General features: G+C 44.8%; 1 protein-coding gene across 2 annotated transcripts; it reads left to right on the top strand.

Moving 5' to 3' along the window:
• Positions 1-21,311: 21,311 nt before the first annotated feature.
• Positions 21,312-31,199, top strand: LOC126958829 (dehydrogenase/reductase SDR family member 2, mitochondrial). Of its 2 annotated transcripts, none has more exons than XM_050797535.1 (8): positions 21,312-24,512; positions 24,687-24,864; positions 25,326-25,427; positions 28,709-28,776; positions 29,656-29,707; positions 29,954-30,088; positions 30,375-30,430; positions 30,691-31,199. In XM_050797535.1, the coding sequence occupies exons 1-8, from the start codon at positions 24,373-24,375 to the stop codon at positions 30,800-30,802; spliced, it is 843 nt and encodes a 280-aa protein (XP_050653492.1). In that variant the 5' UTR covers positions 21,312-24,372; the 3' UTR covers positions 30,803-31,199. The 2 variants fall into 2 exon arrangements, with proteins under 2 accessions (XP_050653492.1, XP_050653491.1); XM_050797534.1 differs by having other exon boundaries at positions 29,954-30,099; positions 30,691-30,851.
• The last annotated feature ends 36,336 nt before the right edge of the window (positions 31,200-67,535 follow it).

The following is a 67,535-nucleotide window of genomic DNA, read 5'->3' as shown; positions in this document are numbered from 1 at the left end:
ACTAGCCCTCAGAATGATTCCTCTCAGCCACAGAGGCTCCGCTACCCATGGCTGATCTCTCAGTTCACCCTAACAGGTGGCTTGAGGGGGTGGGAAGGACCTTGGAGTCTGCATCGAGTAGCTCTGAGGCAGTAATGGCTCTCCTGGAGAGGAAGCTCACAAGAGTAGCAGGGCTAAAGCCTAAAACCATGCAATACCAGGGGTTTCCCTGCTTTTTCAACTAAAATCCACTCTTTTCCAAAATCTGCAGTATCTATTCTCCAGTTTTCCTTGTGTGTATTCTGAAATGGCCTTGCACACCCACTGACTGTCCGCCTCAGGGGCAAGTCTGCTTCTTCTCTGGTTTCACTTTGCATGCTGTGTGACTGTTTTCCTGCCTTAAAAGTCACACTCCCTGTTATTTGTGTGCCCACAGCTCTTGATGCACCTGCTCAGCAGCAAAGACATTGTGCTCCCTTTGTGATTATCTCCTGAGATTTATACTTGTTTTTACTCTACCAGCGCAGATGACCTCCAGCCTTTCTGCTGTCTACTGGCTCATTGCTGGGACAGACATTAATTGGAACTCTGGCTCTGCCAGCTTCTTATGACTCACAATATGCTCTTCACTCCTTTTATACTCCCAGGGCCAAGTTTTCTGGTGGCATTTGAAGCCATTTGTCTGCCTGCATAGGACCTCACTCTGCGATCTCGGCTTTTTTTTTTTGAGCCTTAGACACAGGCGCCCGCCACCTCCTTTGGGGAGACGGGGTTTCACCGGAGCCAATTCTTCCTTTGCTGGGTTTGTGAGTTCTTAATTCAAGCTCCATGTCCTATGGAGGTTACTCGTTTATGTCAAGAGGGCAAATAAATGTTGCCCTCTCAAATCCAAGGGCTGATATTTTTGTGAGCATAAGAAGGCTTTCCTTGAGTTTTCCTCTTGCTTCCTTCCACTTTCTCCAGTAGCCTCCATTTCTCTAATTACTTCCACACCCTTGTCAATGTGCATCAAGACCTTCAAGGTCATATTTGAAGGGAGGGAAGTCCAGCCCCTTGAAGCAGTTAGCGAAAAAACAGGCTTCTCGTCCGCTTAAAGAACATGGGAAATGGGAATCTGAGAAAAGATATAATCATTTTGTTGCTCTGAGCGAGCGTCACTATAAGGTCATGGAGACAAGGATACAGGCCAACCCAAGGCTGCAGGAGCAAGAGACCCATAGGACAGAACCAAAGGCTGGTCCCAAGCTAACAGATAACCATTAGAACAGAGACCAAAGCAAGGTTAGAGGTACATGGTAAGATCAGTTTCATTCTGGAACCCCAAGGATGAACAGGGGGCCCCCTGCTCACTCCAGTATCTCCTTTGTTATCAAGTGGGTAATTGTGATGAGATGGTACCAAGGTTAAAGGTATACAGTAAGACCAATTCATTCCAGAACGCTAAGGACAAATGGGGGACACCCTATTCAGGATAATAGAAAAGTAAGAAGGGGCACCATCTTTTTCCTTTTTCCTCCTCTGTTCTCTCTTCGCAGATGGGTAATTGTGTCTCCAGACCACAAGACATGTCCCTTGGATTCATCCCCCAAAACTGGAAAAAGTTTGATTCCCCTAAACCTTAAAACAAAACAAAACAAAAACCTAGTTTTTCTTTTTTTTTTTTTTTTTTTGAGACGGAGTCTCGCTGTCACCCAGGCTGGAGTACAGTGGCCAGATCTCAGCTCACTGCAAGCTCCGCCTCCTGGGTTTACACCATTCTCCTGCCTCAGCCTCCCGAGTAGCTGGGACTACAGGTGCCTGCCACCTTGCCCAGCTAGTTTTTTGTATTTTTTAGTAGAGACGGGGTTTCACCGTGTTAGCCAGGATGGTCTCGATCTCCTGACCTCGTGATCCACCCGTCTCGCCCAAAGTGCTGGGATTACAGGCTTGAGCCACCGCGCCCAGCCTAGTTTTTCTTTATAATATTGTTTGACCTAAAAATAAACTGGGAGAAAATACAAAAGTCAGTCTTAGAACTTAGTGCCTTTATGCAGGAAATCCTCAAATTAGCCTCCTTGGTCTTTTATAATTGAGAGTAGAATAAGGAGGGCAGGGCCAGGGAGAAAGAGAAATGCAGGCACTAGAGGCAGGCTGAACTGGTAACTGCTTTGCAAGCCCACCAGTCCCCTCCAGGTTGCCCTGAGGACATTCCTCCAGGTAAGTGCCATTGGTGCTGAAAGCCAGGTCTCTGGAAGGCAAACTGCCCCAATGAGATAAATGGGAAAAAGGCCCACATGGCTTGCCTGTCTGCCATAAACTTGACCACTGGAGATGGGACTGTCCTGAAGGCTGAAGGGCCCCTAGGACAGAATCCCAGCCTCTGATGGCCCTGAGCTGAAGGGACTCTCCACTCCAGCTGGCTTCCAAATCAGTCATTGTCACCAATAGGACAAAGCCAAGGGCAACTCGGGAAGCGGCAAGCAAAATTTGAAATTTCTCTTTTGGGTTTAAGAGCTGCCTCCTCTGTGCTAATCTCCTTCTCTAAGCAACTCTCCTCCAAATCCTGTTGGGATCCACACCCCTTTATATTACTTAAGGTACTAATTACCATTCTCTCACCAGTCCCTGGTAATGTCTAGATACCCCACACCTCCTTGGGGCAAAAATATACTTTCCAAGATGGATGTCTACTTAATATTTACCCTATCTTTGAATTCATCTTTCCCTCTGGTAGCCCTATTTCTCCCAGAAAGCTACCTAAATCTTTAACCTAAACATTCCTACCTCAGGGGCTTAGAAATAGCCCACTATTAATCGAACAAGCCCTAGCAAAAAAAAATCTAACTGAGCAATCTCTTGAGAGGGATAACTTCTATAGTATGTAGACAATCTCTTTATCTGCTCCCCCTTCATGGGACTCGTGCAGCAACGTGCAGTACAATGTTTAACTTTCTCACAGAAGGAAAATTACTTTTGTTTAATTCAAAGGTTATAAAGATAAAGAGGTATTTTTGGTGAGGAAGGTTATAAAAAAAAGAGATTTTATATGAGAAAGGTTCTTGTATGATAAATTCTTGTCCTAAAGTAAAATGACTGGTTGTTTAGAAAGAGAGATGTTTAGGACAAATCAGAAAGTCCAAGAATGTTGTAGAATGTGTAAGTCATAAAAAGATTTGTGAAAGGGAATTTATGAAATAAATGTACAATTTTAAAGGTTAGTGGTCTACTAAATGCTTTAAGGTCATAAGCAACTACTATGACTCTAAACTGCACAACTTGCCTGCTTTAAAGCTATTAAATTCTAGGTAAGGTCTTGGGACATACAGAGTTAGTCATGCCCCCTAGCTATGCTGTAAAGTCAAACCTTATCTGCACTTCTGTCTGGTATTCTAGGCTCCAAACCTAGTACATAATTAGAATATCTTACTTACTAGGATTTTCATCAAAAGTAAAAATTGCTAAGAGTTAACAATGTAACTTGTCTGGAAGCAGTTTTACATGCAAGTTGTATAAGGAAAATAGAATGTGTTTTTGGTAAAACATTATAAGAAGGCATGGCAAGGTAGATATTTTTGCCTAGTTTAGAGAGTTAAATAATGGTTTTAAGTTAGAATAAAGCTGAAGATTTGAGCAAGTTGTAGGAAGTCTGTGAAAGACTAATCTTGTAAAAGAAATTCTGTGTGTTTAGCTAAAATTAAAGGAGCATTATTCAGTTTATCCATAAATTGAACACTGGAATAAAAGTACAATATGGTTTTCTTAGAGCTTTGTTCTGTTGTTTAACAGAAAATTGTAAAGGGTTATAAAAGGTTTATAAAAATCTTACCTTATGATCAAACTGATTAAGATTGGACAGATTTATCTACAAGGTTTTATTAAGAATTGTGTTTAACATCAACAGTATACTAATGCAAAGGTAATATTTGGCCAAAATTGTGTAAAACCCTTGTAATTCTGATATGAGTTAGTATATGTTACCAGTGATAATTGTAATTGTTATGTTAAATTATTGTGTGCTACAAAGATAGCAAATTTCCTTGTCAATTACATCTTTGACTGTGGCTGCTCCAAGACTTTTTGTCATCCACAGATCATTATTGTATTCTTTTGAACCTCTGTAAAAGGTGGTTTTATAATCGCTATAGGACTCTAACCGGTATTCTTAAATCAGATTGTGACATTAGAATAGAAGAAAAAACTTTCAGGACTCTCATGGAGAGCTGAAATGTTCATGAATATCAAGCAGAATAGGAGTTAACTGCATGGACTGAACTAATAGAAGACTGAAATAATCCTTTTGTGACTTTTTGCTGAAAACATTGCTGATTCTTTGTTTTTCAGAGCCAAGAAAACTTTTCTTCTGAGCAGTTTATAGCTTTTAACAATTAAGTAACATATACTCCTGTAAACAAAATTTGGAGCATGTTTGTTTCTTTCTACCTGAATTATTTAGAATTTGGAAACTATTTGTGAGTCTTCTTAAGTTATGGCAATATAGTTATTTGCATAAGTGCAATAAGAATCTGTTTCCTTTTGCAACAGGACACAATTGGAGAAACTGATTATTTTACCAAGGTTTTGACTAGAATGGTGTGCTTTCCTTTAAGGAATCAAATTTGACTTACAGAGCCAATAAAAGCCCCTTGGGAACACTGCCCTCGTAGCTTGTCTACACAGTTCTTGCACAGGGTTCTTGACTTGTGGTAAGTAGGGAATGTCACTTTCTGACAGGTCCAGGAGCCTCAAGTTATCCTGGAACCTCTAGAGGAGGGGAATTTACCCCACTCATACAGGTATTTGATGGCACAAACCAACAGCTTGTCTTAAGGCTTTAAAAAGTCTTATCTGAGATTCCTCATGGAACAAAGTTTCATAAAAGCCCATTTTAAAAAGAGACTATATAGCAAATAATTATTTTTACTGTATTTTATGTAAATAATCAGGCTAAGTATAATAAGACTAAAGCTCATTTTGTAAACAAGTCAGTCCTACCATGATTTGTTTTTAGTTTAAAAAAAGGGAGAATAGAGAGAAAAATTATGTTTCAAGAACTGTGGCACACCTGTTATTAGATTCTAGTTTTATCAGTTGCTTTTGAGTTTTTTTTCCCTGCAATTTAGACTGACCCTGCTTATTCCTGTGAACCAACCAGTGATCTCTGGCTGCAGCTCAGAAGAAACAAGAGGGATGGGCCATCAAGCTCCAGATGATCCTCAATGAGGGATACCATCCTGTAAATATTCAGTAGTCACCCTTCTACAGAGGACCCCTAGACTGCTCATCAGTGGGACACAACAGAGGTGAAATTCTGCCCCTGCCTCCCTTGGACCTGGCTGAATACTGCTTTCACTAACCCATGGAGCCACCCTGCCCTGACAGCTAGCAGGAGGCCAAGACTCACAGAACAACCACCACTGCCCATCTGTCAGCAGGAGGTAGCTACAGAAGACTGATCTTTGTCCATTTTCCCCAAAGAATTGGAAGTCTTGGATGAACTCTTGATGGGGGAAGTGTTTACAGTAGGTAGTCAGGTAGACACGAACAGGATAGGAGAGGCCTCCCACCCATCCAGGAATGTCAGGAGACCATCAGGTGATAGTCAGATAGTTGTTATACTGTCTCTCTAAAATAATAATTGGTCACAGCTGGTGCCAGGGAATGGCTGTCTCCCAATAGATAGAAACACCTGAAGCTGGTGATCAGCAGCTTCTTGATAAGATCTCAGGAGTTGGGTGAGTGGGCTCAAGCATGCACATCAAGAGGCAAAATGTTGGAGTTTAGTATATGACCTTCTTCTAAGAACACTTGACTGGTAAGGGAAGAATGCCTCAAGTGAGCATGTGTACAACTCCAGTAAACACACTGTGCATGCAGCCCCTCCCAAGTGCTGACAGACCACTGTGCATGCAGACAGCCCACCCCAAGGGAAGAATCAGGGGAGAAGTAACACAACCCCGGAAGCATGGCAACATATAAGACACCAAGTCAAAGGTCAAACTGGGCACTTGATTTCTCAAGTCACCTGCTTGGCCCTCTTCTAAGTGCACTTGACTTTCTTTCATTCCTGCACTAGAGCTTTTGAATAAACTTCCACTCCTGTTCAAAAAGTTCCCCCAGTTCCTCACTCTGCCTTATGCCCCTCAGTCGAATTCTTTCTTCTGAGGAGGCAAAAACTGAGGTTGCTGCAGACCCATATTGATATGCTGTTGCTAACATACTTTGGTGCAATGTGACTCATATGTTCCCTAGTGGTAACATCTTCAGGTCTCAGATCCTGATAGGGACCAGAAAGCTCTGGAATTCTCTCCAACAAAAGATTACATCAGGGACAGAACTCACTCCCAGCTGAAGAGTGACTTGATTGTTAGGTTGGTGCAAACATAATTGTGGTTTTTGCGTTGTTGAAATTTGCCGTTTGATATTGGAATACGTTCTTAAATAAATATGCTTATGCTATACATCATTTTAATGTGCATTTATTGCTTTGCATTTTTTTTGCTAATAACTTGTTACTTGCTATTTATTTTATACTTAGACTATGGAAATGATGTTAGACAAAAAGCAAATTTGAGCTATTTTCTTGAGTTCAAAATGGGTTGTAAAGCAGTGGAAACAACTCACATCGTTATAAACAACACATTTGGCCCAGGAACTGCTAACAAATATACAGTGTAGTGGTGGTTCAAGAAGTTTTGCAAAGGAGATGAGAGCCTTGAAGATGAGGAGTGTAGTGGCCGGTCATTGGAAGTTGATGACAAATTGAGAGCAATTATTGAAGCTGATCCTCTTACAACTACACTAGAAGTTGCTGACCATTCTACATTCAGCATTTGAAGCAAATTGGAAAGGTGAAAAAGCTCAATAAATGGGTGCCTCATGAGCTGACTGAAAGTCAAAAAATTATTGTTTTAAAGTGTCATCTTCCTCTTATTCTATGCAATAACAATGAACTACTTTCCAGTTGAATCGTGATGTGCAATGAAAAGTGAATTTTATACGTCAACCAGCAATGACTAGCTCAGTGATTGGACTGAGAAGAAACTCCAAAGCACTTCCTAAAGCCAATCTTGCTCCAAAAAAAGGTCATGGTCACTGTTTGGTTGTCTGCTGCTGGTTTGATCCACTACAGCTTTCTGAATCCTGGCAAAGCCATTACTTGTAAGAAGACCGCTCAGCAAATTGATGAGATGCACTGAAAACTGCAACACCTGCAGCAGGCATCGGTCAACAGAAAAGGCCCAGTTCTCCACGACAACGTCCAACCACTCATTGCACAACCAACATTTCAAAAGTTGAATGAATTGGGCTTTGAAATTTTGCCTCATCTGTCATATTCGCCAGACATCTCACCAACTGACTACTACTTCTTCAAGTATCTCGACAACTTTTTGCAGGGAAAACACTTCCACAGCAAGCAGGATGCAGAAAGTGCTTTCCAAGAGTTCACTGAATCCTGAAGGATGGATTTTTATGCTACAGGAATAAATAAACTTATTTCTTATTGGCAAAAATGTGTTGATTGTAATGGTTCCTATTTTTATTACTAAAGATGTGTTTGAGCCTAGTTATAATGATTTAAATAATTTGATAATTATTATATTATTATATTATTAATACTATGTAATTAGTCATATTTTGCATTCCAAACCCTTTCTTTGAAAACTCCTATGTTCCCTTCACAAATTGAAGAGTGGAATTGCTTTCTACTCTTCCCCTGCTAACATGGATAATAAAGACATCTTGCTCCCTCTTATCATAACTACTATTATTTTGACTTCTTTCCACAAGCGGCAAGCAGCTGTACTCTTTTGCTGGTTATGCTTGTTAAGTGGTATGTGCAGCATTCTGCAGAATATTACTCAGACAAGGAGTCCTGCACTTCCCCTAGGTTTCCTCCCAAGGCATGGGTGGGGCCTTTTCAGAAACCCTCCTCCCCACTTTCTGAATTCTGGGGCTATAAATTCCAGGAATCTTTCAGTTGTTCAGATAGAATCTGCAGTGCCTGAAATCCAGCCTGCTGCTTACTCACATCCTCACACTCAGTTGCAGACTGGCTGACAGAAGGGCTGCCGACCTGCACTCCAGACAGACAGGTGTACAGCAAGGTAAGCCTGGGCCAGCATCACCACTGCCCAGGGCAGGCATGATATGGCTCTGGTTGGGGCTAGTGTGCCTCACTGCCTTGTGTTGGGTCTATAATGACTGGAACCGCACATCTTCACTCCTGTTTACTTTTTATGTTGATGTTTCTTTCTTCCTGGCTCTATGTCTGCAGCTCAGTGTATTTCTTCTTTGATTATCGTTACAAACCTCTTGGGGCTATCAGAGTCCTTTGGACCACCCAAGTCAACCCCTTATTTTACTGTGATATGGATGGAGCAAGAGGGGAACAGACTTGCCCAAGATCACAGAGCTTCTGCTGATATCTCCTTAGTGCTGATGAAAAAGAGTCAAACTGTAAAATATTTGAAGAGATTTATTCTGAGCCAAATGTGAGGACCATGACCCATGACACAGGTCCAGGAGGTCCTGAGAATATATGCCCAAGGTGGTTGGGTTACAGCTTGATTTTATACATCTTAGGAGAACAGAAGCTACAGGCAGAGACACAAGTCAATACATGTAAGGGTTACATTGTTTAGGCCCAGAAAGGCAGGACATCTTGGAGTGGGGGCTTCCAGGTCATAGGTGGATTTAAAGATTTTCTGATTGGCAACTGGTTGAAAGGGTTAAGCTCTGCCCAAAGAGTTGAGGTCAATAGAAAGAAATGTTTGCAGTTAAGATAAGGGGAGTTGTGGAAGCCAAGGTTCTTGTTATGTAGATGAAGCCTCCAGGTAGTAGGCCTGATAGATAATAGATTGTAAATATATTTTATCAGACCCTAAAAGGTGCCAGACTCTTAGTTAAATCTCTCTTGGATCAGGAAAAGACCTGGAAAGGGAAGGGGATTTTCTATAGGATGTAAATTTTCCTCACGAAAGACAGCTTTGCAAGGCCATTTCAAAAAATGTCAAAGAAATGCATTTTGGTGTAAAATACTTCAGTTTTTTTCAGGACCTGCTATCTGTCATGTGATGCTATACTAGAGTCAGGTTAGAATTTGGTATCTTATTGCTACAAAGTCTGTTTTTTGAGCCATAAGATCTCCATTTTAATGTAATGCTGGTCAGTCATGCCTGAACTCAAAAGGGAGGAGGGTATAATGAGGCATGTCCAACCCCACATTCCCATCATGGCCTGCACTGGTTTTTAAGGTTGACTTTGGAATGCCCTTTGCCAAGTGGAGGAGTGCTTTCAGTTCGTTGGGGAGCTTAGAATTTTATTTTCTGTTTACATTATTCTTTCTTTTCTGATTTTCAATGTTTCTAACTCTTCCATGTTTCTCATTCTTTCTCCTCTAATCTTTGTTTTCTTCCTCCACCCACCCGCCACCCCTTTCCGTTTCCCTTCTCTTCTCTCTTTGGACCAGTGCTGAAGACCATTCACCTCCAAGATGGGACTGGGTTAAGGGTGTGTCCATTCAGCTTCCCTACCCCCAATTTGGGCATCTGAATTGATCAGCATGGAAAGGGGTATCAGAGTGGGCAGTGCCAAGCTCAGGGACCATTCTAAGCTCCCAGGACCTGTGGTCAATTCTGCTCCAGCTGACCCAGCTGACTGTTTTGGGGAAAGCATGAGTGAGTGGGGAAGGGTGAACTAGAGGCCTTGGAAGCTGCTCACTCTTCCCATCCTCCCAGCCAAAAGAGGGGCTTTACATGGGAAGGGGAAGCAGGGGAGACAAAGGAGGCCTGACTTCATTTCTGCAGGTTGTTTACCTGCAACAGGCCAGACAGAGTTGCCTTTCCTTACAATAGGTCAGCTTTCCTGCAAACCACATTGAGGCAAGTTCAGACAAGCAGGGCTTGGTGAGAACGGTTAGAAGCCAGAAAAGGGACAGCCAGACTTGCTGAGACAGGAACATTTCTCAGAGGTGCTGTTACTCTAGCCTTCCAGCAGGGGGCGTCCTGTCCCGACAAAAGGCGAGTCCTCTTTTTCCTCCTGTCCTCGCAGTCAAGGAGACTGGATTCCCCTCAACCTCAAAAGGGGGTTAATCTATGCTCGCAGCAGAGGGAGAGGAGTTCCCCAGGGGGGCATAACAATGTTCAGAATCTGGTGTCCTGTTTAGAAAGGTAGACCAATCAGGAGCTGAAACCTATTGTCTCCACGAAATGCAAGGCTGTAAATATGACCTTGCAGGAAGGAGAGAGGGCGTGTGAAAGAGAAAGCGAGAGCAACAGCAGGCAGAGTGGAAGCAGTTGGGAGGAAAGAGCGGGGAGGTCTAGGACCTGCAAAGATTGTTTTTGGAAATACAATATCAGAAGAGACATAAATCGGAAACCAAAGCTTCCTTCCCAAAGCAGAGCATTTGGTCGCCTGCATTTTGACACTGAGTACAGACTGATATTTAATAGAAAATTTCTTCACAATTCCTGAGCAGCATCCATTCACTTATAATTTATAGATACAGACCCCTAACTCGAGGGAACTGAGTTATGCAAGGGTTGCTAAGGAACAAGGGGAGATGCAGCAGGTAAGGCAGGGGTTGCTTAGTAACCAGGAGTCCTTTGGTGATGGAGTGGCCAGAGCAGGTCTGGAACTGATGAGGGTCTGTAGGCAGAGTCATCCCATACCAGAGCCTCCTGAAATTTCACATCTGTCGGCCCCTTGGCCCAGAGCTGCCAGAGCCTGCCTCTCTTCACCTTCCTGGCACTGTCCCGTCCCACATGAAAAGCACACTCCCAAGTCCCTGAGTGCCCTGCTAACCCCTTGCTCGAACCACTGCCTCCCTCCCTCTCTCAGCAGGAAGCTGATCAGATTCTTCCATTAGAATAGGGGATGGCAAGCCAATGGGAATCCCACATGGGGGAAGGCAGGAGCCTCTGGGCTAACATGAATGAGGAGCTGGGAAATTAGGGTTTGGGTGAAAGAGGGTCACCTAGAGAAGCAACCCTAGCATTTTCCAGTTCATGGTGAAATATCTTCATACGTGAGTCTCCCATGCCAGATCCTCTCCCTGCCTTCACATCTGCACATAACTAGAGAGGCACACCCTTCCCTTCTGAAGGGCCTCCTGAGGGCACAGGTCTCCACACAGCAGCCTGGCTGGCTGTGGCTGCTTTAATTGGCCCAGCTCCACAGACCTCCCTTCAGAGAGCTTCAATCAGCACCGGCCTGCTGGAGTCATTCAAAACTGCAGTCTGCTTTCTCAGACATGAGCCCTCCATTCTCTGTATTCCAGACACATAGGCATCCCTGCTCTCTCCCAAACACCCTGGACATCCACACCCTCCATTCCTCCTCTCAGCCTGTTCCCCTTAACAGGAGGATCTATTCTGTTGTGTCAAAATCCTCAGTCTTCCAGGTCCTATACCTGCAACTTTCCCAGCCTGATTATCTCACCAGCCTTATTGAGCACTCGTGTGTTCCAAGCCCTGGGCCCCATGAGGGAGGAGTGGAGCATTCAAGGAACTCATGTGACACTCATTACTGATCCTCTGCTTCCTGGCTAGGATACTCCATGGAAACCCTCTGTGAACTGAATGTTTAAAATCAGAAAGTTTTGCTTATTTAAAGCAAAGCCCTTTGCATAGAACATCTTTGAGAAAGTATCTGAGATGCTGGCAGATTTTCTTCTGAGAAGAGAATTGGAGGATTTAGTTTTTGAATTAGTTTTAACCTGCTTGAATTTTAAAATTTACCATGAGCAGGTAATCTTTACTTTTAAACTTTTAAATTGTGAATTATAACACATACATAAAAAGCATACACATACATAGGCGATATTATATATCTTCCTGGATGTCATGTAGGCATCATTTGCTTATCAAATACAACATTGCCAGCACCCTAGAAGCTCTTTAATTTGCCCCTTCTTTTTTTTTTTTTTTTTTTTTTTTTAAGACGGAGTCTCCCTCTGTCTCCCAGCATGGAGTGCAGTGGCTTAATCTTGCCTCACTGCAACCTCCAACTCCTGGGTTCAAGCAATTCTCCTGCCTCTGCCTCAGTCTCCCAAGTAGCTGGGACTATAGGCACATGCCACCACACCTGGCTCATTTTTGTATTTTTCATAGAGATGAGGTTTCACCATGTTGGCTAGGCTGGTCTCCATCTCCTGACCTCAAGTAATCCACCTGCCTCGGCCTCCAAAGTGCTGGGAATATAGGCATGAACCACCGTGCCTAGCCTATTTGCCCCTTCTTAGTCATAACTGCCTCCCCACAGCTTTACCCAAGAAATACCCACTCTCCTGACTTTTGTGGTGATCACTGCCCTGCATTTCTCTATTTTTGTCACCTGTTTGCCTTCTTAAGCAACATAGATTTGTTTTACCTGTTGCTGCAACTTGTGGATTCACATAACATGTATCCTTTTGTGTCTGACTTCTTTACTCAAAAATATGTATATATATTTTATTTTATTTTTATTTTTTACTTTTTTATTTTTATTATACTTTAAGTTCTAGGGTACATGTGCATGACGTGCATGTTTGTTACATATGTATGCATGTGCCATGTTGGTGTACTGCACCCATCAACTCGTCAGCACCCATCAACTCGTCATTTACATCAGTTATAACTCTCAATGCCATCCCTCCCCCCTCCCCATAATAGGCTCCAGTATGTGATGTTCCCCTTCCCAAGTCCAAGTGATCTCATTGTTCAATTCCCACCTATGAGTGAGAACATGCAGTGTTTGGTTTTCTGTTCTTTTGAAAGTTTGCTGAGAATGATGGTTTCTAACTACACCCACGTCCCTACAAAGGACACGAACTCATCCTTTTTCATAGCTGCATAGTATTCCATGGTGTATATGTGCCACGATTTGCATTTCTCTGATGGCCAGTGAGGGCAAGCATTTTTTCATGTGTCCGTTGGCTGTATGAATGTCTTCTTTTGAGAAATGTCTGTTCATATCCTTTGCCTACTTTTTCATGGGGTTTTTTGTTTTTTTCTTGTAAATTTGTTTGAGTTCTTTGTAGGGTCTAGATATTAGCCCTTTGTCAGATGAGTAGATTGCAAAAATTTTCTCCCATTCTGTAGGTTGCCTGTTCACTCTGATGGTAGTTTCTCTTGCTGTGCAGAAGCTCTGCAGTGTAATTAGATCCCATTTGTCAATTTTAGCTTTTGTTGCCATTGCTTTTGGTGTTTTAGACATGAAATCCTTACCCATGCCTATGTCCTGAATGGTATTACCTAGGTTTTCTTCTAGGGTTTTTATGGTATTAGGTCTAACATTCAAGTCTCTAATCCATCTTGAATTAATTTTTGTATAAGGAGTAAGGAAAGGATCCAGTTACAGCTTTCTACTTATGGCTAGCCAATTTTCCCAGCACCATTTATTAAATAGGGAATCCTTTCCCTATTTCTTGTTTTTCTCAGGTTTGTCAAAGATCAGATGGCTGTAGATGCATGGTATTATTTCTGAGGGTTCTATTCTGTTCCATTGGTCTATCTCTCTGTTTTGGTATCATTACCATGCTGTTTTGGTTACTGTAGCCTTGTAGTATAGTTTGAAGTCAGGTAGCGTGATGCCTCCAGCTTTGTTCTTTTGACTTAGGATTGTCTTGGCAATGCAGGCTCTTTTTTGGTTCCATATCAACTTTAAAGCAGTTTTTTCCAATTCTGTGAAGAAAGTAATTGGTAACTTGATGGGGATGGCATTGAATCTGTAATTTACCTTGGGCAGTATGACCATTTTCACGATATTGATTCTTCTTAGCCATGAGCGTGGTATGTTCTTCCATTTGTTTGTGTCCTCTTTTATTTCACTGAGCAGTGGTTTGTAGTTCTCCCTGAAGAGGTTCTTTACATCCCTTGTGAGTTGTATTTCTAGGTATTTTATTCTCTTTGAAGCAATTGTGAATGGAAGTTCATTCATGATTTGGCTCTCTGTTTGTCTGTTACCGGTGTATAAGAATGCTTGTGGTTTTTGCACATTAATTTTGTATCCTGAGACTTTGCTGAAGTTGCTTATCAGCTTAAGGAGATTTTGGGCCGAGATAATGGGGTTTTCTAAGTATACAATCATGTCATCTGCAAACAGGGACAATTTGATTTCTTCTTTTCCTAATTGAATACCGTTTATTTCTTTCTCTTGCCTGATTGCCCTAGCCAGAACTTCCAACAATATGTTGAATAGGAGTGGTGAGAGAGGGCATCCCTGTCTTGTGCCAGTTTTCAAAGGGAATGCTTCCAGTTTTTGCCCATTCAGTATGATATTGGCTGTGGGTTTGTCATAAATAGCTCTTATGATTTTGAGATACATTCCATCAATACCGAATTGAGAGATTTTAGCATGAAGGGCTGTTGAATTTTGTCAAAGGCCTTTTCTGCATCTATTGAAATAATCATGTGGTTTTTGTCTTTGGTTCTGTTTATATGCTGCATTATGTTTATTGATTTGTGTAAGTTGAACCAGCCTTGCATCCCAGGGATGAAGCCCACTTGATCATGGTGGATAAGTTTTTTGATGTGCTGTTAGATTCGGTTTGCTAGTATTTTATTGAGGATTTTTGCATTGATGTTCATCAGGGATATTGGTCTAAAATTCTCTTTTTTTGTTGTATCTCTGCCAGGCTTTGGTATCAGGATGATGTTGGCCTGATAAAGTGAGTTAGGGAGGATTCTCTCTTTTTCTATTGATTGGAATAGTTTCAGAAGGAATGGTACCAGCTCCTCCTTGTACCTCTGGTAGAATTCGGCTGTGAATCCATCTGGTCCTGGACTTTTTTTGGTTGGTAGGCTATTAATTATTGCCTCAATTTCAGAGCCTGCTATTGGTCTATTCAGGGATTCAACTTCTTCCTAGTTTAGTCTTGGGAGAGTGTAAGTGTCCAGGAAATTATCCATTTCTTCTAGATTTTCTAGTTTATTTGCGTAGAGGTGTTTATAGTATTCTCTGATGGTAGTTTGTATTTTTGTGGGGTCAGTGGTGATATCGCCTTTATCATTTTTTATTGCGTCTATTTGATTCTTCTCTCTTTTCTTCTTTATTAGTCTTGCTAGTGGTCAATCAATTTTGTTGATCTTTTCAAAAAACCAGCTCCTGGATTCATTGATTTTTTGGAGGGTTTTTTGTGTCTCTATCTCCTTCAGTTCTGCTCTGATCTTAGTTATTTCTTGCCTTCTGCTAGCTTTTGAATGTGTTTGCTCTTGCTTCTCTAGTTCTTTTAGTTGTGATGTTCATTTTAGATCTTTCCAGCTTTCTCTTGTGGGCATTTAGTGCTATAAATTTCCCTCTACATGCTGCTTTAAATGTGTCCCAGAGATTCTGGTATATTGTATATTTGTTCTCATTGGTTTCAAAGAACATCTTTATTTCTGTCTTCATTTCCTTATGTGCCCAGTAGTCATTCAGGAACAGGTTGTTCAGTTTCCATGTAGTTGAGCGGTTTTGATTGAGTTTCTTAGTCCTGAGTTCTAGTTTGATTGCACTGTGGTCTGAGAGACAGTTTGTTATAATTTCTGTTCTTTTACATTTGCTGAGGAGTGTTTTACTTCCAACTATGTGATCAATTTTGGAATAAGTGCAATGTGGTGCTGGGAAGAATGTATATTCTCTTGATTTGGGGTGGAGATTTCTGTAGATGTCTATTAGGTCCGCTTGGTGCAGAGTTGAGTTCAATTCCTGGATATCCTTGTTAACTTTCTGTCTCGTTGATCTGTCTAATGTTGACAGTGGAGTGTTGAAGTCTCTCATTATTATTGTATGGGAGTCTAAGTCTCTTTGTAAGTCTCTAAGGGCTTGCTTTACGAATATGGGTGCTCCTGTATTGGGTGCATATGTATTTACGATAGTTAGCTCTTCCTGTTGAATTGATCCCTTTACCATTATGTGATGCCTTCTTTGTCTCTTTTGATCTTTGATGGTTTAAAGTCTGTTTTTTTTTTTTTTGTTTTTTTTTTGAGACGGAGTCTTGCTCTGTTGCCTGGGCTGGAGTGCACTGGTGCGATCTCAGCTCACTGCAAGCTCTGCCTCCCAGGTTCATGCCATTCTCCTGCCTCAGCCTCCCGAGTAGCTGGGACCACAGGGGCCGCCACCTCACCCGGCTAGTTTTTTTTTTTTTTTTGTATTTTTTAGTAGAGATGGGGTTTCACCGTATTAGCCAGGATGGTCTCGATCTCCTGACCTCATGATCCGCCCGTCTCGGCCTCCCAAAGTGCTGGGATTACAGGCTTGAGCCACCGCGCCCGGCCTAAAGTCTGTTTTATCAGAGACTAGGATTGCAACCCCTGCTTTTTTTGCTCTCCATTTGCTTGGTAGGTCTTCTTCCATCCCTTTATTTTGAGCCTATGTGTGTCTCTGCATGTGAGATGGGTCTCCTGAATACAGCAAACTGATGGGTCTTGACTCTGTATCCAGTTTGCCAGTCTGTATCTTTTAATTGGACCATTTAGTCCATTTACATTTAAGGTTAATATTGTTATGTGTGAACTTGATCCTGTCATTGTGATATTAGCTGGTTATTTTGCTCATTAGTTGATGCAGTTTCTTCCTAGCATCAGTGGTCTTTACCTTATGGCATGTTTTTGCAATGGCTCATACTGGTTGTTCCTTTCCATGTTTAGTGCTTCCTTCAGGGTCTCGTGTAGGGCAGGCCTGGTGGTGACAAAATCTCTAAGCATTTGCTTGTCTGTAAAGGATTTTATTTCTCCTTCACTTATGAAACTTAGTTTGGTTGGATATGAAATTCTGGGTTGAAAATTCTTTTCTTTAAGAATGTTGAATATTGGCCCCCACTCTCTTCTGACTTGGAGAATTTCTGTGGAGAGATTTGCTGTTAGTCTGATAGGCTTCCCTTTGTGTGTAACCCAACCTTTCTCTTTGGCTGCCCTTAACATTTTTTCCTTCATTTCAACTTTGGTGAATCTGACAATTATGTGTCTTGGAGTAGCTCTTCTTGAGGAGTATCTTTGTGGTGTTCTCTGTATTTCCTGGATTTGAATGTTGGCCTGCCTTACTAGGTTGGGGAAGTTCTCCTGGATGATATCCTGCCGAGTGTTTTCCAACTTGGTTCCATTTCCCCCCTCACTTTCAGGCAATCTGACGCAGATTTAGTCTTTTCACATAATCCATATTTCTTGGAGGCTTTGTTCATTTCTTTTTCCTCTTTTTTCTCTAGACTTCTCTTCTCGCTCTTTTCATTTGTTTGATCTTCAATCATTGATACTCTTTCTTCCAGTTGATCGTGTCGATTACTGAAGTTTGTGCATTTGTCACGTATTTCTCGTGTCATGGTTTTTATCTCTATCAGTTCGTTTATGGCCTTCTCTGCATTTATTATTCTAGTTATCCATTCTTCCATTCTTTTTTCAAGATTTTTACTTTCTTTGCGCTGGTTACATTGTTCCTCCTTAGCTCTGAGAAGTTTGATCAACTGAAACCTTCTTTCTTGGCTCATCAAAGTCATTCTCTGTCCAGCTTTGATCCGTTGCTGGCGATGAGGTGTGTTCCTTTGGAGGGGGAGATGTGCTCTGATTTTTTGAATTTCCAGCTTTTCTGCCCTGCTTTTTTCCCATCTTTGTGGTTTTATCTGCCGTTGGTCTTTGATGACGGTGACGAACTGATGGGGTTTTGGTGTGGGTGTCCTTTCTGTTTGTCAGTTTTCCTTCTAACAGTCAGGACCCTCAGCTGTAGGTCTGTTGGAGATTGCTTGAGGTCCACTCCAGACCTTGTTTGTCTGGGTATCAGCAACAGAGACTGCAGAAGACAGAATACTGCTGAACAGCGAGTGTTGCTGTCTGATTCTTGCTCTGGAAGCTTTGTCTCAGGGGTGTACCCCACTAAGCGAGGTATGAGGTGTTGGTCTGCACCTAGTGGGGGATGTCTCCCACTTAGGCTACTCAGGGGTCAGGGACCCACTTGAGCAGGCAGTCTGTCCATTCTCAGATCTCAAACTCCATGCTGGGAGATCCACTGCTCTCTTCAAAGCTGCCAGACAGGATCCTTTACCTCTGCTGAGGTTTCTGCTGCTTTTTGTTTAGCTATGCCCTGTCCCCAGAGGTGGAGTCTACAGAGACAGGCAGGCCCCCTTGAGCTGCGGTGGGCTCCACCCAGTTCGAGCTTCCTGGCAGCTTTGTTTACCTACTTAAGCCTCAGCAATGGCGGGCACCCCTCCCCCAGCCTCGCTGCCACCTTGCAGTTAGATCTCAGACTGCTGTGCTAGCAAGGAGGGAGGCTCTGTGGGCGTGGAACCCTCCCATCCAGGTGTGGCATATAATCTCCTGGTGTGCCATTTGCTAAGACCCTTGGTAAAGTGCAGTATTAGGGAGGGAGCTACCCGATTTTCCAGGTGTTGTGTGTCTCAGTTTCCCTTGGCTAGGAAAAGGGATTCCCTTTCCCCTTGTACTTCCCAGGTGAGGCGATGGCTCGCCCTGCTTCAGCTCTCGCTGGTCAGGCTGCACCAGCTGACCAGCACTGATTGTCCGGCACTCCCCAGTGAGATGAACCCGGTACCTCAGTTGAAAATGCAGAAATCACCCGTCCTCTGTGTTGCTCATGCTGGGAGCTGGAGGCTGGAGCTGCTCCTATTCAGCCATCTTGCTCTGGGACCAACAATATATTTTTTTAGATTCCTTTATGTTGTTCAGTGTGACTTCAGTTCATTCATTTTCATTATTGTACAGTATTCCATTATAGAAATGCAACATGATTTGTTTATGCGTTCCACCATTAATAGGCATATAGACTTTGATATGGTTTAGGTATGTGTCCCTGCCCAAATCTCGTGTCGAATTGTAATCTCCATTGTTGGAGGAGGGGGCCTAGTGGAAGGTGATTGGATCATGGGGGTTAGATTTCCCCCTTGCTGTTCTTGTGATAGTCAGTGAGTTCACATGAGATCTGGTTGTTAAAAGCGTGTAGCACCTCCTGCTTTGCTCTGCTCCAGCTGTGTAAGACCTGCCTGCTTCACTTCACCTTCTACCCTAATTGTAAGTTTCCTGAGGCCTTCCAAGCCTTGCTTCCTGTGCAGCCTGTGGAATTGTGAGTCAATTAAACCTTGTTTCTTTATAAATTACCCAGTCTCAGGTAGGGTGTTTTTTTTTTTTTTTTTTTTTTTTTTTTTTTTTTTTTTTTTAGCGAGGGTCTTGCCCTGTCTCCCAGGCTGGAGCATGGTGTGCAATCTCAGCTCACTGCAGCCTTGACCTCCTGGGCTCAAGCAATCATCCCATCTTAGGCTCCTGAGTAGTTGACTACAGGTGCACACCACCACACTTAGCTAATTTTTGTAGAGACAGGATTTCACCATGTTGCCCAGGCTGGTCTCAAACTCCTGAGCTCAAGGGATATGCCCACCTTGGCCTCTCAGAGTACTGGGATTACAGGTGTGAGCTACCGTGCCTGGCCTCAGGTAGTTCTTTATCGCAGTGTGAAAACAAACTAATACAGACTTGTTTCCAGTTTGGAACATTCTAAGCAGGCTTCTGTGAACGTGTGTGTACAGTGTCTTGGTGCACACATGACCTCCCTTCTGTAGGATGCTAGTTCCCTCTACAGAGTCAGAGATCTATATTTTCAACTTCTCCATATAACGCCAAATCATTTCCTGAAGTGATTATGTGTCCAGAATTGGTGGGTTCTTGGTCTCACTGACTTCAAGAATGAAGCCACGGACCCTTGCGGTGAGTGTTACAGTTCTTAAAGATGGTAGTCCAGAGTCTGTTCCTTTAGATGTCCAGGTGTGTCTGGAGCTTCTTCCTTCTGGTAGGTTCGTGGTCTCTGACAAGAGTGAAGCTGCAGACCTTCATGGTGAGTGTTACAGCTTTTAAAGGTGGTGCGTCTGGAGTTGTTCGTTCCTCCCGGTGGGTGGGTTTGTGGTCTCGCTGGCTTCAGGAGTGAAGCTGCAGACCTTCGTGGTGAGTGTTACAGCTCATAAAGGCAGCATGGATCCAAAGAGTGATCAGCAGCAAGATTTATTGCAAAGAGCAAAAGAACAAAGCTTCCACCAGTGTGGAAGGGGACCCGAGACAGTTGCTGCTGGCTGGCTGGGCAGCCTGCTTTTATTCCCTTATCTGACCCCACCCACATCCTGCTGATTGGTCCATTTTACAGAGAGCTGATTGGTCCGTTTTACAGAGAGCTGATTGGTCCATTTTACAGAGAGCTGACTGGTCCATTTTGTCAGAGTGCTGATTAGTGCATTTACAATCCCTGAGATAGACACAGAGTGCTGACTGGTGCATTTACAATCCTCTAGCTAGACATAAAAGTTCTCCAAGTCTCCACTAGGTTAACTAGATACAGAGTAGTGACTGGTGTATTTACAAACCCTGAACTAGACACAGAGTGCTGGTTGGTGTATTTACAAACCCTGAGCTAGACACAGAGTGCTAGACACAAAAGTTCTCCAAGTCCCCACTAGGTCAACCAGACACAGAGCACTGATTGGTGTATTCACAAACCTTGAGCCAGACGCAGAGTGCTGACTGGTGTATCCACAAACTCTGAGCTAGACACAGAGTGCTGATTGGCACATTCACAACCCCCTAGTTAGACACAAGAGTCCTCCAAGTCCCTACTAGACTCAGGAGCCCAGCTGGCTTCACCTAGTGGATCCTGTGCCAGGGCCACAGGTGGAGCTGCCCACCAGTCCCACGCCATGCACCCATACTCCTCAGCCTCTGGGCAGTTGATGAGACCGAGTGCCGTGGAGCAAGGGGCAGGCTGGCACTGCTAGGGGACCCAGTGAACCCACGGCAGCTGCTGGCCCAGCTGCTAAGCCCCTCACTGCCCTGGACCAGCAGTGCCGGCTGGCTGCTCTGAGTGTGGGGCCTGCTGAGCCCGCACCTGCAGGAACTCGCACTGGTCTGTGAGCACTGCATGCAGCCCCAGTTCCCGCCCATGCCTCTCCCTCCACACCTCCCCACAAGCAGAGGGAGCTGGCTCTAGCCTTGGCCAGCCCAGAGAGGGGCTCCCACAGTGCAGTGGTGGGCTAAAGGGCTCCTCAAGTGCTGCCAGAGTGGACACCAAGGCTGAGGAAGCACTGAGAGTGAGGGCTCCTAGTACATTGTTACCTTTCAATTGTACTTACCCTGTATCCAGCAGTGAATGAGAGTTTCCGTTGGTTTTGCTTTTTCAGCTAGAAGTGAAAGGTAACAACGTGCCAGCAGCCGTCACTCACTCTCCACCTCGGTGTTCACTCTGGCCATGTTCAAGGAGCCCTTCAGCCCACTGCTGTGCTGTGGGGTCCCCTCTGGGGCTGGCCGAGGTTGGAGCTGGCTCCTTCTGCTCATGGGGAGGTGTGGAGGGAGAGGTGTGGGCAGGAGCTGGGGCTGCGCATGGCACTCACGGGCCAGTGTGGGTTCCGGGTGGGCATGGGCTCAGCCCTGCACTCACCCAGAACCAGCACAGGCTGGCACCTGCTGGGCTTGATCGGGGGATGAGCTCCCTCTGGGCTGCTGGAATGCCCTGGCTAGGTGCTGCAAAGTCCCATGGAGAGTGCCATTGAGAGGTGAAATTGGCTGGGCTTCTGGGTCAGGTGGGGACCTAGAGAACTTTTCTGTCTAGCTAAAGGTTTGTAAACGCACCAATCAGCACTCTGTGTCTAGTTAAAGGTTTGTAAATGCACCAATCAGCACTCTGTGTCTAGCTAATCTGGTGGGGACTTGGAGAACTTATGTGTCTAGCTAAAGGATTGTAAATGCACCAATCAGCACTCTGTCAAAATGGACCAATCAGCTCTCTGTAAAACAGACCAATCAGCTCTCTGTAAAATGGACCAATCAGGTCTCTATAAAATGGACCCATCAGCAGGATGTGGGTGGGGCCACATAAGGGAATAAAAGCAGGCCACCTGAGCCAGCAGTGGCAACCCACTCGAGTCCCCTTCCATGCTGTGGAAGCTTTGTTCTTTCGCTCCTCACAATAAATCTTGCTGCTGCTCAGTCTTTGGGTCCGTGCCGCTTTTAAGAGCTGAAACTCTCACTGCGAAGGTCTGCAACTTCACTCCTGAGCCCAGCAAGACCACAAACCCACTGGAAGGAATGAACAACTCCAGATGTGCCGCCTTTAAGAGCTGTAACAGTTACTGTGAAGGTCTGCAGCTTCACTCCTGAAGCCAGCAAGACCACAAACCCACTGGGAGGAACGAACAACTCTGGACAGGAGGAACGAACAAGTCCGGACACACCATCTTTGAGAACTGTAACACTCACCTGAGAGTCCACGGCTTCATTCTTGAAGTCAGCAAGACCAAGAACCCACCAATTCCAAACACATTTTGGTGACCACAAAGGGGCTATCACCTATCGCCAAGCGGTGAGATTATCACCAAGTGGTGAGACCATCGCCTATCACCAAGCTGGGAGACTATCACCAAGTGGTGAGTACCATCAGACCCCTTTCACTTCCTGTTCTGTCCTATTTTTCCTTAGAGTTTGGGGGCTAACTACCGGGCACCTGTCGGCCAGTTAAAAGCGACTAGTGCGGCCGCTGGACTAAAGACATGGGTGTCAGGCCTTCTGGGAAAGGGCTCTCTAATAACCCCCAACTCTTCGGAGTTGGGAACGTTGGTTTGCCTGGAAGCAGCTTCTGCTTTTCCTGTACTTCTGGGCTGAGCTGAAGGTCGACAGAGAGGAAAGCCATTCAGCTCTGGGGTCCCAACAAGTTGGTTGACCCTGTGGCCACGAGTGGAATTCTTAAAGGCATGTCGCTCAAGTGAGACTCGCCCATCTGTCCTATCTATCCTGACCCTTGTCCCCTGGGTCCTAATGCCTGCCAGACATACTTCCTCTTGCCTCTCTTCTCCAAGGCTAGTCCCGCTTCTAAAAAACCACTCCCTGTCTCTGGTGCTTTTCTAGTTTCTCCTATAAGAATGATTTCTAGTATAAATTTCAGGACTCTGTTACCTTCTTTAGGCATCTGGGCTCACCAATCAGAAAGATATAATTTTTGCCCAAAGCCCCATGGTAGGGGGGACTATCTGGGATTTTAGGATCCCTCCTCAGACAAACAGGCCTAACAAAAGCTATTCCTGAAACTAGGATATGGGGAATCTCAGAAATTGTATCCTTCCTTTTCATATAAGTGAGGACAAAAGGTGTCACTCTTCCAACCCTGGAGATCTCTTTCCTCCCTCAGGGTATGGCCCTACAATTCATTTTTGGGGCATAACATGGTTATAGGACATGGGTAAGGTCCCAATACTAACAGGAGAATGCTTAGGACTCTAACAGGTTTTTGAGAATGCATCAATAAGGGCCACTAAATCCAATTTTTCTTGGTCCTCCTTGTGGTCTAGGAGGAGAGGCAAGGGTGCAGCACTCTGTGTCTAGCTAATAGGGTGGGGACTTGGACAACTTTTGTATCTAGCTAGAGGATTGTAAACACACCAATCAGCACTCTGTGTCTAGCTAAAGGTTTGTAAATGCACCAATCAGCATTCTGTCAAAACGGACCAATCAGCTCTCTGTAAAACAGACCAATCAGCTCTCTGTAAAATGGACCAATCAGGTCTCTGTAAAATGGACCGATCAGCAGGATGTGGGTGGGGCCAGATAAGGGAATAAAAGCAGGCCACCTGAGCCAGCAGTGGCAACCCACTGGAGTCCCTTTCCACTCTGTGGAAGTTTTGTTCTTTCCCTCTTTGCAATACATTTTGCTGCTGCTCACTCTTTGGGTCCGCGCTGCCTTTAAGAGCTGTAACACTCAACGCAAAGGTCTGCAACTTTCCTCCTGAGGCCAGAGAGACCATGAACGCACCGGAAGTAATGAACAACTCCAGATGCACCGCCTTTAAGAGCTGTTAACAGTTACTGCGAAGATCTGCAACTTCACTCCTGAAGCCAGCAAGACCATGAACCCACCAGGAGGAATGAACAACTCTGAACACACCATCTTTAAGAACTGTAACATTCACCGCAAGGGTCCGCGGCTTCATTCTTGAAGTCAGCGAGAGCAAGAACCCACCAATTCCAGACACAGAAGCAGTTAATTACTGGCATAATTATTTGTTGGTGCCTGGCATCCTCATTTAACTGGGAAGCTGCATGGGTGGGGTTCAGGGCTGAGTCTGTGGTTTACTAGGGTGTCCCCACCTCTACTGCCCAGTGCCTGACACATTGCCAGTGCTCAATGTTTGCTATGCAAAAATCACCCTTGTCTACCGAATGTTGAGTCTCACATTTTAATTTGTGAATAATTTCCCCAGTTTTATAGCTTAGGAGTGTTCATGGATTGCTTTCCTGACCTGAGGTTCATGTTTGAAATTTACCCTAACCAGCCTGACTCTCTGCCACTCTCTGTTGCTGGCCTTGACTGTCTGGAGGAAGGAGGAGGGTAGATTACCTTCATGCTCACTGAGGCATCAGTGATAAGTGAAACTGATTATTTGCCCTAGGCCTGATTCAGCAGGAAGCATCGCAGACACCAACCACCATGCTGCCAGCAGTGGCCCGGGGCCACCGGGGCTGGTTTCATCCCTGTGCTAGGCTTTCTGTGAGGATGAGCAGCACTGGGATAGACCGGAAGGGCATCCTAGCTGAACGGGTAGCTGTGGTCACAGGGTCTACCAGTGGGTAAGTGCTGGATTGCCCATGGGTCCTGACCCCTCACAGGGTCCTTGTGGCTTCCACAAGGACTCAGAGTTTCAAAGCAAGACCCACCTTTATTTGCTGATTTCCAGAACTGGGTAGAGGAAGGACAGTGGGGAGAGGCTGAGGCTGACTTGTGCCCTCCATTTCTGCATCCAGGATCGGCTTTGCCATCGCACGGCGTCTAGCCCAGGACGGGGCCCACGTGGTCATCAGCAGCCGGAAGCAGCAGAACGTGGACCGGGCTGCGGCCCAGCTGCAGAGGGAGGGACTGAGCGTGGCGGGCATCGTGTGCCACGTGGGGAAGGCTGAGGACCGGGAGCGGCTGGTGGCCACAGTGAGGGGGCAGGTGGTGGAAGGACACAGAGAGGGGAAAATGCAGAACCTTTCCTTCACTGCTCAGACCTGGGAGGGGGCCTAGAATGTGTCCTGAGACCATGACTGTGCCCAGGCTGACCTTGCTGCCCAGAAGTTCCCTCGGGAAAGTGGCCTGTTTGTGAGCGGACCCTCACCCCACCCCCAGGCCCTGGGAGAATCATTGTGGAGGAAGAGTCTGAAGGGGTGAGGGAGGTCCCCAGAGTGACCTTCCTCTCTCGGTGCCTGGCCCCAGGAGCCTGCCCTTGGGACACCTAGGTCACTTTCCTTCAGGAGAGTTTGGTTTTCGCAGGAGCCTTGTAACCATTTCTGGCTGAAGCATCTGCTCTGCAAGCTTTGCCTAAAGGCCCTATGATCTGGACTGCCCTGGGAGGGAGAGCCCTCCTTAGGCCATCTCCACACTCACCCAAGTCCTCTCCGCAGGCCCTGGAGCACTGTGGGGGCATCGACTTCCTGGTGTGCTGTGCAGGGGTCAACCCTCTGGTGGGGAGCACTCTGGGGACCAGTGAGCAGATCTGGGACAAGGTGAGAGGCCTGCCCCCGGGAGGCGGCTGAGGTCCCGGTGCCAGCTCTGCACTGGGCTCCAGCATGCCTGTGCCCACCAAGACTCTCTGTTTCCCTCCAGAGGTTATTGGAGAAGCAGGCCCTGGGTGGTAGTCCTGCCTGGCTAGCTGTCTCCCAAAATGTGCCCGGATGCTACTTTCCGGCTTGTTGATTCTTAAATCTGGCCCCTACACTTTCCACTTTCTTTTCTCTTCTCATCCCTTTTGCATTTAATCATTCAGCAGATATTTATTGCTGTGTGCCAGGCACCACCATTCCAGGCTCTAGGGATACAGCTGTGAATGGTTAGTCAGAGTCTCTCTGTAAAAGTCAAGCATTTCTGTGTGTTGCACCCTTTTGTAGAGGAAGATACAGGTCCTGTGTTTTTCTTTGGTGACCTGTGCCTCTTGCGGAGACGCACTCTCTCCTGGAAGGGGGCTCCTCATTGAGTCTACAAGAACTTGCTGTCAGGACCAGATCCAGCCATCAGCATTCCAGGGGATTAGACATCCCAGCCTGCTGCCAGTCCATTTAAGGATTCTGCCACCTGGTCCACAAGGGACTGGGAGAGACCTTGTAAAATGCCTTGAAGCCCATCTTGGGCCTAATTGTTCCCCAATGACTTATGTTCCTTTCACTCTCATGTTTTGTTCCCTGTTCTCTCTGTCAGAATGCATGGTGATGAATCTCATTCTTTCTGCCATTGTGAGCATTCCCCACTCTGCCCTAAGCACTGGGTCAAAGTGTTTCCTGCCTTCTGGCCTTAGTGTGTTCTGCCTTCCTTAGCTCCTGCACTCTCATTTGCCAACATCATCTTCAGGCTGGCCCCTCCCTTCTATCTGCCCTTGGCTGGGTGCCCTTGGCTACATCCTCAGAGATGATCTGAAATTTGAGCTCCCTGCAGCCCCTGCTGAGCTGCTTCCCCAGGCTCTTTAGCTATATTCTTAATGCCTCCAAAGGATCATTTGTGAGTTTATAGCTGGGATTTTATTGCTGACAGTCTCCTAACCCTCCTGAATCATTTTCCTGTTTAGTGTCTCAGTTCACAGGATCATGACTCTTTTTCTCGAAACTGTTTGCAGTCTTCCCTCCTGAAGCTGAGGGCAGATGCCAACGATCTGACCTTACTTTCTCGGATTCTCCCCTGTTCTCCAAGGACTTGGCCTTCAGTGAGCGATTCTGTACCACTGGACAGAAATCATTGATGACTCATCCCCGATCACATCTGCCATCACCTCGGAGGTGAAATTGTCACAAAATGAGTTTAGAATTTACCAGATGCTCTGCTTTCAACTAAATGCAGTTTTCAGTAGGTGTCCTGTAAGGAGAATTCCCTACCATTCATCTTATTTTTGAGCCAGTTTTGAGGCCATCTCCAGGTAGACCCCCCCTTCTCTCTAGCAGGTTTCACCATTAGGGAAACCTCTAATCTTTTAAACCACCAAAACCACATCACCTCCATCCTTCTCCTTACCCAGTGACTCCAGCGTGCACCCTCTTTCAGGCTCATGGGTAGTTCTCTGCTCAGGACTACTTGGCACACAGAGCTACTCTCTCCTACTTTCTAATGGGGCAGTTTTCTTCATCAAGGGAGGGAGTCTCACCTTTTCTTTGGCATAGGTTTTGTTCCTGAGTCTAGGAGGGGCCTTACCTCAGCCCATCACTCAGCCTGATGCACATGGAGTTTTGGACAGATATCCTGTGGGCTGGTTGGGGTCTATTTTGTCCAGAAAACCCTTACAGCTAGCCTAATCCTCAATTCCTTCTTATTAGGGACCTCAGGGAGGTACCCTCTTCTGACATCTGGGTCACTTCTTGCAGTCATGGGGGGTCATCCCCCACACTGGTAACGTGTCGTCAAATGGGTCACAGCAACATTCAGCTTAAGTATTTCCCCCGCCCACATCCAAGGGATTGAGTGGGCATGAGATCAGGGAGTGGAAAAAACATTGAACAGTCCTGGTCAGTTGCAGGTGTGCAGTCTCATTCCCTAGAGACGCAGGATGCAGATGACCTGAATCAGGATAGATCCCTGCAGGAGGGGTTCCTGGTGCCATGTCAGTCCCACCTGGTGCTCTGCCTTAGCTCCCAGGCTCTGCCTCTGCATCTTTCCTTGCCACTTCCTCTCTCACTTCTCCCCTGTTCCCAGACCCACCAGACAGATCCTCCAGAGTGTCAGGACCTGTGTGGCTTAGCCTGGATTCAGACTTTAGTCACAAGCAGGATCAGCATAGACATCTAGCTCCCAGAATGGCAATTCTGTTTTGTCTCCCTGTTTGTATTGGCTGCAGGAAAGCTCAGAGCCAAGTCTGCGACAATCTGGTGTGTGTAGGCCTTCACAGCCTGCGTTTTGGTAACCAAATAATAGAGTAAATGCTCAGTCCTTATCACATGCTGTGAACTGTAGGTACCAACCTCACTCTTGCTTTTTCTTATTTTTCTGCACTGATTTTTCCTTTTCTCCATTTCTTCACACATTGTACCTATTTGATTTGTTTTATGCTGTTGCATTGTGAGTATGCCTTAAATTCTATGGGGACAAGGTGAGAGCACAAGCAAATGAAAGCTCAGAGAGACAAAAAAGACTGTTCCAGAAATCTCCCTTGCTTCTAGCACCTGCTTCCGCTCCATCAGACTGTCTTCAGTCTTTCTCCAGAGGCCTCTGCTTACAGTTTGTTGTTGCTGTTTTTTTTAAGAGACAGGATCTCACTCTGCCACCCAGGCTGGAGTGCAATAGCATGATCATGGCGCACTGCAGCTTCAAACTCCTGGGCTTAAGGGATCCTCCCGCCTCAGCCTCCTGAGTAGCTAGGATTACAGGTGTGCACCACCACACCAGGCCAATTATTTAAAAAATTTCTTGTAGAGACAGGGTCTCACTATGTTGCTCAGGCTGGTCTTGAACTTTTGACCTTGAGTAATCCTCCCACCTTGGTCTCCTAAAGTGCTGAGATTACAGACATGACCCACTGCCCCCAGTCCCCATTTTCTTTGAAAGGCCTGAACATTTCATTCCTCGTGTCAGTCCTGAACAATTCACGTTTTCAGGGCTCTGCTCACAGGCCTGTGACTTAGCCTGCCTGCCTATGAAACCATTAGCAAATTGGAAATACCTCTTGCACTAGTCAGAAGGGGGATTAGTTTCTCTTACCTGCCCACAAATTGGGTCTGCTGCACAAATTACAGGGCTCCAAGCGTCTTATGAGATCAGGACCTGGGTTGACCATGTCTCTGCCCTCATCCATGCTTTGCTCTGATTTCAGATCCTAAATGTGAATGTGAAGTCCCCAGCCTTGCTGCTGAGCCAGTTGCTGCCCTACATGGAGAAGAGGTACTGCAGGGTGGAGGTGGGGACCAGTGGGAGTTGGGGACCTGAGTTGGGCACCAAAGTAGAGTCAGTAGCACAGCCGGTAGTGGGTGGAGGACAGAAGAGGTGTCTCTGGGATCTCCACATCCCTTATCTTGTCCTGCCTCACCTTCTGTGTGGCTGCCATTCCCAATTCCAGTGGCTGCAGGATGAGAGCAGTATTCCAGGGGCCCAGGCATAGTCTCCTTGGCCTTGACATCAGCAGGTTTGGTACAAGGCTATGCTTTAGTTCCTTGACCTTGTTGGCTGGTCATTGTTACCTTACCTGCTCTCTGTTCTTACCAACTTAAAACCAATGACAGGGTTAGCCCCATTCCTCTCCATAGGAAAAAGCCTTCCTCATGCCCGCGCTTGGTCTCCAGGGACCCTGCCTGTGTTCTAGGTCCTGCAGATCTGACTGTACTCCTCACAGACACACCCTTAGGAACTGGCCGGGGCTGTCTTCAGTAGAAGGAAAGTTCCTGACCGTCACTTCAGGTCTCCCTTACCCCATCTGCTCCTTAGAGGTTGCCCATGGATAGGCACTCACCATCAGCCTTGGGTGCCTGTTCACCAAATCCACCCTGCGCTCTCCTTCAAGCACCCGGCAAGAGAGGAAGCAGAGTATAAGGGTTCTGAGCATGGACATTGTATTTATGAGAAATAGGGATGGAATCCCAGCTCTGCCATGTATTGGCTGGTACTAAACCTCTCTGAGTCTCAGTTTCTTGAACTCTGAGATGGGGATAGTAATAGGGCCTGTGTTGCTTCTGTGAGGGTTACATCATTTAGTGACCGCCTGATGGTATCACCATCAGTGGTAAGCTCTTAGCTTCAGCTTCTCTTGTGTTTGTCTCATCTCAGGAAGGGTGCTGTCACCCTGGTCTCTTCCGTTGCAGCTTATTTTCCAAGAATGGTAAGTGCTTGGTCCTTGTGCTCCTCAGTGGTGTAGGGTGAAGGGCAACTTTGTCCTCTTCCTCAGAGCCTTACAGAGAAAATGCCTGAGACAGACCCCCACCATCCTCCTGCTGCCCTGGGCTGAGCTTGTCTCCATGTGGGTGGGACGGCTGCTGCGCCTGTGAGATCCCTGTAGGTGAGATATCCAACCAATGCTTTCCCCCACTCTCCCATATCCTAATCACTCTTTCAATTCCCCTCCCAGGAGCTGGGTGTCTACAATGTCAGCAAGACAGCGCTGCTGGCTCTCACTAGAACACTGGCATTGGAGCTGGCCCCCAAGGACATCCGGGTAAACTGCCTGGTTCCAGGAGTAATCAAGACTGACTTCAGCAAAGTGGTGAGGATTGGGTGTGTCCTCCATCTCCCAGTCTGGCTAAGTGGGAACCCTGCCCAGTGACTAAGGGATAAAGGGGTGACTGAATCCTTAGGTCAGCATGCTTATGACTGAGGTCTTCATTGTTCTCTGAACTCAGCCATGGTGCAGTCCATCCATCCTGAGAAGATGCTCCTTCTTTTGAGAAGGGCAAACCTGCCCTAGGTGCTCTGCCTGGTGGCCTTCCCGGGGCCCTGCCCATCTCCTTGTTTTAGTAGCACTGACTCTTTCATTTCTTCCGTTTCCCCAGTTACATGGGAATGAATCTCTCCTCAAGTACCTCAGGGAGTATCTTCAGATGCAGAGGCAAGTGGGATTTGGAGATTTGGTGGTCTGTGTGTGGCTGGGCAGGAGCAGTTGAGTCTATTGCAAGAGCAGACCCCTCTCTGTCATCTGACAATTCTTTTTTGCTGAAATCTGGAGTCCACATGGCCCTGGAGGGTGCAATTAGCCCTGTTGCGTCCACCTTGTTCCCCATAGAGCCCACTCCCACCTATCGTCCGTGAGCCCCAGAGCAGCAGAATCAGAGTACAAGATGCTTAACACTGTGTCTTCCTTCCATCCAGGATTGGGGAGCCAGAGGACTGTGCAGGAATCGTGTCCTTCCTGTGCTCTCCAGATGCCAGCTACATCACCGGGGAGAACATCGCAGTGGCAGGCTTCTCCTCTCGGCTCTGAGGGGAGTGGGGGTGGCTGTGCAGCTGCGGTCCCAGGCCCAGGAGCCTGAGGGGGTGTCTAGGTGATTCTTTGGATCTGGAGACAGGGTCTGCCATTCTGCCAGACTAGAAATTTGGGGACTTACTCATGCTAGGCTCGAGGGAGAAGAAAAACCCTTCAGTATTCTCCTTAGGACTTATCTGCATGACTGTTGTAGATTTGGCTGATCCAATCAACATGTGGGGTTCTCGGTGTGGGGCTGGGGAGCTGAAGGATTTTATGGAGCTGTTGCTTTGGAGGAACCTTAAGGGAAAGGAGTAGAAGCTCAGGCCTCTGAAGGATCTCAGCTCCTCCTCTCTGTAATTTGTGCTTTAAGCATTTTTTTTTTCCCCTAAAATAAACTCAAATTTATCCTCAAGTCTGGAAGCGTCTGTCAAGGGTAGAGCCCAGGGCAGCATGGTGGGAAGAGGCCTCTACCGCCAGCTGCCCTGAGCTTGTTGCAGACACACGGAGGTGGGAGTGAGTGTGCTGCCTTGCAGAAGGCTTTGTGTGTGCTCCATTATCTGATCTGGGCCTACTGGGGGCTCAGCAAGGTGGTGGTGGGTGACGGTGGAAAGATTCTGGGGTTCTCCCAGGGGTCCTCCAGGCTGGTACTTCTTAACATTTTCTGGGCCACACAGGCCTTTGAGAACCTAGAGAAAACAGTTATACCAAATCTTGTACATAGTTCCAGTTAGAAGAGAGAGTCAGAGCTGAAGTTCCTCTTGGGGTGAACACACGACTGTCTTGGAAAGGGCTCTGTGTATTGTCCTGAGTCATATTTGGGGGCACTACCCTCTGTGCATGCATACCCAAGCTCAGCCCAGTGGAGGGGGAACAGTGGTCCTCAGGTTTTCTGTGGCCCTGAGCACCCCTCTTGTGACCCATAAGTGTTGTCCTGAACCAGTCCAGAGGGAGGAACTGAGACAAGGCTTCCAAGCTGACCCCCAGCATTGGTCTCATGGAAGTCCTTCAACAACGCCTCCTCTCCACGCCACCCGGGGACGGGTCCTTATGGAGTGAATAGTTCAATTACAAAAGCATTTGTGCATCTTACTACAAGCTATGCATTGTGCCAGGCACCCTGGAGAACACGGACATAAATAAGACCAAACCTCCCTCCAGGTCTTTCAGTGTGGTGGGAAGACAGAAGGCAGAACACTCATCAGAAAGTGAGGCAGAACATGTTTATTCATTTGATGCATTTATTGACTACCACTCTGTGCCAGTCACTGTTCTAGGAGCTTAGGGTATAGCAATGAACGAAACAAAATTTGCTGCCCTATGAGCTCACATGCTAGTCAGGAGAGACTGTAATAAATAACAAACATATTATATGTAGTGTTAGTAAGTACAGAATAAAAAAGATAAGGAGTAGAGCAGAGGAGTTGAGGGTGTGGGGGTGGTGGGCAAGTCAGGGTAGGCACATCATATGCAAAGCATCACAGAACCACAGAGGACCATGGCTTCCAGTGAGGTTGGTGGAGGTGCCATCAGAGCTGAGACCTACTCATTAAACATAAGAACAAATTGGGTTGCAGGAATGCTGTCTTTCAGTGGGAAGACCAGGATCTGAACAGGTGGCACGGTTAATGGTGAAGGGATAAATGCACCTCTGGGATCCTCAAGACATGGGAAGAAATATTATAGTAATGGACAAGACCAGGGTCTGGATGTGTTTTTGGCCCTCCAGATCCACTCCCCACCCTTCTCTGCCTGGCGTGGTGCCGGGCTGACCTCTACACTGCATCATGGAGGCTCCCTTGCTTTCAGGCTTTCACTCAGGGGTAGAACTGGGGAGGTCACATGTTTCCCTGGCCCCCTTCCTGAAGGCAGTGGCTGTGTCCACCAAGGACTATAGCTCCTGTGAGGCCACTGACACCCCCTCAACCACCAACTGGCTCCCCAATTGGGCCCTTCATGCTGGGAATCACTGTTGCTGGTTCCTGGTGCTTCACTACCCTTTGCTGGTCACTTTAATCTTGCCCACTTATTATTCCTTCATTTCATTCTCTTTAATTACTCCTTTGAATGTGGCCTGACAGGGGAGCCACAGCCAGGTCAGAGTGGGGCAACCCTGATAGGTTTAACTATTGAAATCTTTCTAACCACCCCCAGCCAGGCTGCTCTGGCCTCTTCCTTGGGTTCCTCCAGGCATTTCTATGACTCAGCAGCCAAAGGGTGAAAGGGTGACATGGCAGACTTGCCTCCTTTGTGGCCCAGGCCCTGCAGTAGATAAAAGACAAATACAAGAAGATCTCTGGAGGTGCCAGGGACCTGCCTGAGACCCCCCGGGCATCACCTCCCTCCTTCTGGCCTTCTGCAGCCAGGTTCCCACTCCTTTCCAGGAACTCCATGGAAAGGAAGAGGAATACAGTCACTTGGAGGTGAGCAGTCATTTCTCACTGGTTCAGAGACCACTTTTTACAGCTCCTCAATGTCCCTACTTCCAAAACTATTTTGGATGTTGAGCAGGGAGGGTCTTCTGGCTGAACAGTGCCTGGCCCTGCCTACTGCTCCTTCTCTTCCCACTGTCTAAGTTGTTTCCTCCCTCCTTCCTCATGGAATTGGGCCACCTGCAGCTCCTGAGCTGGGCCTCTCTAAAACCAGCTCTCCCTGCCTGGACATCTGTGCTATATCCAGGCTGCCCACCCTGGAAGGTGGGTACTACCATGCGTCAGCCTCAGGTCACCCACCTCCATGGGCTGCTGAAGGAATGCATTCTTATGGAAGCACACCCCTCAGCCTGGGTTCTCCAGAAAGCAGAGCCAGGTGTCAATGCTTCTGTGGCTTCTAGAGGAAGACAGGAAGAGCCAGAATTCAAATGAGGTCTCCATTCTCCAGCCCTCCATGATCCTTGCTGGTGGCATCATCACTGCTTGGAGTAAGTCCCCTGGTGGAGTCGTTGCCCGAAACCTGCCCTGACTGGGAAGTAAGATTGGGAGCCTCAGTTTCTGAGAAATGGGGGTCCCCCAAAATCCTTCCTGACTTCAAGGTGTGTGATTCTCATCTAATATTTGGTTCACAGCCCTCTCTCATGCAGCAATTGGGTGTGAATCCCTCCTATGGCAGTGTGTGGTGGGCATCCCAGGGTCCCAGGGGAGATTTGAACCAGTTACTGGGCTAGGTGCAACTTAGATTCAGGGCCAAACAGAAGAGTGTCTGAGTTACCCAGAGCCCCATACAGGTTCTAGTGGGTGAATTTATAGTGGAATCAGGCAACATAGACACAGGGTTTTTCTAGCCAAACTCAGCAACTCTGGAGTGAGGATGAAGGAAAATGGATAACGAGGTCTTCCTGGGTTTGGGACATGTCCAGGCCACAGTTCAGTGCCAGGATGTCACCTGAAGTGGCCCAATGGAGGGATCCCAGTGTGGGGGATGGTGGGGATCCAACTTCTCCAGTGACCCAAAAGCATAAGGTCTCAGCACTGAGGCTTCAGTCAGTGTGGGGAAGGTTCTACGGCCTGGATGAGCTGGGGAGACACAGCAAGGTGTAGTAGGAGATGCAGCAAGGAATGGAAGGCTGAATTCTCCAGGCGAGAAGCCCAGGCCCAGAGAAGTGACTCACTCAAAGGTTCTGTAGCTCTGGAACAGCTAAGGCAGTGAACATGGCCCTGCCACTCTCGCTTCAGCACCGTGACCTTCTCCTTCACCTTCAGGGGCTGAGTGCAGACAAAGTAACCATGTAAGATGGGACAATGTCCTGTAGGCTTGCAGGAGAGACACCAAGAGTGGAGAGATTGGCTGCAGAGAGGCTGGTGGAACTGCAGTTCGAAAGCAGGACAGGGGACTGATCTCTGTCCTCCCTGCAATGAGAGTAGGGAAAGCTTTGACTTCCTAGGTAAGAGCAGAGAGACGTCACCGAGACAGAAAGCCCCATTTCTCTACACAGTGGGGAGAAGAGGACTTTGCACATAGCCGAGCAATGCTCAAAGGGGGTATTTGGAGTCCTGGTGACATGTGTGTTTGTGTGTATGCAAGTGTGTGTGTGTCGTGTGTGTGTGATACAGTAGGACTGACCTTAGCAAGGGGAAGGGGTTGGAGAAAGTGTGGGTAAGGATGTGGGAGGTGTGGAGGGGATTTGCCCTTGACTTAGGGCGCTTGCCTCTTCCTCTGTTGAAATACCCATCCTGGGTCCAAGCTGAGCCAAGCCTTGTGGAGTGAGGAGTGGGGAACAGAGAGAAGGGAAGGCCTTTGTGCTCTGACTCAGCTCATCCACCCTGCCATGCTCCTTGGCTGCCTCACAGCCCCCTAAGTGGACAGAGTGCAGTGTCTAGTGGCCTAACTGGGTAGGGTGAGGACAAGGGCTGGGACTGATTGAGTCTCCCATCTCCTTCTCCCATAGTCTTTCTCAGTCCATGTTTCCAGCACAGGGGCTACTGGTTGTGGATAACCATGCACATGTGCTTTCTTGAGATAAATCACCTCAGTATGTATTTGGTTTCCAGTAGCCTTGGGTGATACTGAGACTATTACCTGGGCTAATCAATGAGAAACGAAAAACAAAACAACAGCCAGAGGGTTTCTGTTGGCTTGGAAGTGTCTGGGAGCTGGGAAGGAGGAGGAAATGGAACCCTGGAAGTGATGAAAGGCAGTGAGTGGGACTGAGTTTATAGCTCTTCAGGTGTGGGCAGAGCACCTCAGGATGGGTCAGACTCTGGGGGCTGGAGTTGGAATAGCAGACTCTCCACTTTGGGAGCACTTTGTTGCCTACTTGTACATTTCAGGTTAATTCCCTTATCTCTGATCCCTTAAGAGAAAAGAGAAAAAGTCCTATGGCTATGGGGGAATTCTAGAGTGTGCAGGGGTGGCCACAGATAAGCATTCTGGTAAACTAGGGTAATAGCATTCCAGCCCGTGGGTTCTCTGTCTGGTGACTCCCCAGGCAACCCATGCTTGTCTGGATGTTATCCTCACACCCTGGAATAAAAAGTGGTGCAAGCTTCAGCCACTGTTTTTGCTTTTTCCGGACTACTGTGTGGTTGGGGGAGATCCTCTTGTCCACTGTAATGTAGCACTCACCTTGGCACTGCGTATCTCCAGCTGTCCCTGCCAATGTTCTGCTTGTGAGGCTGGGCTTATCCAGCAGGAGGGAGGTCAGGGCAGTGCCAGGGTGAGGAACCCAGTGCTAAATTATAACAGAAGGGGTGGTCCCAGGGTGGCTTGAGACAGTATGGCTGTGCTGAAGAGTAGAACGTGAGGTTTTTATGGAGGCTTGGTTCTGTGGAGTCAGGTGAGGACAGAAATGGGTGCATGCCTGAGGCAGTGTTTATTTACTGTTGACTTCAGCAGCAAACATCCTGGATTAGATTTTGCCGAGAAGAGGAGTTGTCCTTCCAAAGTAAATGGTCCCTTTGGTCAATTGTATAGTGAGGGTAAGCACTGGCTGATTGACAAAGTAAAGGAGTGACAGGAGTAGGATGGAAATGGAAGGACTGGTCACAGGTCAAGGTTCAGAATGAAGGCCACAAGCCACAATATGCCTCATGCCTCCTCATGTGTAGGGCTGGGAGAGTGTCGAGGCAGGTGGAGGAACCTGAAGGAGCAGTGCAGGCCATGACTGTTTTGTGTGCACTGGATGGCTGGACTCAAGTTTAAAGTTTCTGTCCCTTTAGCCCTTGAAGGCTAAAAGATGCTGTCCTCTATACAGGCAGCATTCTTATGAATCCTAGTGAGTGAAATGACTCCCCTTGCTGATCATTTTATCTGTAACTTTTGATGTTTTTTAATTGCTACTCACTCCAGAGAAGTTAATTTGTGGATATACACACACAGCTTGCAAGAGGCAAAGTTGGGATTTGAATCTGAGTCTTTTTCTTAACCATCCTCCATGACAAAATGATGGTCAAGGCTCTATGAGCCCAGTTCTCTCCTCTGGCTATTCTGTCATGTTCTGTGTCTCTTGAAAGCAGAGCCCGAGGCTTTCAATATTTGGACAAGATATGGGAGGGAGCAGGAGTGATGGAGGGAGTGGTGAGAGAGTTAGGGAGGCAGGAAAGCCATTACAGGGGTGCATCATGGAGGGAGCCCCCACATGTCCTTCCCCCTAGGACCTCTTATAAGAGTGTGGAATGCCTCTGGAAGTGTAGGATGGCAGATGGAGTATTCATTCATGGGTTCTTATCTCCCACCTATCAAGGGTTGCCCCAGGGTTGTCAGCTCCTTCACAGTTCCCCCAATCGAAGAGGAAGATGCATCCACCGTGCAATGAGGTGACACCCACAGGAAATGGCCCACGCCAGCCATGTCTGAAATCAGGATAAGGGCAAGAGGGTGTGAGTCAGGGAACTCAATACATCTGCTACAAGGTCTCTAGAAAGTAATAGTCCATGGGCTCAAATATATTTAAAAACAAAACACTTAATCCATTGCTCCTGTGAGACTCCAGGGAGAAACAGAATCTTTCCTATGCACAAAATGACAATTAGTCCACTTCCCCCAAGGGGTAGAGTTTAGAAATTTTCACTGGAGGCTTTCAAGCTGCCCAGTCTCAAATCTCTCATTAATGGTTTGAGCAGTGCCTGTGGCTGTCTCTTGGGGTTACGGAAAGAAACCAGAGAATTAAAAGGAAGGGAAGACAGGAAAGGAGGATCAGAGAGAAAACCCTTAATTAACTACACAGTAAAAAGAGCTTGGGGGGTCTTTCAAAACCAGTGTTCTATTTGTTGCAAAATAGAATTATTTAAATTCAACAGTTAATACTATAAAGCTTACATGCAGATGTTAAAACTCCCTTTACTTTTCCCTAAGTAAATAACAGGACAGTTTTACAATGTGAGGACTTGAGAAGTGGAGGAATACAGGGCCTTCTCTTGTCCCATTTCAGGTAATTTGGTTTCTGGAGACAATTGACAAAGGATGTTCATGCTAATGGTGGGTCCATGGTGACCTGAAGCACCCCAAGTATGGATTTGATGTCTGGAAACCTCAGCAATAACCCCGGTCAGAGCACCAGGCAGTTTGGGTCTCGAATGTTCTGGGTCAGATTTTACCAGAAAAATGAACTGTCCTTCCATCTAAAGCAAATGGTTCCCTGGGCCATTTCAGTAAACTGAACAGCTTACTGAAAGCACAGTCAGCCCATATCTGAAGGGGTTTTTTTTTTTTTTTTTTAATTATACTTTAAGTTCTAGGGTACATGTGCATAACGTGCAAGTTTGTTACATATGTATACTTGTGCCATGTTGGTGTGCTGCACCCATCAACTCGTCAGCACCCATCAACTTGTCATTTACATCAGGTATAACTCCCAATGCAATCCCTCCCCCGCCTCCCCATGATAGGCCCTGGTGTGTGATGTTCCCCTTCCAGAGTCCAAGTGATCTCATTGTTCAGTTCCTACCTATGAGTGAGAACATGCGATGTTTGGTTTTCTGTTCTTGCGATAGTTTGCTGAGAATGATGGTTTCCAGCTGCATCCATGTCCCTACAAAGGACACAAAATCATCCTTTTTTATGGCTGCACAGTATTCCATGGTATATATGTGCCACATTTTCTTAATCCAGTCTGTCACTGATGAACTTTTGCGTTGATTCCAAGTCTTTGCTATTGTGAATAGTGCCGCAATAAACATAAGTGTGCATGTGTCTTTATAGCAGCATGATTTATAATCCTTTGGGTATATACCCAGTAATGGGATGGCTGGGTCATATGGTACTTCTAGTTCTAGATCCTTGAGGAATTGCCATACTGTTTTCCATAATGGTTGAACTAGTTTACAATCCCACCAACAGTGTAAAAGTGTTCCTATTTCTCCACATCCTCTCCAGCACCTGTTGTTTCCTGACTTTTTAATGATTGCCATTCTAACTAGTGTGAGATGGTATCTCATTGTGGTTTTGATTTGCGTTTCTCTGATGGCCAGTGATGATGAGCATTTTTTCATGTGTCTGTTGGCTGTATGAATGTCTTTTTTTGAGAAATGTCTGTTCATATCCTTTGCCCACTTTTTGATGGGGTTGTTTGTTTTTTTCTTGTAAATTCGTTTGAGTTCTTTGTAGGGTCTGGATATTAGCCCTTTGTCAGATGAGTAGATTGCAAAAATTTTCTCCCATTCTGTAGGTTGCCTGTTCACTCTGATGGTAGTTTCTTTTGCTGTGCAGAAGCTCTTTAGTTTAATTAGATCCCATTTGTCAATTTTGGCTTTTGTTGCCATTGCTTTTGGTGTTTTAGACATGAAGTCCTTGCCCATGTCTATGTCCTGAATGGTATTACCTAGGTTTTCTTCTAGGGTTTTTATGGTATTAGGTCTAACATTCAAGTCTCTAATCCATCTTGAATTAATTTTCGTATAAGGAGTAAGGAAAGGATCCAGTTTCAGCTTTCTACTTATGGCTAGCCAATTTTCCCAGCACCATTTATTAAATAGGGAATCCTTTCCCCATTTCTTGTTTTTCTCAGGTTTGTCAAAGATCAGATGGTTGTAGATGCATGGTATTATTTCTGAGGGTTCTGTTCTGTTCCATTGGTCTATATCTCTGTTTTGGTACCAGTACCATGCTGTTTTTGGTTACTGTAGCCTTGTAGTATAGTTTGAAGTCAGGTAGCATGATGCCTCCAGCTTTGTTCTTTTGACTTAGGATTGTCTTGGCAATGCAGGCTCTTTTTTGGTTCCATATGAACTTTAAAGCAGTTTTTTCCAATTCTGTGAAGAAACTCATTGGTAGCTTGATGGGATGGCATTGAATGTGTAAATTACCTTGGGCAGTATGGCCATTTTCACAATATTGATTCTTCCTATCCATGAGCATGGTATGTTCTTCCATTTGTTTGTGTCCTCTTTTATTGGGTTCTTTTTAACAGGAAAGAGATGAAAGTATGGGAAGCCAAGGAAAAGAAACCATCACTTTCTATCTTAGCCTGTTCTTGTTGCTATCACAAAATACCGCAGACTTGGTAATTTTTTTTTTTTTTTTTGCTGCTGTTGTTGCCCAGGCTGGGGTGCAGTGGCATGATCTCAGCTCGCCGCAACCTCTGCCTCCCAGGTTCAAGTGATTCTCCTTCCTCAGCCTCCAGAGTAGCTGGGATTATAGGCATGCGCCACCATGCCCAGCTAATTTTGTATTTTAGTAGAGACGGGCTTTCTCCATGTTGGTCAGATTGGTCTCGACCTCCTGACTTCGGGTGATCTGCCTCCCTTGGCATCCCAAAGTGTTGGGATTACAGGCATGAGCCACCATGCCTGGCTGCAGACTGGGTAATTTATAAAGAGCAGACATTTATTTCTCACAGTTCTGGAGCATGAGAAGTCCAAGATCAACATGCCAGCATTCTGTGTCTGGTGAGGGCTGCTCTCTGCCTCTAAGATGGCACCCCATTGCTGTGCCCTCACATGCTGGAAGAGCAGAAGAGCATGAACCCACTCCCTTATGCCCTTTTATAAGGGCCCTAATCCCACCCATCAGGGCTCTGGACTCATGACTTTGTCATCTCCTAAACATCCCACCTCTTAATACTATCACACTAGCCATTAAGTTTTAGCTATCAATTTTAGGGGCTACATTCAGATCATAGGACCCTCCAACCCCCAACTACAAAACAGTCTACATCAGAGAGAGCCATTTCCAGAATCCTCCTCTAACTCCTTTCTTCTCTTCCCCATTGTCCTGAAGTTTATCAGCTAACTTCCTGCCAAACCTTTGAGGGAGGCTTGGTTCTATTCCTGCCTTGCTTCACTTGTTGGGGTTAAGCATTGACACAGCTGTGGGGAGGTGTAACTGCTTGAGGATTCACCTGATGTAAGCCTGCATGCCTGCCATAAAGGCTGTGTTTTTCCTGCCAAATCTGCTGGTTTTCCTCCAGTGCACCTGGTCTCTAACCTTTTCAAGAAGAGGTTGAAACCTGCCCATCATCTGCCTTGGGAGCAGCCACACCCCAGAGTTAAGGAAGAGAGAACTGGAAAAGATAATACAAAAGTCTAGTTTACCTGCACCTTTCCTCTCCCCTTGCCATTTTATAGACAAGGAAACTGATGGCCACAGAGGGGCCAGGGACTTGACAGTGTGGAGGGCTGGTGGGAGAAATTATCCAGAAATCAGATTCCTTAATTCCCAGTGTGGGCTTGTCCATGAGAAAGCCCCATGCCAGGTTCCCCTGCTTTCTTGGTCTCATGCATTGATGATACTTTAAGAAGTTCTTCCCCCTGCTGCTCCCCCCTGACCTCCCCAGAGCAGGAACTTCTGGATTTGAATAGGAATAGTTCTTGAAGATGGGATGGCCAAGCTGACATTAACCTCTGCCAGCCCACCGATAAGTCCAAATGATTTCACTGTCATACCTATGGGTGGTCGGAGAGCCTGACTGATCCCCACTGCGTCCCAGCCAACAGCAGGCCCATCCTCAAAGCTCCTGCCCACTGGAGTTTTAGAATATCTTCTATTAAAGGACTTTGGTGTCTCAAAAAGTTGCTGAAGTGATCCTTACTTGGTATTCAATCAATAATTTAAAAAAAATCAGGTCAATTTCTGTACCACTCAGGCAGTATAGTAAAAGTAAAGAATTGAATTAACATCTGTACTCCTTTGATTGAAAGGCACTGAAAAAGAGAAAAGCAACCCTGGCAGCCAGGCCTTAGTGTTAATAGGAGCTGGCCTGGCCCTACAGCTAGATGAAGGTGTTCTGTTGAACATAAACAATTTCTGGAAACACCACCTTCAGACCAGGTCACTTTGTTAACTTGATGCATAAAGACAAAAATAACATTACTCTGTAATCATGTCTGAACACAGGCAAAATAAATTATTATTTGATGTGGTTTGGCTCTGTGTCCCCACCCAAATCTCATGTTGACTTTAGTCCCCAGTGTTGGAGGTGGGGCCTGGTGGGAGGTGGTTGGATCATCAGGTGGGTTCTGATGATTTAGCACCATCCCCCTAGTGCTGTCTCAGGATAGAGTTCTCATGAGATCTGCCTGTTTCAAAGTGTATGGCGCCCTCCCCTCTGCTCTCTCTCTCCTGCTCTGCCATGTGAAGACATGCCTGCTTCCCCTTTGTCTTTTGTCATGATTGTAAGTTTCCTGGGCCTCCCCAGCCATGCTACCTGTACAGCCTGCAGAACTGTGAGCCAATTAAACCTCTTTTCTTTATAAATTACCCAGTCTTGAATAGTTCTTTATAGCAATGTGAGAATGGACTAAATATATCATCTAAACTACAAAAATGACCAAACACCCATTCCCCCAGCCTGCTTAAGAGTGACTGCTGCTGCTTCATCAAAAGCACCTTTAACTTTGCTCCTTTCCTTTCTCTTTCTAGACTCAAACTGTTAAGATACTTATGGTTAAGACTCTAATCAGAGAGTTACCCCTGCTTCCCGGCAGGATCCAATCCAGGGCAAAGAAAGCCTTGTTTCCTTGAATCCTCCTCAAAATCTCCTGACACAAGCTAAATCCTATAAGTCCTTTCTAACATTCTTTTACTGAGATGCCCCACAGATCCCCATGGTGTGTGTTCTCCCATATTGTGGCAAATAAATAAAACCAGTTTTATTTGATCATAGTTGTGATCCTGGTGGTCTTTGGCTGGAGGGTATTGACAGCACTTATATTTACTTAAAACTTTTTTTTATGATTAATTTTGTGACAAATTTAAGTACTTTGAAAGAGTGAAAAGTGAGAAGTAAGTCTCTCTTTCACCCTCAAACTCTAGAATTCAGCTGCCCTCCCTGGAGGCAATTACTGTTATTAAAGACAGTCTATGTCTGTGCAAGCAGGTATGCATCATTGCTCATTGCATTTATCATTATTACCGTTGTCCCCTGTTGCGGGAAGTCAGGAACCCCGAACAGAGGGACTGGCTGAAGCCGCAGCAGAAGAACACAAATTGTGAGGATTTCATGGACATTTATTAGTTCCCTAAAATTAATACTTTTATAATTTCTTACACCTGTCTTTACTGCACTCTCTGAACATAAATTGTGAAGATTTCATGGACACTTATCACTTCCCCAATCAATACCCTTGTGATTTCCTATGCCTGTCTTTACTTTAATCTCTTAATCCCGTCATCTTCTTTGTAAGCTGAGGAGGATGAATGTCGCCTCAGGACCCTATGATGATTGCGTTAACTGCACAAATTGTTTGTAGAACATGTATGTTTGAACAATATGAAATCTGGGCACCTTAAAAACGAAAAGAATAACAGCAATCTTCAGGGAACAAGGGAGATAAGACTTGGAGCCTGACTGTGCCAGTGAGCCAGGTGGAACAGAGCCATATTTCTCTTCTTTCAAAAGCAAATAGGAGAAATATCGCTAAATTCTTTTTCGCAGCAAATCCCTGAGAGAGAGAATGCGCCCTGAGGGTAGGTCTATAGATGGCCCCCTTAAGGTGACTGCCTTTTACGGTGGAAGCCGAAATAAGCTCCAGTCTCCTGTAGCACTCCCAGGCCTATTAGGACAAGGAAATTCCTGCCTAATAAATTTTGGTCAGACAGGTTGTCTGCTCTCAAACCCTGTCTCCTGATAAGATGTTATCAATGACAATGCGTGCCCAAAACTTCATTAGCAATTTTAATTTCGCCCCATCCTGTGGCCCTGTGATCTTGCCTGGTCTCCACTTGCTTCGTGATATTTTATTACCTTGTGAAGTATGTGATCTCTGTGACCCACACCCTATTCATGCACTCCCTCCCCTTTTGAAAATCACTAATAAAAACTTGCTGGTTTTACGGCTCGGGGAGCATCACAGAAACTGCCAACATGTGATGTCTCCCCTGGACACCCAGCTTTAAATTTCTCTCTTGCACTCTTTCCCTTTATTTCTCAAACCAGCCGAGATGCTTAGGGAAATAGAAAACAACCCATGATAAATATCGGGGGTGGGGTTATCCCCGATAGTCCCCCTTCCCATTCATCTATCCATTCAGTATGTATTTGTATTAGTCAGATTCTCTTAGAGAGACAGAACTAATAGGATATATATATATTCATTCAATGAATATATATATATATGGGATTTTATTAAGTATTAACTTACAGGATCACAAGGTCCCACAATAGGCTGTCTGCAAGCTGAGGAGCAAGGAGAGCCAGTCAGTCCCAAAACTGAAGAACTTGGAGTGCAATATTTGAGGGCAGGAAACATCCAGCATGAGAGAAAGATGTAGACTGGGGGAGGCTAGGCCCATTTCTCCTTTTCACATTTTTCTGCCTGCTTTATATTTGCTGGAAGCTGATTAGATTGTGCCCACCAGATTAAGGGTGGATCTGCCTTCCCCAGCCCACTGACTCAAATGTTAATCTCTTTTGGCAACACCCTCACAGACACACCCAGGATCAATACTTTGTGTCCTTCAATCCAATCAAGTTGACACTCAGTATTAATCATCACAGTATTGTACCTAGGACTCCACAGCAATGCTATGAACTTTCTTAGTGAAAGGATAAAGGTTACTCAGGATAGTGTATGAACAATTTTCTTCTCATTTTTTTTTTGAGACAGAGTTTTGCTCTGTCTCCCAGGATGGAGTACAGTGCTACCATCTCAGCTCACTGCAACCTCTGCCTCCCAGTTTCAGGTGATTCTCATGCCTCAGCCTCCTGAGTAGCTGGGACTACAGATGCGCACCACTACGCCAAGCTAATTTTTGTATTTTTAGCAGAGATGGGGTTTCACCATGTTGGCCAGGCTGTTCTCGAACTCCTGGCCTCAAGTGATCTGCCTGCCTTGGCCTCTCAAAGTGCTGGGATTACAGGCGTGAGCCACTGTGCTTGGCCAAAAATTTTTCAATTAGTAAAGGCAAGGGAAGAAAGGTCTTGGTTGTTTGTGGTGATTTTAAACAGCTACCAAAAGTTTATTTGCAAAGAGGCCTATTGTTTGATTTGATTCTGTCTTCATTTATAGATTAGAACATCACTGTTGATGTAGAAGTTGCAGCATTTATGACAATGAGGGGTGTCTTAGTCCATTTGTGCTGCTACAACAAAATACCTGAGATGGAGTAATCTGTAAAAGACAGCTTCTCACAGTTCTGGAGGCTGGGAAGTTCCAGATCAAGGTGCTGGCTACAGAGGACCTGGTCTCTCGCTTCCAAGATGGCTCCTCGGTGCTACATCCCCTGGAGGGGAGGAACGCTGTGTCTTCACAGGGCAGGAGTGAAGGGCAAGAGAGCTGAATGCTTGTGAAGCCCCTTTTATAAGGGCCTTAATCCCATTCACAAGGGGAGGAGTCCTCCTGACCTAAATACCTCTTAAAGTCCCACATCAATACCATCACACTGGCCATTAAGTTTCAACACCTGGCTGGGCGCTGTGGCTCATGCCCATAATCCCAGCACTTTGGGAGGCTGAGGTGGGTGGATCACCTGAGGTTAGGAGTTCAAGACCAGCTTGACCAACATGGTGAAACCCTGGTCTCTACAAAAGATGCAAAATTAGCAGGGTGTGGTGCACATGCATGTAATCCCAGATACTTGGGAGGCTGAGGTAGGAGAATCACTTGAAACTGGGAGGCAGAGGTTGCAGTGAGCTGAGATCGTGCCATTGCACTCCAGCCTAGGCAACAAGAGCGAAACTCTGTCTCAAAAAAAAAAGTTTCAACACCTGAATTTTAGAGGAGACATTCAAACCACAGCAGAGGGGATGGACTGAGGGGTACTGAATACATTCTTTGGTGTGGCTTTCCATCAGCTTTAGGATGAGGCCAAATTCCCTTGTGTGGCAGACAACTCTTCTCAGATCCTGACCTCTGTTTCCCTGGTCAGTCTATAAATTTTTTTATTTTTATTTTTTTTTTTTATTTTTTTTTTAGTAAACATTACTTGTCCTTAGGAGCATCACTGATGCCCATTGAATGACTTATAGGGCCTCATGAGTGCCAAGTGCTGTGTCCTTTCTTGTCGAGAAACCTTTACAGGCTGCTCCCTTTGGTGGAATTCACCTTCCAGGGCAGCCTCTAATGTGGCACTTGTTATAGTGCATGGGCATCATTGCCGTACCTTTCTGTTCTTAGCTTGGGGATTACCTTTCATTTCTGAAGGCCCTGCTTCCAACAAGGAGCTTGGCACATAGGAAGTCCTTAGTGAAGGCTTGTTGAATAAATGAATGAATTCTGAATGAATGAATTCCTCTTCTGAAGGGTCAGCCTGGTGCATTGGCAGTGGCAAACCATATAAGAAAACTGTTCCTTCTTTGAAAGAAAAGTGGAGGATTCCACCCGCCTGGCCACTCCGGAGCTACAGACCTCTCTGCCTCATGCACTCCAGGCCCTAATGGGGTTGTCTTTCTTTTGAGAAATAAGCAAAAACTTGTCGGAGTTTCCTAGATCTGGAAATCAGGTTGCTTCCTCAGCAGCCATTTCCTGTGTCACTTCCAGTCCTACCCATCTGGATCCTGCCGGAGAGATGGGGGTGGGGTGGGGACTACAGACTCTCAGAGCCTTAGGGCTCAACAGAGGTGCTCCCACATCTCCAGTCGCAGCACTGGAATAGTAGCTGCTATTTATTGAGCTTTTATTTTGGGTCAGGCACTGTGCTAACAGTGTCTCAGGAGTTCTCTCATTTATAGATTATAACAGCTCTGTGAGGCAGAGGTTGCCTGTGAAGAACCTAGATTCCGGAAACGGTCGGTAACCTGCCTAAGCGTGGTCATCCCTCCGGCGCCCCCAGCTCAGCCCAGGTGGATGGTTCCCAGGGAGCCAAGACTCACCTCAAACATGCACCAGTCAGAAGCACAGGGTTAACGATCACGGGACAGAGAATAGTTTTCCTCCCATGGGCAGGAAGACATTCTGTTAATTTCTCAGTGGATCCTGGTGGAATTGATTCCTGTTGCCCACAGCAGCGACCCCACACCACATCCTTATTTATATTAGCTCTGTTTGCTGACCTGAATCTCTCTCCCTGTCCCCTCCCTGCTGCCCCCAAAGCCACATCACAAAGGATTTACCTGTCTTATACTCTACTTTTGGAGAAATTCAAGCAGACAGTCACTCAGTGACATCAGTGGCGAAGCTCATACTCGAACTTAGGTGTATCTGAAAAATACTTTTTGATTTGCTTTTAGCGAGTGAGACATCCTAGGAGAAACTCAGGGTCACGAAGAGGAGGTGAAGATGAGGAGGCAGCTGGGGGAGTGGCTGCCTATGGTGGGCTGCCCCACTTGAATATGCTGGTGAGTACCACCATGCTTGTGCCCTCGGGCCAGGCAGCTGGGAAGGAAGCAGTGCCATTGGGCAGTGGAGGTAGAGTTCTCTTAGTGTGCTGCTATATCTAGCTTCAGTGTGGCAGAGTTTTATGACAAATCACATCCTAGGTTTTAGAAATAGGAGCTGAAACAAAACCAACTCCCTTTGTCACCTAAGGGAGTCTGCAAGTGTAAAGAAATGCTTTGGAGAGGCTGGGCATGGTGGCTCACGCCTGTAATCCCAGCACTTTGGGAGGCCGAGGTGGGCGGATCATGAGGTCAGGAGATCGAGACCATCGTGACTAACACGGTGAAACCCCATCTCTACTAAAAATACAAAAAAATTAGCTGGGCATGGTGGCGGGTGCCTGTAGTCCCAGCTACTTGGGAGGCTGAGGCAGGAGAATGGCATGAACCCGGGAGGCAGAGTTTGCAGTGAGCCAAGATTGCGCCACTGCACTCCAGCCTGGGCGACAGAGCGAGACTCCATCTCAAAAAAAAAAAAAAAAAAAAAAAAAAAAAAAAAAAGAAATGCTTTGGAGAAAAGAAGACCCATGTAATTTCTTTTTCTTTCTAAGAGTAAAGTTCAAACTGTACTCTTGTAGCACGGATCCTTGAGCTGGTGCCTAAATTCCACTTAAGAATTATTCCTTACAATTTAACCTCTGATTTCCCTGGGGAAGAATATACTTTAATCTGTTATTAGCCACATTCAGGTGTGAATGGGTTTCTGATGCTTCTTTGAAAGCAAGTATTGATAGGGAGAGACAAGAAGTTGTGGGCTGCCTGAGGTAGGTAGGGAAATGGTTCCTGCCTGAAAGGCAAAGGGAGGAAAGCCAATCTCTTTTGACCTAGCTCAGCCTGATTCCAGGAGTACAAGTGTCAGATTAGCAAGGGGCTAGGTGTTTCAAAGAGCCCTAGCCACCTCCCTGCTATACTGTGAGCTTTAATTGTGCAACAGCCAAGATTCAAGGTATGAAAGATAGAAAAGAAATATGCGTACATGGGGCAGAAAAATATCTACCAGAGACTGCTGGGCAACAGTAGAGATTTGTTTGTTTTGTTATCAAAGGTTCTCCTAAAATTCACATGTTTTGAGGCGGAGTGATGGAAGAGCATTGTTTTCAGCTGTATCAGTTCACACCCTATCAGGAAGAAGTGGGCCCAGCATCTTGTCAGAGTGGGAGTGAAGCCAGGCTCCCCAGAGACTGGGGAGGAAGGTGTGCAGGGGGCGCTGCTGCAGACCACTGAAAGGGCAGGTGCTTTTCAGCATCTCAGCTATACTTTCCTGACTTGCAAGTTTTCCTTGGCACAGCCAGGAATCTGGAGTTGGCATCCTCTATGGCTAGAATGTTAACACAGATGATGGCATCAACCGTTAGAAAGCTAAGCTTTCTGGGCCAGTGGAATGGCTGAAGAACTGTGTCACAAGGAAGAGAATCTCTTCTGATGCCCCCGGAAGAGGCTTATTTCCCAGGAGTGTTAACATGAGTTCGTTTCCAAGGCCAAACATCCTTTCTTCACAGATCCTTTTGATCACCATGGAGACAATCTGCTGCTCTGTCCAATGGAGAGTTTGAGTGGCAGTCACCATGACAACCTGCGGGGGTAGAAGGACAGCTCAAAGCACCCCTCAGATGAGAGCCAGGACAGGGACCCGAAGACACTGTGGTTCTCACAAGTGCAGCTGATGAAGGGGGACTCCCTCTGTCTGAGCAGTGAGCTAGAGATGGGTGTGGGGGTGGGGGGCTGGGGCTGGTGAAGTCAAGATCTTGGACTGCTAAATGAAATTGGCTTTGTTCTTTTCTGACTTCATGTTTTGCTTGTCCCTGGCCAGGCCAGCTGGTAGGTGTCTGGAGACATGGTAAAATCAGAGCACAGCAAATCCATCTAGCCCTGGGTAGGGGGTGGGGCAGGGAGGAGGAAGGAGCATTCCCCTGAAAGATGACCCAAGTGCCTTTCACAGGAGTCAGCCCACCTCTCTCAGGATGGTGGAGGCAAGAGCTTGCTGACAAGTTGAAGCAGAAGCAAGCTGTGATCCCTGTGATGGCACGTCCTGGCTCATCTAATCAGTAGACTTTGGTGTGAGGCCAGAGGCCTGCTACACCCTCCCTTTCTGACCCCTGCATTTGCTGACTCCTACTGGAGCCTGCTTGACACGGATGGATCTGGGGACTCTGTGTTCAGCCCATAGCTGGTTTCCTGCAGAGCTGGGTCAGAAGGCTTGACCATCTCCTTCCTTCCTCCTAGGCTCTCTCATCCATCTGCTGACCTGGGCTTCCTGACTCTCTGTCCAGTGCTCTTACTCCCACTATTCCATGGTTGCATTATTCAGAGAAGCAGCTTGTGCCTTCACTGTAATCTTCATCCAGGAGGACCAGGAAGGAGCAGAGCAGCACTGACATTGCCCGTCCCTGGAGTGGGGCCAAGTGACTTATAAAAGGCACAGACATGACCTAAAGCCTGATCACCCTGCTGGGGGCCCTCCTTGTGAAGACCACATCTTAGGGGACAGCCAGCCATTTGTAAGTGCATCCCTCAGAGCCAAACTGATATCCAAATTTTGATAATAGACACAAGTTATATGACTCCAATTCTAGAGGGTCAACTTCTTTGTGACTCAGTTTTCTCATGTGTAAAATGGGAGTACGCTTATAGGGGTGTTGAGAGAAGGAAATGAATTAACATCTGGGCCTGGTTTATGATTGATATTAGCTGTTATTACGATGTCTTAATACCAAGTCTTCCTACCAAGTATGGGAACACACACACCCTACTGATCAGTTATTCTCTGTGACACCCCAACCTCCACCCAGCAGGGGATTTGTTTGTTCCCATCAACTCCGAAGCTGAAGAGCAGCATCTGCTTTGCATTGTGTGCACCAACTGTCTAGGGAGTGAAGGTGTCTCATCACCCAGTCCCCAAAAGGAGCCTCTTACTGCTTGCCATAAGCCCTGTGTGTTGTCATGCAACCAAAGGGTCCGTTCTGTGTTCAGATGTCTGGTGTGGCCCCTGCCGGCTTTGTCTCCTTGCCCATCACCTCTCCTAACACAAGTACCTGCCTCCATTTCCTCTGGTGCTTGGCCATCCCTGTTAGTCTGCATCCACTGAATATTGTGCAGACAGCGGTTCTTCTGAACTGTTCACTAGGAGTTCCTTAAACAAATCACCAAGAGTGTGCCTTCAGAAGCTCCTCCATCCTGGGTCAGCACCCTTCGGCTGCATCCCATCACTATATTCTTGTGATGTCTTTCTTCCCTCCCCATGTCAAAAATTACTCTCAGGAAAGATCTGCAAACTCATTCATTCTGATGGGTAAGTGATTATTAGGTCCTCGTCTTACTGAGGGTTAGAAGACTTCCAGGTAGCCCTCCTTAATGGTGTGGACTAATGGCCTCTTCATATATCCAACAGCGTTCCCTGAGGCTGTGCTGCCTTGGATGCTGCTGTGAGTATCACTATTGCCATTGTTACTGGTAACCATTTACAAGCATCTGCTATGCACCAGGTAAGATATTTGGCATCGTAGAGTGTAAGTGGTCAAAAGCACATGCTTTACTGATTCTGAACCTCATTTATTATGCCAAAAGTTCCAGAGGGAGCAAAGATTTAAATGCAATGGAGCTTGTGCCAAGACTTATGGACAAGGATACACTTTAGAGCCCCAATATAATGGCAAAAGATGGGAAACCACTGAATGCCCATTGACAGGGGTTGATTAAATAAGTTATAGCATATCCATTTATAGAATACTCTGCATTTGTTAAAAAGAATGAGGCTACATCTGTAGCCATTGATAATGAAACAATCTCCAAGATATAAGTAAAGTGAAAACAAAGCAAGGTGTAGAAGAATATCTAGCATATGCTACTGTGTGAAAGCAAACAGAAGAGTATATGTATAGACTAAATTTAGACTAATTTTAGAAAGAAAAAGGGAGTTGACAACAGTGATTGCTTTTGGGAGAAGTGTTGATGATCTGGGTAGTAGGGACACTTACTTTTTATCTTTCAAGGGAGTTAGGTTCTTTTTATTCTTTACCATATGCAGGTATTATTTTTGAATTTAAAAAGTTTAAAAAATAAATGCTGTGGAGTCAGACTTGGATGTAAGTCCAACTGCTTATCATTTCTAGCCATGTGGCCTTGACTAAGTTACTTACCCTCTTCTAGCCCTGGTCTTCTAGCTGCTGGATGAGGAGACTGTAGCTTGTGGTGAGGATTAAGTGAGATAGCACCTGTGAAGTTCTCAGCACAGTGCCTGGCCCAAAAGCAAACCATAAATTGTTAGATGCTTGCTCTGAGCTGTTTATGTCCCTCCAAAATTCATATGTTGATGTCCTAATCCCCAGTGTGATGGTAGTTGGAAGTGGGGGGTCTTTGGAAGGTAAATAGGTTTAGATGAGTTTGTGAGGGTGGAGCGTGCATGATGGGTAACCCTTATAAGGGGATGAAGGGACCACAGCTCTCTTTACCTTGTGAAGACACAACAAGGAGGCAACTGTCTGTTCACCAGGAAGAGGGATCTCACCAAGAACCCAAGACTGCCAGCCTCTAAAAGTGTGAGAAATAAATGTTTGTTGTTTAAACCACCCAATTGTTATAATAGCCCAAACTGACTAAGACAGTGCTTTGTTTAAGTATCTCTAATTAGCATTCTGGATGTAGTACTATTCAGTTAAGCTATGTTCTGTGCATCAGGTACCCAGCAAAATCTGGTGATGAACAAGCGATGGGAGAGTCAGACAGTGGACAACCAACTGCAACAATTCCAGGGGTAAAGTGCTATGGGACCACAGAGGAAAGTGGGTTTTGATTTGCTGGAGGGGTATGGATGGGTATAGGGTAGGGATCCAGGAAGTGTTCACCAAAGAGGCAGCAGTGGAGATCTGGGTTTCACAGGATAAGAAGAAGCAGTTCTAGCAGATATACCATATGAGAAAAGGCACAGGGTGGGAGAGCTTGGGACTTAGAGCCCTATATCTCCGCTATGGGGCTGGAGAGCAGAATGTGAGGAGAGAGGGGCAGGGCCCTCAGGTGGAGACAATGGATATCAATTCCCCTGACAGCAGTGCCTGGTCCACTCCTTTCCTGTGGTCACCTCCTTGAGATCCTAACCAGTTTTGCGATGCTGCAGAACTGGGGCAAAATTGTGGTAGCCTTTTTGCAAAAATGTCCTGGGGACTTCTATCCACAGCCCTCGTGTCATGTTAGCTGGGGAAGTAGCAGCAACATGTGTTCTTTAGGGCAGGAGTGATTCTATCCTATATGCTTCCAATACTGCAGTCAGTTACTTCGAGACACTACTCCCCCAAAAGAGTCATACAAAGGATTTGCATGCATGTTCTGTTTTCTCTATCAATTATATATCTCTCTATAAAATATAGATATGTTTTTCTGTCTAAGCAGGGAAGGATCGATGCAGGGAGCTGATTAAACTAGACATCTCTGGCAGGAAGAAGAACTGGAAGGACTCACAGGCTCCGGTGGCCACCCTACAACCAGAAGACAGACATCTAACAATGTATTGTCAGATGATGGATTAGCCAGGCCTGGGGAAGAGAGCTGAGTGTGCGGCCTCCTTCCCTGTCTCCTGGGTGACAAAGCCGCTGGATGACCCCGCCAACAATAACGAGATGAAAATGAAGAACACTGCAGTATAATGAGCATGATAAAAATAGAGATGTTGCTAAATAATGGGTCGGCCATGGCTGAGGAGCAGGAGAAAGAGCCAAGCCCAAAGGAATTAGATAAGGCCTTCCTGTGTGGTCTCCAAGCTTGACCCCCTGATGTGTTACTGTTGCTCAACCAGGCCATCGATGGTTTTGAGTCCCTCATGTGGCAAAGATGTCAGAGCGGGATTGGAGGGTGGGCCTAAGTGAAAATCCCCAGCAGGCTCTATCCTGGTCACTGTGGCTCTGACCTCCACCAGGGGAGGGACAAAGGTGTGGTCAGCACACATGCTGATGGTGGTTATGAATTACTGCCTTTAGTAGGAACCTCTTGCCTGCCAATGAGTATCAGCAAATAGTCTGAGTTAATGCACCGAAGTTTTTCAGAACATTGCACCTCTCATCTACATAGTGCAGAGTGGAAGAAGCTTGTTAATTATGCTTTTGTTTGTATTTTTGTTTAGTTGGTAGCTTGGAGTATCTGCCAGGAAAAGGCAGGCGCCCCTCGGGAGGGAGGTACCCTGGTGCTACAGGGACGGCTGCCTGTGAAGCCTTCTGGCACCAACTCCCTCTGAGGTTTGTTTTTTAATTTTTAAATAATTAAATCAAGCCTATTTTTGAATAAGCAATACATACACAGAGTACAAAATTTAAAAGGAACAAAAAGGGTGCGGCAAACATAAATATCCCTTCCTCTTCTCCCCCTATTCCCAGCCACCCAGTTTCCTTCCCTCGAGGCAACCACTGTTACTAGTTTCTTCTGCATTTTTCCAGAGATATTCTAAGCATAAATAAGTGCATGTACCCCACCCTCCAAACATACGTACCAGTTGTTTTTTTTAAAAAACACAAATGCTAACGTACTGATTCAACCAGAGTCCTGACAGAAAACAGATGGCACACATAAAGTGAGTCATCTGAGTAGAGTTTAATAAATGGGCTTTTACCAACGTGTAGGAAAAGCCCAAAGCCAGCAACAGTTGAGTGAGAGGGCACGGTGACATAGTGTGAGCAACACAGCCAGCGGAGGAGCATTCCAGGGAGGTTCAGGGGCATAATCACCTGTCGTTCCTCTCCTCCCTCTGATCTTTTACTGCAGCACCTCATGGGCTGAACTCAACCTGAGGCAGAGTACAAGAGTCTATTGATGCAGTTTAAAGAGGTCACTGTGGGGCAGGGAACAGGTGGGGAAGGGCCAAGAGTGGATAAGGAGGGCAAATGTGGGCACTCAGCTCATGCACTCAGCACCTCATCCTGTTCTTTGCTGTTTTCCACTTCACAGTCTATCTGTACATATAGCCTCATTCTTTCTGCTAGCTTATTCTATTGCATTTCTGTTGTGGAATACCATGCCACAAGCAAGGGACTGAATTGTGACTCCCACCCCAATTATATGTTGAAGTCCTAACACCCAAAGTAACTGTATGTAGAGGAGGAAGTCATTAAAGTTGAATGAGGTCATAAGGGTGATGCCTAGAATAAGGCTTATTAAGAGGAGACACAAGAGCTCTCTATCTGTCATGTGAGGACACAGCCAGAAGATGGCAGTCTGCAAGCCAGGAACTCATCAGAAACCCCAGCAGCAGGAACCTTGATCTTGAACTTTCCAGTCTCCAGAACTGGGAGAAAGAAATGTCTTCTGTTTAACACACCCAGGTCATGGTATTTTGTTATGCCAGCCTGAGCTAAGACACCATACACACACACACACACACACACACACACACACACACACGTAATATATCACAAAAATAATAATATATACAACCATATATTCAACTAGTCCCTCACTGATGGTCTTTTAAGATAGTTTCCAATTTTCTGCTATTACAAACAATGCTGCAAGGCAAATCCTTTTACTGTTATTTCACTGGTAAGGATACGTACAGAACAAATCCTGTAGGAATTTATTTATAGGAAGGGATTGTTGTATCAAAGAATGTATGCTTTAAAAATTTTGATAGATTCAGCTGCAGCACGCTGCATAGAATTTGCACCAATTTGCATGCACATCAGCAATGTATAAGGTTCCCGTGCAGTTTTTAAACATCTGGGTTTCAAAGATGTGAATAAACTTATTACAGCATCTTTCCAGCAGTGCCTGTCACCTTACAAGACATAAACTTTTCTTGTTTTTGAAATTGTGAGAATACACATTCTCGTCTTGTTTTCTGTTGTGTCTTTCAGCTTTTTTCAGCAGGGATAAAATTCCTCCACTCCTGAATAACATTATTATGGTTTTTCTTTGGGCACAGTTCTGAGTCATTTTAAGTCATAAATTAACAGCCTCAGTTTAGATGTTAAGTATCCAGTTTTTCTTTCTGGGCATGAACAAGCCAATTATATATGAAAACATACCTTAGAGACAGTTAGGAAACCCACATATGTACAAGTGCCAGGAGATGCCAAGAAATCATCATTAATCCCACAGCATTGCTGTGGCATGCACGAAAACATCCTTAGTCTCTGAAGAGGCAGTCTGAAGTATCCAGAAATGTGAAACACCACATCTTCAATCTACCCCAACATTTCAGCAAAAACAAGATGAAGCAAATATGCAAAACAGTAACAATCATTACATCTAGGTGATGGACACCTTTCTTTATGTTCAACAATTCTCATAATAAAAAACTTAGAAGAGATGTCTAGCCAAGATAATAATCAATGCCTCACACTTCATCCATAGGTAAGACTCCTCCCTCTCCTCTCCCTGCTGCTCCCCAGCCGGAGCCAGCAGTGAGAGAGTCTGTGATCTAGGAACGAGGTTGCAGTGACTTCTGCTCCTTCATTCAACTCCTCTCCTACCAGGGTTGAAGAGAGATAGTTAGAGGACAGGATGGTTCTCACTTGGCTTGCTTTTTGACCTGGCCGATGTCTAAAATAGACTCTTGTAACCCTTGGGTTCAGCAGAGCCCAACACGATCTGTGATGTGGGCAATGGATTCTGTTTGTCCAGCTGCCACCCCCTGACTCTGCCACCAGCCCTGATCTGGTGGTCCACAATACACCAACAAATTTTACTCTTCATGTGATCTTATTGGGAAGAACTTAAAAGAGCTCCAGCCTGGCTTTCCCTATGCTGAGTGGCAAATATTTGTTCTATGGAAAACCTTCAACCCTCCAACAAATCCTGGAAATGCAGGTCATCTGTCTTTTGGCCACAAGCAACTTCAGCTTTCTCAGGCCTGAGTTAGGCAGGACTCTAAGATCTCCCCTTCCCAGCTGCAGAGAACACACACCAAGCTCTCTCAGTGTGCCCCGGAAGTTCCCTCTCAATAGGTTTATGTTGGAAAGTAGCTTCTTATTCTCTTCCTGCAGGTGAGGGAGTGAGAAATTATCAGTGTTCCCCAAATAAATCTCATAAATTCTCCCAATATATCTCCTGCATAATACATTTTCCCCACCATGCTATTGAATATATCTTAGTATTATTAAACATTTACTTTCATTTCACACATTTAGAGTTTTATCAATATTTATACAGGATTTATTACATTTAATTCCATTTGTTTAAAATTGTTCCAGAAGAATGTTGTTTTATCAGTTATCTATTGCTACAATGCCTTAAGATAACGTTTATTATCTCATACAATTTCTGAAGGTCAGGAATCCAGGACTGGCTCAGCTGGGTGGTTCTAGCTCAGGGTCTCCTGTGAAGTTGCAGTCAAGAAGATGGCCAGGGCTGCGGTCACCTGAAGACTTGATGGGTTGGAGGAGCTACTTCCAAGAGAGTCACTCACATGGCTGTGCCTCAGTTTCTCTCTGTCTGTTATCAAGAGCCCTCAGTTTCTCACCAAGTAGGCTTCTCCACAGGCTGCTCCAGACACAGCAACTTACTCTCTTCAAGAGAGCAAGAAAGAAGCCATGATGTCTTTTATGCCTTAGCCTTGGAAGTGACATGCCATCACACCTGCCATATGCTATTGGTTGCACAGATTAACCATGGTACAATGTGGGGAGAACAAGGGTGTGAATACCAAGAGACAGGTACCACTAACCGTCTTGGAGCTAGCCACCACACCTATTGATGTCATCCTGCACGTCCTCTCAGTTGTCAATATAAACTATGTTTAATGGACTCGTGCTCCACAGAGTTGTATTCCATGGGAGAGAATCCCTCTGTGGTCTTAAGTGTGGCACTTTGTACAGAGCTCCTGTGACATAAGTAACTCCATCTCCGAAAAAGACTCCACCTTACATTTCAAAAGGCACCTTGCCAAAAGAGAACAGATATTTTGCCTGATCAATAAGGACTACATCTAACCAGATAAGGACATAACTAAGCACACTCTTCCACTATCAGTTCTCACCAGAGGACTCTGGGGTGGCCATTAAAAGAGCAGGACCTCACCTGCTCAAAAAGGCCACCTTAGAGACACCGTCTTGCTGTCACTCGTGATATGCATCTGGCATCTGGCATCTGCCACCCAAAGCTCTGCCGCATCAAAGACTTTTCCTTGCAAGACCAACAGCTACTGCAGGCCAGACCAGAAGATTATTTTGTCTACTTTGGTCGCCCTGGACTGATTCATTAATGTTTTTTTCTATCCCTTCTCTCTTGATGATAAACGTTACTTTGTTTGTTGTGGAATGTTTAATTTATAACATTTACATATTGATCAAATAGTATTATGTATGGTTTGCAATAATGACTGATTTGTGAAGTGACTTGGACCTATGTGCCCATGGCTCTGACAACTGAGTGAATGAGAAGTACTAAGGAGGATTGCCTTCTCGCTGAACTCCATGTAGCTCATGTGTTTTATGTTTGAGACAGCATCAGTAAAAGTCTGACATTGTGGAAAGACACAAATGTGCATAGACCTGGTTATCTCTAACCTTGGGCAGCTCATGGGACACTTGGTCACATGGCACAAGTACAGAGTGAAGTCTACCCCTGTGTCTCCCAGAGGTCATGGTGATAATAGTCCTATCACTCTTTTTGCCATGAGTCTGGACCAGAAGATGAATCTTATTGTTCTGTGTTCTTAATCCAGCCCCCACAGCTCCCGCCTGCCATAGTGCCCAGTGCTCTTTTGTGCCCTTACCATGGAATCACTCACAAAAGCAAGCCCTGTGGCCAGGCATGCCCGGACATGCACTGATTCCTAGCAGAGTTCAGGCTCAGGCAGGGGCGCTCCGAACTGTTCCCTCCCAACCTGTAGCACATGCATAAGGAGCCCTATTGTCTGCAGTGATCAGTGTGAAGAAATGCGGGCAAGTTGGGGATGGAGTGTACTCCGATTGGGGCAAAGGGTTTCCATCTTCTTGTCACAGGAGAAGTGGATCCTAACACAGGCAGCGTCCATGGAGGAGAAGAAAAGACACCAAAAGCAAAGGTACTGAGGAAAGAGAGAGACCCTCTCATATTGTTTTATACTCAGTACCTGTTTTAAGAAAAAACAAGGAAATAAAACCAAAGACAGGCAGTCTGGCGCCAGGCCCGAAACCAGGCCTGGGCCTGTCTGGCCTAAACCCAGTAGTTAAAAATCAGCTCATAACTTAGAAACCGTGGTTATTCGTAGATTTCAGACATTGTACAGAAGAACATTGTGAAACTCCCTGCACTGTTCTGTTTCTCTCTGACCACCAGTGCATGCAGCCCCTGTCACGTACCCCCTACTTGCTTAAATCAATCACGACCCTTCCATATGAAATCTTTAGCGTTGCGAGCCCTTAAAAGGGGCAGAAATTATGCACTCGGGGAGCTCAGATTTTAAGGCAGTAGCTTGCTGATCCTCCCAGCTGAATAAAGCCCTTCCTTCTACAACTTGGTGTCAGAGGTTTTGTCTGCAGCTCGTCCTGCTACAGTACAGAGCGTACACCTTACCCATGCAGAGGACCTTCCAGAATCCATGAGCATAACGGTCCTGCCTGAACTTAATTTCCCTCTACATTCTCTTTCCCCCTAGCTTCCATATCATGGAATTATATGGAATTCATATAAGTTTATTGTGGAATATCATCTAGAATTTTAGTTCCTCCTCCACTCTTTGTTTGTTTGGTTTGTTTTGTTTTGTTTTTAAGAGACAGGGTCCCTCTCTGTCGCCCAGGCTCAAACGCAGAGCACGATCCCCGCCCGCTGGAGCTGTGAGCTCCTGGGTACAAGCCATCTCCCCACGGCAGCCTCCTGAGTAGCTGGGACTACAGGTGCACACCACTCCCCAAGCTGACCTCCATGCTTTTAACTTCTCAATAGTTATGATTTATCATCCATCGATATTAGATTTGCCAACATGTTTTATTGCCCTCTTGGCCCACTGCTCATTCCCCTTTATGATTCATCTCATTCCCCTTTATGATTCATATTCTTTCTTGCTGAAGTAATACTTTTGAAGTTCTTTCAAGTCATTCTTTCTCTTTGATGTTCTGTAATTGCACTATGATGTCTCCAGTAGAAGTATGGATTTGTCTTTAATTAAATTCATTGCTTGAGATTTGGTGTTTGTCTTTAATTACATTGCTTGAGATTTGGTATTTTCCTTCAATTCTGAACACTCTCAGCCATTATTCCTCAACAGAGCAGTGTCTGGGAGGTGGAGACAATACACCAATCGCTGCAGACAGGGCTCCATATGCATGTGCTGCAGGGTTGGGAGGGACTCTTAGGAGTACTCCTGTTTGAGCCTAAACTCTGCTAGGATTCAGTACATGTCTGGGCATGCCTGACCACCCGGGCCTGCTTTTATGAGGGATTCTATGGGAAGGTGTCTGGGAGGTGGGGACAGCATTGCATAGGATGGTCAAGAAAAGGTCTCTGAGGAGAAGATATGGGAGCCGAGACCTAAATGATCTGTAAGAGGAATGGTCCAGGTAGAAGGAAAAGCAAACACAAGGAGTTGTCAGGATTCAGGAATTGAAAGAAGGCCAGTGAGACTGAGCGTAGTGAATGAGAAGGAATGCGGCAGGAAAGTAGATTAGAGCAGAGACAGGGGAAGGGACCAGCCATGGTAGGCTTCCTGGGCCCTTCATAGGAGTTTGAGTTGAGAAATGAAGGCAGTTAGTGTGAGCTTTTGTGGTAGATACACCGCTACTGTCAGCAGGTTGCAGGATGGACACAGACCACAGTGAACAGGTAAACCAAGGAAGGATTTATTTTATTGTACTGGTTGGGTAATCAGTTCTGATTAGCATGAAGAACTAGAATTCATTCTGTATAAAGGATCAGTAAAAAGAATTTCCAAAATTCAGGTAATGTATTTGGATGTCTCTCAGTACTTCTATGTCCTACAATTACAGTCAATGGGAATTATAGCAACCCACCAAGCACAGGGAGAACCAGGGGCCTGAAGGGCTGGGTTACTCTACCAGGCAATCAGCCTGCATGAGACTAAATGCTGGTAGGAGATAAGGGAATTTTAGCATGGGTGGTGCAGGAGAGAGATGATGGATGATGAATGTCTTTTAAGGACTCTTGTTTCACTGAACCTCATTCTTGAATTATCCCAGGGGATTTCAACTGTGACTGATTGGACCTATATCTCCCTCTTAGGGAAGGAGTGAGGGTGTCTTGTCTGCACACAAAAACAAAACAAACCCAGAATTGCTCTAATATAGTATAAGAGTCAATATAATGGGAGAGAATGAGTGGATCTGAGTGGCATAAGAGGTTACACTGGATTCAAGTGTGTGTGTCTCATAATTCCCACCATATGCAAGGTCCATTTTCCTGACCATTTCACTAGTGCTGACTATTTAGACTGATTTTCATTTTTGCTATTGTAAATCATTTTATGTGTGAATATATTTATGCAAAAAGCTTTTTAGGTAGTTAGTATTATGCTCCTACTATATTTTCCAGAAAGTAGAAACACTGCATCAAAGAATATAAACATTTTAAAATCCCAATTGCTCTTAGCAATCATGCCTTCATGTGACTTCACCCCAGACATCTTGATTGAAGTGTGGCATCAACTCATCTCTTCCTGCTTTGATCTGTTCCCTAAGGTGAATTTTTTAGGTAGCTACTCTCATTCATTAAATATTTATTTTCACTAGTTTAAATCTCAGAGGGCAGGCTTCTGTAAGTTGCATCTTTCTTGGGATAAGGACAGCATCTTGTTAATGAGTAAGTATCCCACATACTCTAAACATAGCGATTGTGTTTGATTTAATCTCAACTTTCTGATATGTGTGTGGACATGTTACTTCAGCTTACCAGCAAACACACACATTGCAGTGGGGTGGTCAGGAATCTGAGCTCAGGGGTCGGATGTGCCTGGATTAAAATCATAGCTCTACCGCCTGCGAGTTTGTAACTTGGGAAATTATTTACCCTGACTGAGCGTTAGCTTTTTCATTTGTTGAATGGGAATCATAGCAGTACTTAATTCAAAAGGCTGCTGTAAGAATTAAGTGAGATAATGAATCCAAAGCCCTGGATATACACATCATTAGGCACACAATATGCCGTCATAGCATAACTGTTATTAGCAAGCCAATCTCCAGTTCCAATGGCCCCTGCTTGTGGTTCCTGTTCCTGACAGCAGACAGGACTGTGGAGAGCCTGGCCCAGCCCCCCAGGGAACAGGGCATCATCCCTCCTTTCTGCTTCTAATGGAGCTTAGTTCACATACAGCTAAGTGTATCATAATTATTTGTTTCACTCTAACTTCATTTTAGCCTTCAAAAAATAGTTCAGGCTTTTACAAGTTTGAACATCGTAGATACCAGTGAAGTCCCATTGGACAAATGCTCCTGTTCAATCTTGCTCCCTGTAAATGTGTTAACTACCCTCATGGATTTAGTATTTTTCCTTCCAGACCTAAAAAAAAATTGTACTTACAGAAAATGCATAGTGTATGTGTGGTGTTTTACATAATTAATATCAGACTGCAAATAATATTTTGCATATTGTACTTTTTCACCGAATGTTTTTGAATTTATCCATGTCAGTGCATATAGATCTAGTTACTCCATTTTAATACTGTATAATTTTTCATTTTATGTGTATATTTCACATTGTATTTACTCATTCTTCTGTTGATCTCCAGGATTCAAGCCTAATAACTTTTGGTAGCTTTCTGATGCTTTCAAATACATTAAAATATTTTGTCGTTTTTCTAGTTATTAGGGGGAGAGTTGGTCCTGACTTTGTTTCCAGGTCTTCAACCTGCGAAACACATACACAGAAATATTCCCACAAAAATGTTTCCAATATAAAGCCACAGATGAAATGTGAATAAAAATTTCAGCCCTCAAGGGAGGGAGGGAAAGAAAAACAGAAGAGGAGGGGATCAACTACCTTCTTTGGCTGTATTTCTGAAAAATTAGAAATTAAAATAGCTAACTTTATTAAGTGCTTAATAAGTGCCAGGCACCAGTCTAGATGCTTTAAATATATTGTTATTAAATTTCATTTAATCAGAATAATAGTCCTATGAAATAGATAGTTATTATCATCATATACAAATGAGGGATCTGAGGTGAAATAACTTGCCCAAGTTGTCACAGGAATCATTGGCAGAACAGGGATTCAAAGCAGAATAGTGGTTGATTCCACAGGCTTAATCATTTCAGTCTACGGCTAAGTTAAAAGTAGAATTAGAAAAAAGAACAAATACTTGCAAATTAAAAGTCAAAGAGAATAAGTGAATTGGAGGAGAGTTCAGGATATTCTGTAGCACAGAGGCAAATGAAACAAGAAAAGAAAATAAACTGAAAGGCTTGAAATATGCCTACTGGATAATCTAGAAGACTAAATTACTGAGTGAAGGCGACTGAGAGGGAAGAAGTAGGAAGCAAAAAGCAATGGTATTGATTGAATTTTGTAAAATAATTTAGTAAATGCACTTAAGGATTGAGAATAAATTTCTTAATACACTTTTTGTATTTTTTCTCATAGTAAAATAACATTTCTAAACAAATGGTATTCAAAATAGGGTGTATGCACCCCAGACAGTTAGCAAAATAGTCTCCTGGTAATCAAAAAGAAAATATTAGAACTTTCATCTTTATATCCTATTTCATTATACATATGTGTATATTTCATAATTTATATAATATGTTGATAAGCAAGGCATGTCTATAGTTTATAAATATGTGATATACTTACATTGCAGGTGTGTGCTCAAAATTAATTAATTGAGTATTTGAAAATGCTGGAGACCACAGTTCTAGGCAAAATAGCAAAGAATATTGGGTCAGGGATTATTCAATGAGTAATGAAAGTATCCTAACCTTTTCGTGTTTTTAAATGAAATAACAGACATATTGAAAAAAATAGGATTTCATTAGAAAATTTTATGGGTATATATGGGTATAAGTCAGAGTTTTACGGGTATAAGTCAGAGTACTTACTAAATTAGTGTAAATATCCATAGTTTCTGAACAAGCAGAAATAAAAAAGATATACTATAGAAAACTTTAGCAATCTGACATTAGTCAAAAAAGGAGTAACAAAAAAGAAGCAAAGATATAGAACAAAAATGATGTGTAGTAGGTTGAATAATGGCCCCCAAAATATATGTCCACATCCTGATCTCTGAAACTTGTAAATGAGACTTTATTTGGAAAAAAGATCTTTACACATGTAATTAAGAATCCCAAGATGAGAACATTCTGGGTTATCTGGGTGGGCCTTAAGTCCAATGGCAAATGTTCTTATAAAAGACACACAGAGGAGTGACACACAGGGAGAGGAGGAGATGGCCAGGTCAAGACAGAGGCAGAGCCTGGAGTGATGCAGCTATGAGCGCAGGAATGCCAACAGCCACCAGTAACTGCATGAGGGGAGGAACGGGATCTCCCCCAGGGCCTCTGGAGACAGCACAGACCTACCAACAGCTTAATTTCAGACTTCTACCTTCCAAAACTTTGAAATAATAAATTTATTATTTATGTTGTTTGAAGTCACCCAGTTTGTGGTAATTTGTTATAGCAGCCCTAGTAAGCTAATGTGGATGGTAACAGAAAACACAATAAAAATATCGTAGAAATAATTTCAAATTTATCAGCAACCATACTAAATGAGTAGATGAATTCATCTATTAAATTACTATCAGATTGGATTAAATAAAGGAATACAAAACTCAATTATATGCTGGTTATAAGACATGGAGTAAAAAAAAGTGATTGCAAAGACTGCAAATAAAAGAATGAAAAAAGATATACAGGGAAATTGTTAACCAAAAGAAAGCTGGAGTAACTATTAGTATCAGATTATATAAACTTTAAGGCAAAAAAGAATTAATGGGAACAAAAGGGGACAGTACATAATTATATCGGGAAGGATCCACCAAGAAGACTTTATTTGTAAGTAAAGTTAAAATACAAATAACAAACTAGAGGAAAGTATTTGCAACTTACATTATAGGCTAAGGGCTAATTTTCTTAGTGCATAAGGAACCTGTACACATCAATAAGAAAGAGACAACAACCTTGGAAAAATGGGCAAGAGATATGAATAAATGTTCACAGAAAAGAAAAAACCAAATGGTTCATAAATATATGAAAAAAAAGCTAATCTCAATAGTAATGAAAGAAATGCAGTTATAAGCTATGTTAAGATATCATTTTAAAATTATCAGATTGATAAAGATCCAATAAATTGATTAAATATTGGATTAGCCAGTGTTCAGGGTGTGATGGAACAGGCCCTCTCACACATTGCTAGTGGCAGTGCAAACTGGGACAACCATCTATGGAGGACAATTTGGCAATGTCTAATATAACAACAAAAACCTTTTGATTTACACATTTCACTTCTCCCTATTTGCTATAGTCTGAATGTTTGTGTCCTCCCCAAATCAATATGATACAATTTTATTTGGGGAGGTGATTAGGTCATGAGGGGAGAACCCTCAGGAATGAGATTAGTGCCTTCATAAAATGGCCCAAGGGAGCTTGTTTGTCCCTTCCACAAAAGGAGGACACAGCAAAAAGGCACCATCTATGAATCAGAAGGTGGCTCTCACCAGATACCAAATCTGCCAGATCTTGGACTTCCCAGCTTCCAGAATCACGAAAAAATACATTTCTGTTGTATATAAGCCACCCAGTTTATGGCATTTTGTTATATTAGCTCAAATGGATGAAGACAATTTGTCCTGCAGATGCTCATGAGCAAAATGATGAATGACAAAGGCTATTAATTGCACTACTATTTATAAAAGAAAGAGATTAATCATATTATAAACATCCATAATATATAAATACTACTTGAAATTATTAAAAAGAATGAGGGATTTCAGCATGCAGTGACTCATAATGACCCCCTAAGTAAAAAAAGGAATGAGCACAACGGTGTGCACAATATACTGTTCTTTTATAAAATGAGTTAAAATTACATAAGTACCATTTATGAATGTCTGTATATAAATACACATTTCCCAACACCTGCACAAAATCTTTCTGGAAGGATACATAAAAAACTGGGAACTTTGGTTGCCACTGGTGAGGACGCCTGATAGGCTGCCAGAGAGGAGTGGGAGGGTGCCTGAAAAACAACCACCCAACTAAACCAACCACCACCAACACCACCCAATTGGCCCACCTCTACCATCCCCTTATCTCCATAGGAAGAAGAATCAATAGAGATGATCAGCAAAACTAAAAGCTATTTCTTTAAAAATGAATAGTGAAATAGACAAACCTCTGTGAAAACCTGATCAAGGAAAAGAGAAAATACACAAATAATGACTGGCGAGGAGTGTTCATTCTCCATTGCTGTCTTTCGTGTGTCCGGGGTTGTGGATGAAAGCCATGTCGTAGAGAATAGGCAAAGGAGTAGGTTTTATTGGGAAATGGGACACTCACATGGCTGAGTCGTTAAGAGAAGGCTGAGTCTCCCATCATCCCATGGAGAGCAGGCTGGGCCTTGCTGTGTCCACAGTGAGGGCCTGCATTCCACCGCAGGGTCCTCTTCGCCTTGTCACCCTCCCTTCTTAAAAGAGCAAACTTGTGAGCAGCCTTATCAGTGGGAGAATAAACAGACTGGCATCAAGGAAACTGGAGAAAATTTAAAAATCATTAAAAAATTAAATCAATAGGTAAACTCTGTCTCTCTGTTCCCTCTCAATAAAAACACTAGGATGAGATGATTTTATAGATGTCTTTTACAAACCACAAATGGATTTTTTTTTTTTAAGAGACACGGTCTTGCTCTATCACCCAGGTTGGAGTGCAGTGGCGTGATCACAGCTCACTGCAGCCTCAATTTCCCAAGCTCAGGCAATCCTCTTGCCTCAACCTCCCAAGTAGCTGGGACCACAGGTGCATGCCACCATACCTGGATAATTTAAATTTTTTTTTTTTTTTTTTGGGATGGGGTCTTGCCATATTGTCCATGCTGGTCTCAAACTTCTAGGATCAAGCAATCCTCCTACCTTGGCCTCTCAAAGTGCTGGGACTACAGGTATGAGCCACTGTGCCTGGCCTGGATCATCATTTTTTATACAAGCTTTTTTGGAGGAAAGAGAAAGAGAGAACTACTCAACTTATTTGCATCCTATAAATTTTGATACATTGTGTTTTCATTTTCATTTAATTAGAATATTTTCTAATTTCCCTTGTGACTTCTTTTTTATGCATGAGCACTTAGCAGTGAGTTGTTTAATTTCCAGATATTTAGGGATTTTCTAAATATGTTTGTTGTTTACTTACAGTTTAATCCTGTTGAGGCCAGAGAATATATTTGTAAAATTTTAAATTCATTGGGATTTGTTTTATGGCCTTAGATACGATCTACCCTGATGAATGTTCCATGTGTGCTTGGGAAAAACTTGTTGAGAGGTGCGTCCTATAAATGCCAGTTTGGTCAAGGTGGTTAATAGTGTTGTTTGAGTCTTTCATATATTTAATGATTTTTTTATTTACTTGTTCTATCAACTACTGATAGAAGAGTGTGTTGAAGTTTTCAACTGTGAATATACAGATTTTCCTATTTCTCCTAGTCTAGTCAGTTTTTACTTTATTTTGAAGCTCTGTTTTTAGACACTTATACATTTAGGTAAGTTACATCTTTTTGACAATTTGATCCTTTTTTTCATTATGTAATATTCCTCATTATCCCTGGTAATAGTCTTTGTTCTAAAGTCTATTTTGTTTGATGGTTAATATAGCTCCTCCAGCTTTCTTTTGATTAGTGCTAACATGATATACCTTTTTGCATCTTTTAACTTTTAACCTAGTTATCTCTTTATATTTAAAGTGAGTTTCTAGGAGACAACAGATTCCTTGGGTCATGTTTTGGTTCTAAGCTGGCAAGCTCTGGTTTTTAATTTGAGGCTCTCTCTGTCTCCTGTCTTTCTCATTAGTAGGTGGTGAAAGCCTGTGGAAAAGAGCTCGTGAGAGCAGACACTCCCGTGCCTGGGTTTCCATTGTCAACACCAGTGGTCCTCAATCAAAAGCAGTTTTGCCCCCCAAGGCACATTTAGCAATGTCTGAAGATATATTTGGTTGTCGCAACTGGGAGAGGGTGTGCTACTAGTATCTGGTAGGTAGAGGCCAAGAATGCTGCTAAAAATCCTGCTACTCATGGGACAGCCTTCCACGACAAATCATTATCCAGCATGTTAATAGTGCCAAAGCTGAGAAGCCCTGTTCTAAACTTCCGCGATAGTCCATCCTGGCCTTTAAGAATTCACTAAAATGTTAGAATATTAGCTGCTCTTTTTTCTTCCCATGTTTATGGCAGTCACCTTTTCCTCCCACACTTTGACAAAAGGGAAGCCGTTCATGTGCCACGTCTTTCTTACGAGGGTCTTGTCACCACTCTTTGGAACTCAGTTCACACAGTGGCCTCAACTCTCTGATGGACTGAAGAAAAGCTACAGTTTTGTAGATTGTCTATATTTTTTCATTACTGGGGTGAGGGTGATGTTCTCTTGAGGCTTCGTACATCATAAGTGGAAGGAGAACGCCTCCCATCTCATTTTTAAATAATCAACTCTAAATCAGGATAAGGACAATTATAGATTAA

This window comes from Macaca thibetana, chromosome 7 (genome assembly GCF_024542745.1).
Source record: "Macaca thibetana thibetana isolate TM-01 chromosome 7, ASM2454274v1, whole genome shotgun sequence".
Classification (NCBI taxonomy): Eukaryota; Metazoa; Chordata; class Mammalia; order Primates; family Cercopithecidae; genus Macaca; species Macaca thibetana.
This window is presented reverse-complemented; position numbering and strand designations above follow the sequence as displayed.

What these genes read in the sequence shown, in the direction of transcription:
- LOC126958829 (XM_050797534.1), top strand. Translation starts at nt 24,373, where the DNA reads ATGCTGCCAGCAGTGGCCCGGGGCCACCGGGGCTGGTTTCATCCCTGT. An exon ending in CTGCCCTACATGGAGAAGAG is followed by an intron (nt 28,777 to 29,655) that starts GTACTGCAGGGT and finishes GTCTCATCTCAG; the next exon opens with GAAGGGTGCTGTCACCCTGG. An exon ending in CAGCTTATTTTCCAAGAATG is followed by an intron (nt 29,708 to 29,953) that starts GTAAGTGCTTGG and finishes TTCCCCTCCCAG; the next exon opens with GAGCTGGGTGTCTACAATGT.